The sequence below is a fragment of the Rana temporaria genome, chromosome 3, assembly GCF_905171775.1.
Source record: "Rana temporaria chromosome 3, aRanTem1.1, whole genome shotgun sequence".
NCBI lineage: Eukaryota > Metazoa > Chordata > Amphibia > Anura > Ranidae > Rana > Rana temporaria.
The window spans coordinates 147,044,142-147,116,230 of record NC_053491.1 but is presented as its reverse complement, the minus strand read 5'-3'; the positions used below and the strand labels follow the sequence as shown (position 1 = coordinate 147,116,230).

The 72,089-nt window shown below is 42.9% G+C and overlaps 1 protein-coding gene across 1 annotated transcript; it reads right to left on the bottom strand.

Moving 5' to 3' along the window:
• Positions 1-37,257: 37,257 nt before the first annotated feature.
• Positions 37,258-43,695, bottom strand: LOC120930387. The gene has a single exon (XM_040341578.1). It carries the CDS (start codon positions 42,100-42,102, stop codon positions 37,258-37,260), a length of 4,845 nt encoding a protein of 1,614 aa, XP_040197512.1. The 5' UTR covers positions 42,103-43,695.
• Positions 43,696-72,089: the final 28,394 nt, after the last annotated feature.

The following is a 72,089-nucleotide window of genomic DNA, read 5'->3' as shown; positions in this document are numbered from 1 at the left end:
TAATAAGATCTGCCAGCATGGTAGTGGCAGGGTAATTATATTAAACATTATTATTATTATAATATTATTATTATATTTTCCCAGAAGATCCACATTGGTGAACATTTAACCGCTTGCCGACCAGCCGCCGCAGTTTTACGGCGGCAGGTCGGCTTGGCTGCACGAGATCACGTAATATTACGTCATCTCGCGAATCAGCCAATAGGCTCGCCCCTGGTCCCGACGCGTGTGCCCGGCAGATGCAATCACCGCCGGGCACCCACGATCGCTCGTTACAGAGCGAGAACCGGGAGCTGTGTGTGTAAACATACAGCTCCCGATCCTGTCAGGGGGAGAAATGCCTGATCGTCTGTTCATACAATGTATGAACAGCTATCAGTCATTTCCCCAAGTCAGTCCACCCCCCCTTCAGTTAGAACACACCCAGGGAACATACTTAACCCCTTCCTCGCCCCCTAGTGTTAACCCCTTCCCTGCCCGTGGGATAGTAATCAATGCATTTGTATAGCACTGATCGCTATAAAAATGCCAATGGTCCCAAAAATGTGTCAAAAGTGTCCAAAGTGTCCGCCATAATGTCGCAGTACTGATAAAAATCGCTGATCGCCGCCATTACTAGTAAAAAAAAATATTAATAAAAATGCCATAAAACTATCCCCTATTTTGTAATCGCTATAACTTTTGCGCAAACCAATCAATAAACGCTTATTGCGATTTTTTTTTACGAAAAATATGTAGAAGAATACGTATCGGCCTAAACTGAGGAAAAAAATGTTTTTTATATGTTTTTGAGGGATATTTATTATAGCAAAAAGTAAAAAATATTCACTTTTTTCAAAATTGTCGCTCTATTTTTTATTATAGCGCAAAAACTAAAAACCGCAGAGGTGATCAAATACCACCAAAAGAAAGCTCTATTTGTGGGAAAAAGAAAACGCTGATTTTGTTTGGGAGCCACGTCGCACGACCGCGCAATTGTCAGTTAAAGCGACACAGTGCCGAATCGCAAAAAGTGGCCCGGTCATTGACCAGCAATATGGTCCGGGGCTGAAGTGGTTAAAGTGGATGTAAACCCGATTCATGAAACTTGAGCTGGGCACATATCTGCAGCATTTTGTTATCTCTCTTCAATGAGTTAAAGTGGATGTAAACCCTATATATTTTTTTCTTGCTGTCACTTGCCCCAAAGAGTTAATTCAGCTCTGAGCAATCCTCTTTTATTTTTTCAGTGAAATAAACGGACAAACAGGAGAAAACTTTTGTCTGTTCCTCCCCCTTGCTGTAAATGACAGGTTATTTACATATCTCATGCACTAGCCTGGAGACAGGCATTATTTTTTAATTCCCACCCCCACTCCTTTTCTGAAGTCATGTGGTTACTTTTCTGGATTTTGACTGGATGTTAGTGATCATAGCAGAATTCAGTGTAAGGAATACACAGGGAAAAATTGCATGTTGACAAGGGGAGTGTAAAGGTGGGCGGGGAGTCTACTGACATCACTATTCCACCCACCAAGCTCCAGACAACAGACCCACCCACAGAATCTGCAGTTTTTCAGTTCTTATAACAGACAGAGGTGAGACATTTGACAGGTAAGGATACATGCAGGAGGCGTGTATATCCTAATAGATCATCACTAAGGCAGTAGTTTAGAAAGGATGAAAATGGGTTTACATCCACTTTAAGTCCCATAGCTCTCTCCTGAACTGTTCCTCTGTTATAACTCCTGACAAATTCTCAGACTTTTTAGACAAATGCAGCCTGAATATTCTGTCCGGGGAGGTTGCTAAAATAGATTAGCAGAGAGCAGGTCCTATTACAAAACACCTCTGAGAGTCTCTGCCTATGATGAGAGGGGGTGTGTGCCTTTCCTCCAATCAGCAATGTTAGCTGTCTTGGCTGTATGCCCAGACATCACACTCTGTGTTAACCAGGGAGAGAAAATCTCCTAACACGATCTCAACTTTCTAAACAGTATATAAATGTGATGACAGCTAGTGTTGCTCACGAATATTCGTATTGCGAATATTCGGCTCGAATATGGCATATTCGAGTATTCGTGATATATTTCGAATTTCGCGGTGAATATTCGCAATTCCGAATATTCGCATTTTTTCAATTTGATTTTTAAAACAGATCACATCCTATCGACATCTAAAAGCATTGCTGGTATGATTAGAGACCCTGGGCCGAGTAGCTAAGCTGAGGCGATCCTTTTATGTTGCCGAATTAAAAAAAATTGCGAATTTTCGCTAATGCGAATGCGAAAATGATTGCGAATTTTCGATAACTGTGGTAGGAGAACTCTGATTGTCTCTGATGCAAAAGGGGGGGGCTTTGTGTATGTTTCTGTTATGAATATTTGTATGTTTGATATTATTTTTTTTTGTAAGAAGGAAAAAATTGCGCATACCTTAAAAAAAGGGGAGAATACAGCAGCAACTCAAAAATGTTATACAACATAAATTAATACAAGACAGAAAATGGAGTCGCTCTACAAGAATAAAAAATATGTCTAGTGACAAGACATGTGGGCAAATTATAAAATAAGCAAGCGCAAATAACTTGTGAAATACACAGTGAAACAAATATATAAAGAAATATAGTCCCAATAATAGAAAAATAATCTTTCATAAAAATGTCTTTGATATGTGAAGTGAAAAAAAGTCCAAAGCATGCAGCATGAACGTGTTCAATCTTCAAGGTGTTTGATTGACAAACGGCTGTGACAGATGGATAGAGTAAAGAATCACCACCAATGCAAAACACTTTTTATTTTCTATTGTAAAATATCAAGAATATTCTGAGCCAATCAGAGTGCTCCTTCTGCATTTGCCGAATATTCGCAATTATTTTGTATTGTAAAATATCAAGAATATTCTGAGCTAATCAGAGTGCTCCTTCCGCATTTGCCGAATATTCGCAATTATTTTGTATTGTAAAATATCACGAATATTCTGAGCCAATCAGAGTGCTCCTTCCGCCTTTTCCCGAATATTCGCAATTATTTTGTATTGTAAAATATCAAGAATATTCTGAGCCAATCAGAGTGCTCCTTCCGCATTTGCCGAATATTCGCAATTATTTTGTATTGTAAAATATCAAGAATATTCTGAGCCAATCAGAGTGCTCCTTCCGCATTTGCCGAATATTCGCAATTATTTTGTATTGTAAAATATCACGAATATTCTGAGCCAATCAGAGTGCTCCTACAGCATTTGTCGAAATTGCGCAGTAAATATCGCATTCGCATGTTGCGATATTTCGATAAAATATCACGAATATTCTGAGCCAATCAGAGTGCTCCTACCGCAGTTATCAAAAAATCGCAATTATTTTCGCAATAGCGAAAAATCGCAATCATTTAATTTCGATAAAATATCACGAATATTCGAATTTAGCGAATATATCTCGAATATTCGAATATATATTCGAGATATATCGCGAAATCGAATATGGCATATTCTGCTCAACACTAATGACAGCAGATATACATGTACAACCTATGTTGGGAGATTGGTTTCATCTCTGTGTATCATCTGAAGCTGTTCACTTCACTGGGTGTATGGAGGGTTTACATCCACTTTACGCAATATACATAGCAAGGAGGATGAGACCCCATTAGCTCTATATTTTGCATTGTTCCCCCGGGGACGACCTGATGGACTGAAAATAAAGGGATTGTTTGCCCTTAAAGCGGAGGTTCACAAATTATCTACCATCCAATCCAGCATACTTGCGTCAGCTACAGTATGTTTTTTTTTTTATTTTCTTTTTCGCGGTACTTACCGGTTAACCTTTGATTTTCTTTTCTTCTTCCCGTGGGGAATAGGCGTTCCTATGAAGGGGCGTAGATGATTGACGTGCGGCTACAGCACGTCACGCTTTCCGAAAATAGCCGACCTAGGACTCGGCTATATACGGCGCCTGCGCAGTCAGCTCCTAGTCTGTGCGCAGGCGCCGTATAGCGCCGTGAAGAGCCAAGTCCTAGTCTGGCTATTTTCGGAAAGCGTGACGCTCTGTAGCCGCAAGTCAATCATCTAAGCCCCTTCATAGGAACGCCTATTCCCCCGCGGGAAGAAGAAAAGAAAATCAACGATTAAACGATAAGTACAGCGAAAAAAAGAAAAAAAAAAGCATACTGTAGCTGACGCAAGTATGCTGGATGGGATGGTAGATAATTTTTTTAGGGTCAACCTCCGCTTTAAATTATCAAGTTGCAGAGGCAACTTTAATTTAGTGGGCATTGCTAAATGGTTTCGACGTGAACGTAAATTACGTTCAGCCGTATTCGTGAACGACTTACACAAACGACGTAAAATTTCAAAACTTCACGTGGGAACGACGGCCATACTTAACATTAGCTACCCCTCATATAGCAGGGGTAACTATACGCCGGAAAAAGCCGAACGCAAACGACGGAAAAAAAAAGCGCCGGGGGGTCGTTCGTTTCTGAATCGGCGTAAATCCACATTTGCATATTCCTCGCGTAAAAATACGGAAGTGCCACCTAGCGGCCAGCCTGGAATTGCAGCCTAAGATCCGACGGTGTAAGTCACTTACACCTGTCGGATCTTAGGGATATCTATGCGTAACTGATTCTCTGAATCAGTCACATAGATACAACCGGCGGAACTCAGATATACGATGGCGTATGAGGAGATACGCCGTTGTATCTCTTTCTGAATCCGGCCCAGTATTTTTAAGTCGCTGATGTGTAGAGAGATCATGTTGAGTCGGAATTTGTAAGGGAACCCCTCTCCACTCATGTTGAGATGAGAATCTCTTCCTCTCTTCCCTCTAAATTAAACCTTTTGATTTAAATTGGAATATATATGTAAAGCGCTGCGTAAATTGACATTGCTATATAAGTACCTGAAATAAAAAAGTATACTTTAAAAGCTGTGAATATCACTTTGGCCACAAAATGGTGTCGATGTACTAAAGAGTGGGTATGTTCACTTTGCAAAATAAATGTTCACTTTCTTTAGTTAATAGGATATACACAACCAGAGCAAGGAGAAGCTTCTATGAAGACTATAGTCTGAGCTGATTTGTGAGATGACATGAGTACATGCATGTTTGCACACCCCAGGAATACAAACTCTAAAAGTAGTATTAAACCCCAAAACAAAAATGTAACATATTGCAACTAATCCTTAAATGTGGTGGATGCATTCGTCTTTTTTTGGGGGAGGGGGGATTTTCCCTTATTTTTACCTACTGATCCATCTAGCAATACACTTCCTGTCGTAGGATGGGTTCTCTATCTATGAAGGGTCACACCTGGACAGCAGGGCTGTCTAAAGAGGCAAAGAGGCAATTCTTTAAAATTGTTCTACCAGATCAGGTTCTCAGGAGTGAAAGTGGGCACAAAGATCTCTGTAGGTTCAGTACTGTTTAATTCTGCTAATTTAGTGGCATCGGCATTTTTCCCATATCCTGTTGAAACGTCATCATTCCTTTTGGTATGAACCTCACATTTGATAAATGCTATGTCATTTGGAAGTCAAAGTGCCTTGAGGGCTTTCTTAACCACTTGCTTACTGGGCACATATACCCCCTTCCTGCCCAGGCGAAATTTCAGCTTTCGGCACTGTCACGCTTTGTAAAAGAAGCTATGTAGAAGAATACGTATCGGCCTAAACTGAGAAAAAAAAACATTATTTCTTTAAAAAATTGGAATATTTATTACAGCAAAAAGTAAAAAATATTGTGTATATATATATGTATATATATTTTTCCAAAATCTAAATTATCGGGACGTGGCATTGTATACTCTTTTAACTCATATCCACAGTTCTACTCTGTGATGATCTGATTTGTTATTTCATGAGGCCTTACTGTCTTAACTGAAGTCTTAAAATCTCCATAATTGGTCAACATCCTGACATATGCCAAAGGCACACCATGAGTCAGTGTACACAGTCATTTTCCTTTCCTTTCCTTTTCCTGACACTTGGGATGACAGATTTTCAGGTTGTTTGCCTTGAAATAGGATTTCATCTATGGTGACAACAGAGTATCCAGAAACTGGATGTCCCTGGGTGTAATAGTGGGACCCATCCACAAGGTCAGCATCTTTGATAGAAGAATCTATCACCCTCTCTGTTAGTCCATTTCCTCACCACAATCATGGTTTTCTGTTGCCCAGCTTGCAGTTTCTGGCAAAAGAGTGGTTGAATTTTGGTTTGAGTATTCCAATTGTAAGCGTTTAGAGTGCCAACTCGTACTTTGCCCAGCTGCTGCATATTATTATTATTATACAGGATTTATATAGCGCCAACAGTTTACGCAGCAAAACATAAGGACAGACAGTACAAATACAATACAGGTTAATACAGTAGGAATCAGAGAGCCCTGCTCATTAGAGCTAATATTCTAAGAGGGAGGGTCGAGGGATACAAAAGGTAATAAATGAGGGTGATGGGCTACAGTTGTTAGGTTGGGGCCGTATAGGCTTCTCTGAAAAGATAATTTTTTAGGGATCGTCTAAAAGTAGACAGAGTAGGAGCATATCCACTAAACCAGTGGTCCCCAACCTTTTTAGCACCGGGGACCGGCATTGTGGATGAAAATTGTGCCAAGGCCCGATGATGCGGGCCGGCGATGCGGTTTTTCACGGCCAATATGACAGGAAATGGCTGGTGTTAGCACTTCAATCATCACAACACCATGGTTAATCAGGATGATTGAAGCACATTATTTGTAGTATTATATTGTAATGTAAAATTAAATAGTTAAACTCACCATAATGCAGAATCTGCCACCAGATGCAGATTGCCAGCCACATGCCACCAGATGCAGATTGCCCGCCACATGCCACCAGATGCAGATTGCCAGCCACATGCCACCAGATGCAGATTGCCAGTCACATGCCACCAGATGCAGATTGCCCGCCACATGCCACCAGATTGCCAGTCACATGCCACCAGATGCAGATTGCCAGTCACATGCCACCAGATGCAGATTGCCAGCCACATGCCACCAGATGCAGATTGCCAGCCACATGCCACCAGATGCAGATTGCCAGTCACATGCCACCAGATGCAGATCCCCCCCCCCAGCTCACCTCTCGCTGCCCTGGATGTCACAGCCGAGCGCTGCCGCTGTTGTCCGAGCGCTGTCGCTGCTGCCTGGCTTCACTCGCGGAGGGGGGGGCGCCGGGCTGAACAGCGGTGATGCGGGCGAGCAGTGGGAGAAAACTTCATCTCTCTGCTTGCCTGCTTCACCCCTAACTGTGTGGGCGGAAGTGCGGCGGGGCTGTGTGGGCGGAAGTGCGGTGATGGCGGCGATCTCTCTGCTAGCCCACCACCGCCGCACCTCAGATAGCGCAGGCTTCGCGGCCCACCAGCAAACAGGCTGCGGCCCGGTAGTGGGCCGCGGACCGGGGGTTGGAGACCACTGCACTAAACCACCCAAGGACATAGCTTGTACAACTTTTGTATTAGATCATTATGTGGAACTGTATCAAATGCCTTGCTGAAATGAAGATAGGCTGTCCACAGCACCACCTGGGTCCAAAACATTGGTGATATAGTCCTAAAATTGATTAGTATGACATGATCTGCCCTCAGTAACGCCAAGCTGCTTTGGGTGCAGCAAGCTGTGTGTTTTTAGGTGATCAATGATCTTTCTTTTCAGCAGTAATTCCATTAACTTGACAACAACCGATGTTAAACTCACTGGCCTGTAATTGACAACTTGCAGCCCTTCTTCCTGCCTGTTTCCTTGAATCTCGTATATGTTGATTTTTTTTCCATTACTATCCTACTTACCTCTTTAGTGAACCATATTGTTGACTTAAGAGATGCTACAATTAGTGCTATCAGATCCTGGTGCTTTAGAAGTGATCTCTCTATAGTTACCCATAGTTTATAATGTGAGACGGTAACACAATGTTGCATTTGGTCAAGAAGGGAGGCGTTATAGCATGCTTTCAGGTCTGGAAGGCCAATACCCCCCAATACCCCCTTCTTGTCTATGTTTAGTTACATAGTTACATAGTTACATAGTTAGTCAGGTCGAAAAAAGACACAAGTCCATCCAGTTCAACCACAAAAAACAAAATAAAAAAACACAGTAAAATCCTATACACCCAACTCCATACCCACAGTTGATCCAGAGGAAGGCAAAAAAAAAACCAGCGGAGCATGATCCAATTTGCTACAGCAGGGGAAAAAATTCCTTCCTGATCCCCCGAGAGGCAATCGGATTTACCCTGGATCAACTATACCTACAAATCTTAGTACTCAGTTATATTCTGTACATTTAGGAAAGAATCCAGACCTTTCTTAAAGCAATCTACTGAGCTGGCCAGAACCACCTCTGGAGGGAGTCTGTTCCACATTTTCACAGCTCTTACTGTGAAAAAACCTTTCCGTATTTGGAGGTGAAATCTCTTTTCCTCTAGACGTAAAGAGTGCCCCCTTGTCCTCAGTGATGACCGTAAAGTGAATAACTCAACACCAAGTTCACTGTATGGACCTCTTATATATTTGTACATGTTGATCATATCCCCCCTTATTCTCCTCTTCTCAAGAGTGAATAAATTTAGTTCCTCTAATCTTTCCTCATAGCTGAGCTCCTCCATGCCTCTTATCAGTTTGGTTGCTCTTCTCTGCACTTTCTCCAGTTCCCCGATATCCTTTTTGAGAACTGGTGCCCAAAACTGAACTGCATATTCCAGATGAGGTCTTACTAATGATTTGTACAGGGGCAAAATTATATCTCTGTCTCTGGAGTCCATACCTCTCTTAATACAAGAAAGGACTTTGCTCGCTTTGGAAACCGCAGCTTGGCATTGCATGCCATTATTGAGCTTATGATCAACTAAAACCCCCAGATCCTTCTCCACTACAGACCCCCCCAGTTGTACTCCCCCTAGTATGTATGATGCATGCATATTCTTAGCCCCCAAGTGCATAACTTTACATTTATCTACATTAAACCTCATCTGCCACTTAGTCGCCCAATCAGACAGAGCATTGAGGTCGGCTTGTAAATTGGAGACATCCTGCAAGGACGTTATTCCACTGCATAGCTTGGTTTCATCTGCAAAGACAGAAATGTTACTTTTGATCTCAGACCCAATATCATTTATAAATATATTGAAAAGTAAGGGTCCCAGCACTGAACCTTGGGGTACACCACTCATAACATTGGACCATTCAGAGTAAGAATCATTAACCACGACTCTCTGAATTCTGTCTTTCAGCCAGTTTTCTATCCATTTACAAACTGATATATCCAATCCTGTAGACCTTACCTTACACATGAGCCGTGTGTGCGGAACTGTATCGAACGATTTTGCAAAATCCAAATATATCACGTCCACAGCCACTCCTCTGTCCAGGGTTTTACTTACCTCTTCATAAAAGGAAATCAGGTTTGTCTGACAACTTCTGTCTTTCATGAATCCATGTTGTCTGCTGCTTAAATAGTTTTTTTCCAGCAAGAACTCATCCATGTGGTCTTTTATTAAACGTTCCAGTATCTTCCCAACTATAGAAGTTAAACTAACAGGTCTATAGTTACTTGGTAAAGACTTTGTTCCCTTTTTAAATATGGGCACCACATTGGCCCTGCGCCAATCCAGTGGTACTATTCCTGTCTTTAATGAGTCCCTAAATATTAGATACAGTGGCTTTGAAATGACAGAGCTCAACTCACCTAGGATCCGTGGATGGATGCCATCAGGTCCAGGTGCTTTATCCACCTTTATTCTGTCTAAATATTTCTGGACCATATCACTTTTGAGCCATTGTGGATTTGGGGCTGTGTCACTCCCACCCCCATTTTGGACATGAGCTCCCCCATGCTCCATTGTATACACAGAGCTGAAGAAAACATTTAATAAATTTGCCTTCTCTTTGTCCCCAGTCACCCACTCTAGATTATTTTGTAAGGGGCCTACATGCTCAGACTTCACCTTTTTACTATTAATATATTTAAAGAATTTTTTGGGGTTTGTCCTACTATCTTTTGCAATCTGTCGTTCGTTTTGAATTTTTGCATCCTTGATTTCCTTTTTGCATATCCTGTTATATTCTTTGTAACATTTAAACAACACTAGTGTTCCTTCTTTTTTATATTTTTTAAAAGCTACTTTCTTATTGTTTATAGCTTTTTTAACTTTGACCGTGAGCCACATAGGTTTTATTTTTAGCCTTTTAAACTTATTGCCCATGGGAACATACTTTGCAGTGAGGTTCCACACAGTCTTTTTGAAGAATTCCCATTTCTGTTCTGTGTTCATCTGTGCCAATAGTCCCTCCCAGTCCAAGTCCTGGAGAGCAGCCCTCATCCTTGGAAAATTTGCTCTCTTAAAATTTAGTGTTTTAATATTTCCTGTATGTATTTCTTGCTTATAGTTAACATTAAATGAAATCATGTTATGATCACTGCTACCCAGGTGTTCCTTTATCTGAACATTAGTAATAAGCTCTGCATGGTTTGAAATTATCAGGTCCAACAGGGCATCATTCCTAGTTGGGGCCTCAATAAACTGCACCATAAAATTGTCCTGCAATAGGTTTTTAAATTTTTGTCCTTTAACTGTCCCAGAAGTGCCATTAATCCAGTCAATTTCTGGGTAGTTAAAATCCCCCATTATTATCACCGTCCCAGACCTTGCAGCCCTTTCCATCTGTGCAAGGAGCTGAGTCTCCACCTCCTCATTAACATTGGGTGGTTTATAACAAACTCCAATGATTAATTTTGAACTACGCACATCTGTATGCAGTTCCACCCATAATGCTTCAGCCTCATCACACTCTCCATCAACCAGGTTCTCTTTCACGCTTGCTTTGAGGTCACTTCTCACATAGAGATAGACCCATTAGTTAGGGAGGTAAATACTTTTCTGGGCTTATGGCCTTGCCAAAGGAAATTCCGGAGTATGGAGTTGCACTTAACAAAGAAGGAAGGTGGAACATAAATTGAAAGCGTTCTAATCATATACTGAATTTTTGGGAGGGCTTGCTTTTTAAAGGCCGCTGCTTTTTCTAACCAGAATAACTGATTCCGACCTATATGATTTGGGTCTTCAGTTACTTTACTTAAGAGAATTGGATAGTTAGCTTCATATAAATTAATTATAAATAAGTGGGAAAAGTAAGTTGAATTCCCAGATATGTGATAGAGGGAGAGTCCCAGATAAAGTGGGATTTTCTTTTTAGGTGAAGGATTGTTTCAGAGATTCTCATGAAGAGGACATGGCATTTACAAGTATTTTTCTATTGGGGCCTGCACGCCAGTAAGCGATGACTCAGGGGTAGAAAGGGATAAAATAATATCACCTGCAAAGAGCCCAATTTTGTGCTCATATTGCCCAATGCATGGGTCCTTTACTGAAGAGCTGGCTCTTATAGCTTATTTTTCAGGCTTTTTTTTTATATTTTCCTGTTGATCCAGTTTATACATTTCTCTTCTGTTGCATATTTGTAGTCTCTGGCAGTTTATTTTAGCATTACATTTACTGAAAATAATGTGCAGCCCTCTGGTGATGTCTGGGACGTCAGTTGAAGTGCCTTTTTTCAAAAAATGTTGACCTCTATTGCAATGAACACTATAATTTCAATTTAAAATAGGTTAATACAGTTCATAAAACACATCAAAACCAAAATTCTTAAATGTTATATGTTACAGTCCGTCATTCCCTAAATGTGATTGCAGAATTCATTTTCTCTTTGTTAGGCTTTACTTCTTTTCCTTATTTCAACCTTTATATCCAGCCAGTAAGTTTGCTATTTTTCAAACTTCCTTTAACAGACCAAGCTATCCCGAAAAATTGACAGTTAGAGGGTTGCGACAAACCATTTAACACTGACAGGGGTGCTTACAATTGTTAGCTTTCATTCATGTAAAACCTTTATCCCAAATAGCCTTTGCCAAAGTTTTGGCTCGAGCATAAGTGTGGGCTGAACATTGGCTGTTCGGCCTGTTTATCCAACACCCGAATTTGCAGCATGTTCGTCCCGCCATACCCCCTGCAATGCACTGCACAATGCATTTTTCACCCTAATTAGGCAAAGCTTTGTCTAATAAGGGCACAGTATAAGCTGGTTGCTAAGAAGCAGGGCAGAGCCCCCCTGCCTCAAAGCACCCCCTCATGTTCAGGGCATGTGGCCTGGTATGGTTCAGAACTGGGGGTGCACATTCATCTCCCTCTTTCCTGACCTGCTAGGCTGCATGCCAGGATAAGGGTCTGGTATGGATTTTGTGGGGGGCGTGTTATTTTATTTTTTTTTGTGCTACAGATGCCCCACTTTACAGGCAGACTAAGGGGATCCCCCCCAGCCACTATATGTAAAGGAATTTTTTTTTATTATTATCGAACTTTAAGCATCATTAAAATCACTGCTCTTGATTTAGCAGTACACAAACCCCAATACCCCTTTTATGGACAATTACTTGCATATTAGCCTTCAAAATGGTCACTTTTGATTTTTCCTTTCTGGCTCCTACAGACTTCAAAGGGGTTCGCCGGTCGGGTTAGAACTTTTCCCCTGTTTGGGAGTTCTGCTCCAAAGCGAAAAGGGGGGTGTTCAGCCCATCTCTAATCCCAAATTTAAAACAGTAACAGTTGCTGTAATTGCTTAAAATTTGTTAGCTGGAGTTTGGCTTTATTTGTTAGTCAAGGTTATTTAAATTTGCTAGTGCAACTAACGCTAATCTTTCCAAAGATTGGCAATGCTGCAGCCTAAGTGTAGCCACATCAAGACATGAAGTATGTTACTGGTTAGATCAGCAGGTGAAAACAAAGGAAAAAAAGCCTAAAAAAAAAAAAGAATGTGCAGCCGCAACATTTAGGCATTGATAAGCTAAAATATATTTACTAAGTATCTAAATAATGTGGTCAAATTCTGCATGTTGTTACTTGTCAGTAATGTTTCTATAAACTGTGTAGATAAAGTATGTAGTATTGAAGTTTCAATGAATATATAGTTTACTTTTTTTTATGGAAAAGCTCTGTAAACTAGTGCAGTGATAGGCAAAAGCAGCAATTTTATTGGTCTCTTGGTGAACTTTTCTATCATTAACTTTAGAGATTTAGAAGGCAGTGCAGACATGTGCACAAGACAAGTACCAGGATAAAAATTAGAGCCCTTCAGCTGGTAGGTTGTACCCTCTGGGTGAGTGTAAACACATACCTGTAATTTTCGTGTTTTACTGAAGTGTATCTGAAACCAAATCCAAGACAGACAGATAACAGCTGAAATATATATAGGAGTGAACTATTTTACCTGCCAATGGATTGTAATTGTTTTCAAATGGTATTGTTATTTAGACACCCCAGCCAGAGAGGACAGCCACGCTCCAACCTCTATCTATGCAGAATATATAATACTGCAACTGAGCAACAAATTTTGGTCTTAGACACACCCAGGCCTGGATTTGGACAATGAAGAAGCAGCAGAACTGGTAAAATCATGACTTTCTTCTCCCACTTTTTTTTAGGAATATCCCAATATTAGTTGTATAGGTTTGTTAAAAAAAAAAAAAACTAGTACCCTATCTGGGTCACAATGCTGCCCCTCACTCCTCTCAGTCCAAGTGCTGCTGTACAGGGGTCACGGAAGGATTTTTTCTAGTTTTATGTAAAAATAAATGTTCTTGTTGTAGAGAGCTGCTGCCTCCTACTATCTGTATTTATAAATAGCTGTGCTGCTATTACAGAATTAATTATGTATAGCACTTCGTATCTCTGGGTTGTTAGGTTGAAACCTCCAGAAGGAGAAAGTGAGAAAGTGTCAGGGCTGGGCTCAGCCCGTCCTTCTCTGTGCTGGCAGCTCAGCTGTCAGCTAATTGTCAGCTCCCATCTGACAATCCACCTGTTGATGATCCTGCTCGTCAGCTCTGCCTACTTAAAGCCTTCCAGTTCATTTGCTCTTTGCCTTCGCCTGTGTTAACATCACAAGATGGGCGGTATTGGCGTGCCTGACCTGTCCCGGTATCACAAAGCTAGCCTCCTGACGAGGATCGTGGACTGGCACGTTCACAGGAGAGATAAGGACTGGGTGGAACTGGAGGAAGCTTTCATTGGCTTTCAGATCTCCCACCTTCCCTGGATAGACCCGGCCTCCGCCCCTAAGTCCTGCACATCTCATCCTTTGATCGGTCCTACCCTTTCATGCCTCAGGGCGGTGAATAGCGGCACGGGCACATCCCCCTTCCCCGGCCCCATGACTCCGCTTAATCATAACCCCGGCTTTCCCGACGGTATCAGCACTATTGACCCGCAGACTTCTCGGACTGCTCCCTCTTTGCGGGCGCATCAGTTTTTTGACTCAGACGTGCTCCTCTCCCAGACGGAAATGGCCTTGAAATTCCTGAGTTTTCATATACCCCGCTTTAAGTTCTTCCAAGTTAGGCATTTTCTCCAGAGTTCGTTGACGCCTGCTCTATGGTGTAGGGATCTCTCACCTCTCGAGAATCTGTGTAATTCCACTGTGCCTCAATGCCATCTGGTTTCCATCCTATACTCTGCGCTCATGCCACGTAATACTTCCAATGCTGACGTTCATGAGAGATGGGAAAATTACCTACAGATCTCCATGTCTGACGATGACTGGAACTCGATCTGGACTCACACTCACAAGGGCTCCATAAATGTGTCGGCCCAAGAGAATAGGTAAAAGATCTACTCAAGGTGGTACAGAACCCCCAGCAAACTGCATACATTTTTCCCCACGGTTCCCTCCACTTGTTGGAGGTGCGAGGAAGCCGAGGGTACTCTTCTGCATATATGGTGGGATTGCCTGAAAATTCGACCCTTTTGGGTTAATGTTCATGCCTTAATCGCCCACATAACCACATACACACCTGATTTTACCCCGGCGCAGTACCTACTTCACCACACCTCCTTGCCCCAATCGACTTACCGTAAATCTCTGGTTCTCCATTTGATTAACGCTGCTACCCAGTGCATTCCCATGCGCTGGAAAGACCCCCTACCGCCTACTGTGGCTGACTGGCAGAATAGGGTAGACAGGATTGAGGAGATGGAGAGGCTTATCCATCAAGCTAGGGATGCTACTGAAAAATTTAGACACACCTGGGGCTGCTGGACACACTACAGAGCATCGCTCGAACCAGGCTCTCCGACGACTCCTCCTGACCCCCCACACTGACACAATGAAGCTGACTTGGATCACTAACTGACGCTGCTGTCCCTGGACCCCTTCCCCGCTCCCCCCCCCACCCCCCCTCTTTCAGGCCCTCTTTCCCTTTCTTTACCCCACTACCTTATATATCGACTTCGCTGACCCACCAAGAGAGGGCATCGCCTTGGCGGTGTACCCAGCAGGGGTACCCCCTTAACGGGAGGCTTATCCCTCTTAACAGCTGGTTTTAGAGATTGCTGCTTTAGGGCCCCGGCACAGGAGGATTGGACATGTTACGCACTCGGACCAAGTCTACCTCCCCATACTAGGTAAATACTCTATGTATCCCCCCCACCCACAATTTAGTTCCTGTTGGGGGTGGGCGATGGAAGGGTTTGTTCACACTGGTCTCCTCTGTCAAGTTCCTACGAGATATAGTCCCGTCCCCCCGAAACCTCCTATTTGGTTGTTTCAACCCCTTGTGCCGGACGCGTTGTCCAAGAGTTTGGTTCTCCAGTCCGGAGGATCACCAACACTCTACTGATCCTGTATTTTCCAATGTCCCCTTTAGTCCGCACATTATTTCAGGTGACCGTAGGATCCGATTCTTGCTTGTCTAAGGATACTACTTGTTAACCACATTTCATATCTGTTATGTCATGCTGTTACCTTTGGGTAAATGTGCTGTGATTTACTGATGTAACAATTGTAAACCTCAATAAACAGTTATTTTGGAAAAAAAAAAAACATCACAAGAGACTTTCTGCTGCGTTCCTGTTGAAGACCTGCTTGACTGACGTTCCCTCTGGCTACAGATCCTGCTTGCTGTACTACTACCTTTATCGTTGGCTCTTGGACATTGGCTTGGCCGACTACCCGATCCAGTTACTGAACTCTGGCTATGTTTTGGCTACGCTTACTCTGTTTACCTTTTTCATTTTATTATTAAACAAGTGTGATTTACTGGACTTCTGTCTCGGTCTGATTCATTGTTTTTTGACAGTAGGCGAAGGCCATGAATTCAGAAGTTGCAGCCAGTCCACTTGTTAATAATTTTTTTTCCAGATTGGATGACCTGGATCACCGCATGGATCAGTTTGCCACGGCGATACAGACGCTCCTGAGTCGCACGGCTCATCTAGAGTCTCCCGCTGTGGCCTCTCGGTAGTCTCTGTCCAGGTACCCGCTTCGAATATTACCTCTTTAGGAGGTATGTCTGGTTCTGCTCCCCATCCCCAGTGATTTGGAGGTGATCCAGTTTAGTGCAGAGGGTTTCTTAACCAGGTTGAGGTATACTTTGTGATGCTGCCCCAGGCATTTCCCACGGACAGAAACAAATTGGGTTTTGTGATATCTTTGCTTTCTGACAGAGCCTTGGCCTGGGCAAACCAACTATGGGAAACGCAAAATCCTGTGGTCCTGAGTTACCCAGAATTTGTGACTTGCTTTAAAAGTGTATTTGACGTTCCCGCACGCTCCGCTTCTGCTGCCAAGTGCCTCATGTCCATCAAACAGAGTACGAGGACGGTTGTCGATTACGCAATTGAATTCCGTACTCTGGCAGCAGAGGTTTCTTTGAACAATGCCCTCAGAGATTATTAGGCAAGTGCTCCTATGTTTAATAGTTTTCAATCAAACATAAGAGCACAATTCCACCAGAACTCTTGCAGGGCCCTTTGCTGATAATACCTGTCTTTACATACAGTGCCTTGAAAAAGAATTCATGTACCTTGACATTTTCCACATTTTATTATGTTACAACCAAAAATGTAAATGTATTTTTTTGGGATTTTATGTGATAGACCAACACAAAGTGGCACGTAATTGTCAGGTGGAAGGAAATTTTTAAAATGTTTTTCAAAATGCTTTACAAATACCGTAAATATCTGAAAAGTGTGGCATGCTTTTGTATTCAGCCACCCTTTACTCTGATACCCCTAACTAAAATCTAGTGGAACCAGGGGTCAAGTCCTGGGGAAAAAAGTGTGGGAACTCCCACCCAAGATCCACTCGCCCACCAAAAAAAATGATACGCTCATATGCATGATTACTAAACTTCTTTTCGATCCACTGTACCTTAGTAATCCTTTATGTTACTGGCCGCTTCCTGTATATGGATTCATCGGGTAGTGTGCGGGTATTCCGTCACTTCCTCGATGCCGCAATGTCTCCTGGGAGCTTTTGTCATTGTTCCCAGGAGACATTGCGGAGGTCTGTCGTGAGCAAGTGCCCCTGACAGTGACTCGTGCTGGGCATCGCCGCTTAGTGAAGGATTGGCTCGGACAGCTTGGCTGCTCTCGGCTGTTCTAGTCCTGCAAAGGGAACTGTGTTTCTGCTGTGAAAAAAGTGCAGGAACTCCGTTCCCACGCTTTCCCGCAGGACTTGAGCCCTGAGTGGAACCAATTGCTTTTAGAAGTCACCTAATTAGTAAATAGAGTCAACCTGTGTGTAATTTAATCTCAGTAATACAACTGTTCTGTGAAGCCCTCAGAGGCTTGTTAGAGAACCTTAGAGAACAAACAGCATCATGAAGGCCAAGGAACACATCAGGCAGGTCAGGGATGAAGTTATGGAGACGTTTAAAGAAAAGTTAGGTTAAAAAAAATATCCCAAGCTTTGAACATCTCACGGAACACTGTTCAATTAATCATCCGAAAATTCAAAGAGTATGGCACAGCTGCAAACCTACCAAGACATGGCCGTCCAACTAAACTGACAGGCTGGGCAAGGAGAGCATTTTAATCAGAGAAGCAGTCAAAATGACACACAACTGTATTTTCGCGTATGCAACAAAAAGGATCATTGTCTCTTTGATAGACAACTGGATGACACAGAGTTATCTTAAACTCAACGGTTCGAAAACAGAACTTCTCCAATCGCCAAAATCATCCTGCAACAACATGGACACCTCCGCCAATTCTGGGTACAACGATCACCCCTAGCACCAAAGTCAAAAGTCTTGGAGTCATTTTCGACTCCAACATGACAATGGATGCACAAATAGGGTCAGTGGTCAGCGGATCGCACCATCTGCTGCGCTTACTACGCAGACTCACCCCCTTTATTCCGAAAGAGAACATTCCAGTCGTGGTGGGAGAAGAAAAAATGGGGGAAAAACTGCGCTAATAAAACAGTGAAAAGACCCGTAACTCAAACGGGAAGGTGTTGGCTAATAAGCCAAATGTAAAGCTGCACCTTACTGTGTGACATTAACCAGTGATAAAAATATAGAAAAAACAAGTTGCGCTACACATAATAAACAATTGGTGTAACCAAAAATTTAAGTGTGTCATATGGTCAATGAGGTATGACAATCATTTTGCAATAATATGACATACAGAAACATTCAAAAGTCCATAAGTGATGTGATTTAAATGTTGGATCACAGAGTGATCAAAGTGAGATGCTGTTCCCCAGTGACAGAAGAAAAGTCCTCAAAAATCATATAACCATATGAACCACCAATAAGAAGTGACAACCAGATAGCTTGAATCCTCCACCACCAAAGCAAATATGTCTGCTTACCAGAGCCCGGGGGTCCCTTGATTATAGGGGACCCCAGGTAGCCTGTAGGTAAATGGGATAACAAAGCCACAAGCTGGATGGAGCCAATCTATTGGGGATCATCACCTCGTTCCATTAATCCAGGGATTAAGCAATCATGTTTCATGAGTTGGAGAAAGAAGAAGAGGGGGGGCCTCGATAGTGTAAAAAACCCTTTAAAACTTTTATTTTAAAAATATGTACATGCTATTACACTCACATTTAAGTGGCAAAAAAGAGCCTTTAAGTCCGATGTCCCGGTCGGATACATCCAAACAACCCGTCCAATCAGGAAACCAAAAACAGTCCAGGGGGGTGATGCTGATGTACTGCACGTTCCGCCCTACTAGTTTCGCGAAAATTCGCTTCTTCAGGCCGGCAGTGTTGTAGCAGTCATTGGTTTGCTGGGACCGCGGGTTTCCCAGCAACCAATTACATTGTGTGTGTGAGCCCCACCCCTGCTCCTGATTGCAGCTCTCAAACGAGCAGTCTGATTGCAGTCTGTCAAACGAGCCCACTCTCACTCCCAGCCGGGTGTGAAGGGGCATACTGATGGCATATTTTGTGAAGGGGCACATTGATGGCATAATTTGTGAAGGGGCATACTGATGACATAATTTGTGAAGGGGCATACTGATGGCATAATTTGTGAAGGGGCATACTGATGGGCATATTTTGATGTGCCCATCAGCATGCCCCTGAATATAAAATGTGCCCATCAGAGTGGCCCTTAACAAAAAAATGCCCATCAGCATGCTACTTATTTTATGTTAAGGCTTATGCTGATGGGCATATTTTTATGATAAGGGACACTCTGATAAGCACATTTTAGGTTGATCTGCACTCTGATGGACATATTTTATTTTAAGAGCAACACAGATGGGCATATTGTTGTTAAGGGGCACTCTGGTGGCCATATTTTATTTGAAGAGCAACACTGATGGGCACATTTTATGTTAAGGGGTACACAGATGGGCACCTTAACATAAAATGTGCTCATCAGAGTGCCCCTTAAGATAAATTGTGCCCATCAGCATCCTTATTTTATGTTAAGGGTGGTTAATTCAGGAGAGCAGGTATTCTGAAGGACCAACATGATCACACCAGAGGCTCCTAATGGTGTGGATGGATTTAGCTGCAGTCTGGCTCCAGGTCCCGACCCAGGTCCTCCCCGCTCATAATAGAGTACAGGAAGGTAGAGAGGAAGCAGCAGACTGCGACAACAAAGGATAGTCAGGAGATAGTCAAAGGTCGGGGGCCACAAGCAGGTAAGGATAGTCAAGGAACACGCCAAGGTCGGCATATAAAGCAGACAAGGACAGTTAAGAACAAGCCAAGATCAGTAACTAGAATCAGACGTAGAACACACAGCAGGGAGCACACGGAAGCCAAACACACAATATTGATCTGCAGGGCTGGCTTTCAGTGCACAGGTTAATATAGTATTCCCTGATAAGGCCAGGTGTGGAGCCATGCTTTGAAGAGAGATTACTTAAGCAACCAGTTGAACGGTGGCTGGTCTCTCAAGCTGAACACATGGAGAGGTAAGCTGACAGACAAACATTACTGTGGATCCATGACAGGCATTCTGATGGGGACATCTGATGTATGGGGGCACTCTGATGGGAATGCCTGATGTAAAAGAAGCATTGTGATGGGGACACTTGATGTAAAGGAGTACTGTGATGGGCACATTTTGTTGTGCCCATAAGAGTCCCCCTTAACATAAAATGTGCCCATCAGAGTGCCCCTTAACATAAAATGTGCATGCTGAGGGGCACATTTTATGTTAAGGGGCACTCTGATGGGTACAATTTATGTTAAGAGGGCACACTGATGGGAACATCTGATGTAAGGGGTCGCTCTGAATGGAAATGCCTGATGTAAGGTGGCACTGTGATGGGGAAAACTAATGTAAGGTGGCAGTGTGATGGGGACAACTAATGTAAGGTGGCACTGTGATGGGGGTATCTGAGGTAAGGGGGCACTGTGATGGGGACATCTGATGTAAGGGGGCACTGTGATGGGGACATCTGATGTAATGGTGCACTGTGATGGGGACACCTGATGTAAAGGAGAACTGTGATGGGGACAACTGATGTAAGGGGGCACTCTGATGGGCACACCCAATCTAAAGGGCACTCTGAAGGGCACACCTGATGTGGGGACACCTGATATAAAGAGGCACTCTTATGGTGACACTTAATGTTAGGAGTCACTCTGATGAGGACCCCCTTTGTAAGGTGGCACTGTGATGAGAGAACCTTATATAATGAGGCACTCTGATGGGGACAAATGATGTAAGGGGGCACACTGATAGGAGACACCAGATGTAAGGGGGCCTTCCATTGCAGAAACCTGATGTAAGTGGGCACTCTGATGGAAATACCTGATATAAGGGTTTACTGTGATGGTGGCAACTGATTTCTGTGGGTAGTCTGATGGGGGAACCCAATGTAATGAACTACTTTGATAGGGGCAACTGATGTAAGGGGGACCACCAATAGGGACATTCACATTTACAGAGTATTACCAGAGTGTGTGGAGGAAACATTAGCAAAAGCACCAGAGAGCATGGTTTTGGCTTATGGCTTTTAATTGTCCTACCAGTAGTTTGAATCTTGGCTTAAATTGAGTTAATGCCATTCTCATCAGCTAAACTGTATGTAGGTGCTCATTGGTGAGCCTGGAACAATACTTTGTTTTAATAATGTTCATAGTGGAGAAATCTGACTCACAGCTGTATGTAGATCCAAACATGGTCAAGGTGTGTAGTGCTAACTTGATTAGACAATGGAAATCAGTGTCAGGCACAGTCTGTAGCCAGTAGTTAGCAGGATCAGTTCCTCCAAAGTGCTCTCTTATGCTTCGTACACACGATCAGAATTTCCGATGAAAAAAGTCAGACGGAATTTTTTTCATCGGATATTCCGACCATGTGTGGGCCCCATCAGACTTTTTTCTGTCGAAGTTTAGAAATAGAACTAAAATTCCATCGGATTTTAGCCCATCGGAAATTCCGATCAGTGCTACATTTGTTTGCAGATCAATAATTTCTGTCTGTAGAGATCCTTCATGTACCCACTTGAAGGTCTGCATCACCTCCTTGGAAAACACTGTGACATCTTTAATGAGCAATGGATTGTGGATGAACAGGAGGATCTGCTGTCCAAGATTGAAGCTGTCAAACCTTTTACTGAAGTTTCCAATCAGTTTATTTATGAAGTCAACAAACGGAGAAACATCTCTTTTTCCTTGAATCTGTTCTTTCACCTTTGTGAAATACAAGCACTCTCTTTGAAGAACTTCCCTGAACAAATTCAGTGTTCTCTGGAAAAAGCCAACTTGTTTTAAATTTAACCGATGGATTCTTAACCGATAGAAAAAAACGATTGTTAGTAGGCACGACTATCGGTTAAAAATCCACGCATGCTCAGAATCAAGTCGACGCATGCTTGGAAGCATTAAACTTTTTTTCAGCACGTCGTTGTGTTTTACATCACTGCATTCTGACACAATCATTTTTTTAACCGATGGTGTGTAGGCACGACTGACCATCAGTCAGCTTCATCGGTTAACCGATGAAAACGGTCCATCAGACCGTTCTCATCGGATGGACCAATCGTGTGTACAGGGCTTTATGCATTTTCATTGTGTTATGTTTGGTAGATTAGCTGTAACGTATTAGTTAAATAAAAAATAAAAAAATAACAAGACTGAGGGAAAAGGAAGGGCATAACTCAAGTTTCCCATCAGAACTTCAGAAAAGCATGTTTTTATTATATCAATTGAGAAAACACAACAGAGCAATCTTAGGGAACAGATGCAAGAAAATTACCAATAAATTGAAGACAGCTGTTAAGCAGAGAGGTAAAGGTTTAAAGAGAAAAAATGAAATTATACAAAATGACAGTTTTTAGAAGAAGAATTTTACATCTAGTGTTACTTTTTGTCAAAATCATTGATATGCTGTTCCCTAAGTGGAAATATCTGCTTGTTTTCATCCGTAGATATTGTCCTCCCCACACTAGAGATAATTCAGAAAAATTACAAACAAACAGCATAGTGTATTAAAATTGCAAATCAAAGCATGAACATACAAAAGCGAGTTAAAATGAAATTATTTTGTTTTTTTTATTGCCTGTATATTGACCATGAAAGGCAAACTGCCTGAGTCTGTTCAATTTGCTCTGGGAAGCTTCCCTAAATCAAATTTGGGTTTCTAGATATAGCAAAAACAAGAAATAAACAGCACTGCGACGCTGCATAAAATGTCTATTCAACAATCATCATCAGCTTTGACAGGTAGAACAAGATGTTTGCAACAGATATTGAATATGAACTGCGTTCCCTGTTATTTAGCAATGCACCAACGAATTTACCTGACATGTGACTCTTTTTAAAGGTCATTTCTCTATTCAATTGTTTTTGCTAGTGAAAATACCTGTCATTTCTTTAATCCATGTAGCCACAAAATATAACTATAAAAGAATAAAAAAATATATATATTTCAAAATAAATGAAATGTACAGAAAAGGAACATCTTGGATTTACTGTATATAGCTGACTTAACCACTTAAGCCCCGGACCAAAATGCAGGTAAAGGACCAGGCCCCTTTTTGCGATTCGGGACTGCGTCGCTTTAACTGACAATTGCGCGGTCGTGCGACGTGGCTCCCAAACAAAATTAGCGTCCTTTTTTCCCCACAAATAGAGCTTTCTTTTGGTTGTATTTGATCACCTCTGCGGTTTTTAGTTTTTGTGCTATAAACAAAAATAGAGCGACAATTTTGAAAAAAAAACAATATTTTTTACTTTTTGCTATAATAAATATCCCCCAAAAATATCAAAAGAAAAAATGTTTTCCTCAGTTTAGACCGATACGTATTCTTCTACATATTTTTGGTAAAAAAAATCGCAATAAGCGTTTATCGGTTGGTTTGCGCAAAATTTATAGCGTTTACAAAATAGGGAATAGTTTTATTGCATTTTTATAAAAAAATTGTTTTACTACTAATGGCGGCGATCAGCGATTTTTTTTGTGACTGCGACATTATGGCGGACACTTCGCACAATTTTGGGAGTTAACCACAGGGGGTGCTGAAGGGGTTATGTTTTACCTAGTGTGTGTTTACAACTGTAGGGGGGGTGTGGCTGTAGGAGTGATGTCATCAATTGTGTCTCCCTATAAAGGGGATGACACGATCAATGCAACTGCCATGGTGAAGCACGGGGAAGCCGTGTTTACACACGGCTCTCCCCCCGTTCTTCAGCTCCGGGGACCGATTGCGGGACCCCAGCGGCGATCGGTCCGTGGGTCCCGCGGTCCCGGAGCTTTGGACTGGGTCACGGGCGTGTGCCGCAGGTGCGCGCCAGAGACCCACGGCTGGGTAGATGTACAGGACGTGCCGGTGCGTCCATCTGCCCAGCCGTGCCATTCTGTGGACGTGTATCTACAGGCGGCAGTCCTTAAGTGGTTAAAGTGAACCTGTGATCCATTTAAAGAATTTGTTACCTAAACACTTCATATTCCTGATATGTGCCTGCTGTACCATGTACTTCTATGAAAAAGTATACTGTTCTCTTTGTATGCTTCTTTAATGTGAAATCCCTGGTGATACTGCTAGTCCACTTGCTTTCCTGTTAAAATGTGACCACACTAAGCACGAGAGCACACTGTGGTCAGTTCTCTAGCTATGCTGGGAACTCAGTGTACTCTCCTCCAAAGATCAGACTTGTCCTTGACACTCCCCCAGCTGCACTGCCATTCACTGGGAAGCTCAGTTTACTTCTGCTTCTTCTTTCCCCCAATTCTTCTGCAGCTGAGAATAGAGGGAATGTGATCACTTATACAAAAAGGGAAAAAAGGTATTTATAAGGTTTTCTTTATATCTATACAAAAATGTTTTGCCTTTTACTTCTATTTTAAACTGAATGGATTATTTTACAAGGTGATCATTTGTAATCACTTTAAGTCTGGCTTTACACCTGCAGTATGTTTTGCATTAACATGCAGCAAAATGCTCATTGCCACATTTATCTAGAACATTACCCCAATGCACAAGTACAAAAAGTACCCAGGCTGCAGCCACCAAAATGCACCTGCCATGCAATGTCATGCACTGTGCTGAAGTGCTAACTAAGAGCAGACACAACAACATGCCTGCTGTTACCTTTATAATCACAAAATATCCTAAAGAAAAGCCCAGAGCAATAGAATGCAATGGCATATGCGCAGGACGGACATGACAGGGTTAACAGGGGAAGTAAAAGTTAGAGGAGTTTCTTTAAGAGTTCTGGTGGGAGGGGTTGAGAGGCATATAAAAGCTGGCCCCTCCCTATCCTAGCCAAGCACATCCCGGGGGGAAGTTTCCCGTCCACCCTCCCTTCATTTCTGGGGTATGTTTCCTTGTTTCTTTTTCCCTGTGTGTTTTTTCTGCTTTGTTTCACAGGTTATCAGATCCATTTAATGTTGTGGCAGTGGCGGGTGTTGGTCTTGGCAGGAAAGGGAAGATATGGCAGAAGGAGGAGTTTTGGGGACCCATCGTTGCTATGGGTCCCGATAATGGTTTCCAGCTAACGGAGGTTAGCTGGGAAGTGATAATGGGGCACTGCGGTCAGTGGCTGTCTCCGGGCCAGTTTGTCGGCAGGAGGCCTATCATACACTGTTAAGTACCGCAGTGCATTATGTTTTTTTTCCCTCTAGGGGTATTGAGTCCCTGCTGAGACCAACACTATGTGGATTATGGTTTATCTTGAGTTTATGTTATTTACGGTATTTATGTTATTATGTTATTTATACAGAGTTATTTATATATAATTGTTTAATAAATCGGTCTGCTACAATCATTTATAACTCCAACACTGGTGTGGTCTCGGTTACTATAGTTAAGAGTAATGGTGGGAGTATAAGGGGTTAATGGGGTATTAATTCCATCTGTTATACATCAGTCATGTACCCTGATTTTTTCTGCTTTGTTACTAGTTCTAAACCCTGCTAGCTGGCATTCCTGTGTCCTTTGAGACTGCTTTAGTGACCAGTAATGGTACTCAGTCTGGACATTAGGCGGTCTATTAAGCTTAACCATCAGGTTAGGAAACCACAATAAAAGACCAAAAGTACATTAGAGGGAAGCAGAAGAGGTATTTATGACCTATGCATGGAATCAAATTATTATATGATGCACAAGATTTCAACAATATCAATACCATGGAACAACTGAATATTCTGTTCTGGTTGTTAAGTTTATGGAACAAAAAACATATGCATAACCCATGAAACTGTGTTCTCTAGAAAAGCTTAGTGATATTTTGATATCAATGTTTTTCAGTTCAAGGGATTTGATTAACCCCCTTAGCGGTAAACCCGAGCGTGACTCGGGGTGGATTTTCAATGTTAGGATCGTTATCCCCTAGTCACGCTCGGGGTGGACGTGCAGAGTGTGCAGCGGCGCGGCTTACCTGCTCGCTGAATTCACAGGCAAGTAACTTACCTTGTCCCTGGATCCAGCGATGCCACCCCGCTGTGTGAGCGAGTGGGTCCTCCTCGCTCGATTCACAGTCTCCCCGTGTGCCGCCGATCTTCGTTCCCTGCGACATTACGACGCACGGGAGCGGAGAACGGCGCCAAATTCAAAAACGTAAACAAACACAATACATAAAGTATACTGTAATCTTATAGATTACAGTACTGTATGTAAAAAATACACACCCCCCTTGTCCCTAGTGGTCTGCCCAGTGTCCTGCATGTACTTTTATATAATAAAAACTGTTCTTTCTGCCTGCAAACTGTAGATTGTCCAAAAGTGTCCCTTTATGTCAAAAATGGTTTTAGATCAGCTAGAAAACAGCGATAATAAATTATAATCACTTGCAGAAATGTGCGATAGCGATTTGTGGGGAAATTCGTCATAAAAAAAAAAAATAATGACAGCGACAATTCTGCAACTGAGCAAATTTCAGTGATTTTGAGTTGATTACATTATTGAATATTTTTTATTATAATTATATTATTATTTGTTATAATTATTTATAATTATTTATTATATTATAATTTATAATTTTGTTTTAAAAAAAAATCATACCCGGGATGCCTACAAGACTCTTGTTTGGTCAGATTTAAGTGAGTTATTCCTAAAAATTACAGACCTACAGTTTAAAACGCTAAATTTCCTTGCAAAATAATTGTACCGCTTTTGGTACGTAATTCCAGACAGAATCATACCGCCAGGGAGGTTAAAATTCCCAAAAAGCCATAGAGACAGCTTTGTTATGTCCCTATTCTCTGTATACTGAAGTCTCTCCAAGACCAAGAATTAGGCCCCTTTCACACAGGGCATAGCAGGGGATCTGTCCACTGATTCCCGCTGAATAGGGATGAGCTTCATATTCAAGTCAAACTCATGTTCGACTCGAACATCGTATGTTCGATCGTTCGGCGAATTACGAACGTTTTGTCCCGTTCGCGCCAAATTCGAGTGTGGCGTGTCACAGCCCATAATTCACTGCGGCATCGCAGTGCATTGCTGGCTGATGATTGGCCAAGCAAGCACTATGACCTGCATGCTTGGCCAATCACAGCGAGCAAAAAACGGAGAGCCATAATTGGCCAAAGCCAGGGTGGCTTTGGCCAATTATGGCTCAGGGGGTATAGTACACGCCCCACACTATATAATGCTGCCTGGAAGTCGGCCTTGTGTAGTGTGTTGGTGGTTTACAGAGAGAGACAGAGAGAGAGAGAATGTAAGTTTTTGGAGTTAGATAGAGCAGGCAGGCAGGCAGGCTAGTCAGAGTTACAGTGTGTAGAGGATATATATGCATCCCAGGTGTTGTATATATATTTATACACTGTATTGAGTTTAGCTAGATCCGCTCTTCCTAATTTACTGACAGGCAGGCAGGTGATTGTGCTAGCTGCAGTATTTTCATGTGGTGTACTGTCTGTGTCCTCTGTACTGTGTGCACTACGTCAATAGATTTGCTGGTGTTTCTCATATTAATTCCTAAAGGCAGTAGAGCTGCACGTTTCTGGGAAAAATGAGAATCACAATTCTTTTGCTTAGAATGAAGATCATGATTCTCTCACGATTCTCAAAAAAATGCATGGTGCATTTTTTAGCATGCATTTTTATGATTTTTTTTTATTATTTTATTTATTATTTTATTTACACGCACAGAGTATGTGCCTTGCTGCAGAACAACCTATTAATTTGACAATGAACTGCCTGCCACCCCTCAATAGCACCAAAGTGCATGGGCCTTTTTTAAAAAAAATGTAATGCCGCTGCATCAAAATGCATGGTGCTTTTGTTAGCATGCATTTTTATTTTTGTGATTTTTCTTTTATTTACACACAGTGGGCCGTATTCAGATATGAGATACGACGGTGTATCTCCTGATACGCCGTCGTATCTCTGAGTCCGGCCGTCGTATCTATGCGCCTGATTCATAGAATCAGTTACGCATAGATATGCCTAAGATCCACCAGGTGTAAGTGTCTTACACCGTCCGATCTTAGGCTGCAATTTCAGTCCGGCCACTAGGTGGCGCTTCTGTATGTTTTACGCGAGGAATATGCAAATGAGGAGTTACGCCGATTCAGAAATGAACGACCGCCCGGCGCTTTTTTTTACATTGTTTACGTTCGGCTTTTTTCGGCGTATAGTTACCCCTGCAATCTTCTGAACAGATACGCACAGACAGCAAAACAAATGTTACAGGGGTGATAACCCCTCTCTATGTTTTCCAAAAAGCTTAAAAAATAGATGTTTTGGCTGGAGCTACACTTTAAAAAAGTACCAGTTCAAAATTACAAACAGATTCTACTTAACAACAAACCTACAGTCCCTGTCTTGTTTGCACCGCCTGTATACTGCTGTTAAAAGTATATAGGACCAAAGGTTTTGGTAATGACCTGGGGGGAGGGGGGGCGGGGAAACCCATGCTATTTTTCTCAATGATTTTCATCCATATTGCAGACATTACATTAAAGCCGCAAGCATTTTTAAATTACTTTTTTCTTATAGTAACACCCAGCAGGTACGATATTTAAAGGAATTTTTTTATTTATTTTTTTTTACTTTAAGCATCATTAAAATTACTACTCCAGAAAAAACTACAGTTTTTAAAACTTCTTTTCCATTGATACATGTTCCCTGGGGCAAGACCCGGGTTCTCAAACCCGTTTTGCGACAATAACTTGCATATTAGCCTTTAAAATGGGCACTTTTGAATTCGAACGTTCGAGTCCCATAGACTTCAATGGGGTTCTAAATGCCTGAGCTCGATCCAGTTTATTGCATCCAAAAGAGCGCGGTTTGGCATCAAATTTTATATGCTCTGTGAATCATCCACCGGATACATCTGGAATGCGGTCATTTACACCGGTAAAGGTACCAAGTTCAATCCCAGGTACAGCCGCTATGGGATGGCCACATCATCTGTCCTTTCACTGCTGGACCCATTGCTGAACCAGGGATATTGCATGACAACGGACAATTTTTACACATCTCCGGAACTTTATGAGGTTTTGATCCTAAACAAAACGGATGGGTATGGTACCGTTATGCCAAACCGGCGTCATATGCCATCAATGTTTGGCAATAAAAAAATAAAAAAAGGAGAGATGGTTGCCTTTCAAAAGGGTAAAATGATGGCAATGCGATGGCGAGACAAAAAGGATGTGTGTCTCATGAGCACCGTGCACAGCACCTCCACTGCCATGGTCCGCACAAAACACGGAAAAGATGTGCTGAAACCGCAAGTCGTGATCGACTATAATCACACGATGGGAGGTGTCGACTGAGCCGATCAGGCAATGACATTTTACCCGGCGATGCGGAAACAACAGAAGAAGTATTACAAAAAGATTTTTAGGCATCTCCTTGAACAATGCCTTTGGAACGCCTATATCCTTTATAAAGCAAACACGAACATACCTCTTGTTCTTTCTGACTTTATCTGGAAGGTGGCTGAGCAGATTTTTGTCAACCACCAGACACCATCAGTATCTGCTAACAGACCCGGACGACGTGCTGTTGACGTTGTCAACCCAGAACGCCTGACAGGTCGTCATTTTGTAGACTTCGTACCGCCAACCGCAAGAAAGTTATCGCCTACCAGGATGTGCGTAGTTTGCTGTTCCAAGAGAGATGGCAATGGAAAAAAAGTCTGAAAATAAACAAGGTACTATTGTCCTGATTGCGACGTCGGACTTTGTCTAGTTCCATGCTTCAAACTGTTTCACACTCAGGATGTGTATTGAATTTCTTTGTTTGACAAATTTCATTATTTTTCATTGCATTATTTAATAAAATTATATTATTGATTAGATTATAATTCATGCGTTTGTGTTTCAAATTTATCACATCTGGAATGTCTACTAGAGTCTTGTTTTGGTCAGGTTTAAGTAAGTAATTACTAAGAATTGCAGGCCTATAATACATATCACCAAATTTCCATGCAAAAAATTGTACCGCTTTTGGTACAAAATTCCAGACAGAATCATACCGCCAGGGAGGTTAAAGTTGCCTCCAGGACAGGCGACTTTGGCTGTGGCCAATCACAGAATAATCAGCTCAGTGGGAGAGGTTTGCTGAGTAAACTATTTTCTTTTCCTGTAAAGTTGCTTTAGTTAAGACAGTGATCCGACTTTGGCGGCAACTTCCATTGAAATCAATGGGTACAAGTTGCCTACAAGTTGCCTACAAGTCACCTTGAATTAGTACAGGAACCTTTTCTGAAGTCGGAGCGACTACAGTAGTGTACATTAAGACGGCGCTCATTCACTTCAATTGAATTTCTCATATCGGGCGACAAAAGTAGGATCCCAAGTCGCGGTAGTGTGAACCGGCACTGAATGTCCTTCTATACTCTGTGTTTTTGTTCTGAGATCTCAATAACAAAACTGATTATGCTAAGTAATGATTTCCTGTAAACCTGGCCTCAACAAGTTTTTAGGTTTCCATGTTTAGTAGGAGCAGCCAAGCACAGTGATATGACAGTAGTAAGCAGAGCAGTGTACAATATACTAGTTAGTTACACTTGACAAAGTTAAGGGCATGCTTCATTCCATTTTCTATGTAAATCAACATTAGCAGATGCAGTTTACATAACAAGGCTCCAAAGTATTCATTGGCTGAATCACATTAGCTGACTCAAAGACATGACAGATGAAAAGACTTGCAATTTGTTTGCACATTTTCTTGCAAGCAAAAATCAAACAGCTCCTAAAAACCCAATTGTTATCTGGCAACAACAGACACACACTGAGTTGACTGAAGTTGAAATAAACTGCTTGAACATGCAAAAGGTTATTACGCAATTTGTGTGGGAAAAAGTGATTTAAGTAATCTTTGCCCGTGAAGTCTGAGTCAGTTAATTTTTATAAGTAAACTTTAAACACAATGGATTGATTACTTATACAAATTCCAAGAGTACGTAAAAGAAAGGCTGCTTCATTGTAGTGCATAATATCTGTGATTCCAGGCACTGGTCTTTTGACCACAGAATCTTCACTGGTAAAAAATAACACTGAGGATTTGTTCTTTCGGCGCTTATGTTGTTTGTGTGTAGATACTGCCATCCTGTGTTGGATTCATGCATTAGAAATAAACATATACGTTTCAGGAGATGCAATTCAATGAGTCAAATCCAGTGTCATCTACAGTATGTGTGTTTTTTTTGTTTTTTTTGTGCTGCTGTTTTCTCCTGTTTCAAGAGCAGATAAAGAAAAGCCAAGTTGATTATTTTAAAGTGGTTACAACCTAAAAAAAAGATTCCTTTAAATTATCAACATGATTAAGAACCTGTTACTAACCTCTAATAGGATCATATTTCTATAATTGTGCTGATGATATGCAGTAAGGTCCAAGCAGCCTAAATGTTATCAGATTTGCCTTACGGCATTCTGAAATTCATGATATATCTCCCTAGCCAACTATATTTTGCCTGCTCAATTCAGATCAATGACATAAAAAAAAAGTGTCCCTGTCCTTGCAATGTATATTTTCTAGACCTTCCATATAGCTCCACTCTATTTGATAAAATAGTTCATTCCTGAACTGTTTTCTCTTAAAGTCAATCCCAGCATAAAGTCACCGAGTATAAGGCTTCCATTGCAGAAGGGTTTATTACACGCATGGTGACACAATCAACAAGGCTGATTGCACTACCTGATAAGGTGACGCATCTCTTTCTCTCACCATATAGATAGAGAGAAAGATAGATAGATAGATAGATAGATAGATAGATAGATAGATAGATAGATAGATAGATAGATAGATAGATAGATAGATAGATAGATAGATAGATAGATAGATAGATAGATAGATAGATTTATTTAAACATTTGTGCTATATAAATTGTACACATTTACCATTATTATGCTAGCATTACACTTCCAAAATTGGCAGAATTAAAGTGGTAGAAAACCGCTGCAATAAAAGAAGAAAAAAACTTTCCCTTGCAAAATAATAGCATAATGTGCTAGTATGCATCACATATTAGCATATTATTAAATCATTTCTTTAAAATGAAGCCCTCCACCGGCGCACTGTCACTGCTGAGAGGGCTTCCCTCTTCCTCTGTTCCTCTTTCCGGGTTCACGGACTCTGGCTGTGTGAGCCACGATGAAGTCACTCCCACGTGCACAGGAGCCCTTAGTTACGGCACAGTGCTCTAAAGGGTCCAGCACGGTATGCTGGACCTTCAGAGCGCATGCCCTGTTGATGTCACTGGATGAATCCAGGGTGAATAGCTCAAAAACGGTGCAGGTTTAAGAGATAATCTGTTTTACTATCTCCTAATCGGTTCATCTTTAGACTATCCCTGAAAACCCTTCTTTTTAAAGAAGCCTATCCTGCTTCTAACTAATACACTGTATTTTTACATTCTCCATCAGCTCATTCATGCAGTTATTTCCTTTTGTACCACTTGATCCTTCTCTTAGATTATAAGCTCTAACAGCAAGGGCCCTCTGATTCCTCTTGTACAAAATTGTATTGTAACTGTAACGTCTGCCCTCATTTTGTAAAGCACTGCACAAACTGTTGGCGCTATATAAATCCTGTATAAAAATAATAATATCGAAGGAGGGATTGGTCCGGCATGGGTCAAGCTACCTAAGGGCCCCCCTAGGCCGAGGGGCAGACGTGATGCTCGTTCGGACCCCTGAGGGGATCCATGCGAGGGACATCACACGTAGATTGGCAGACAGATTCTTAGGCCTCTCAATAGCACACACGCTGCCACTCTAAATGGGGTCATACATCCAGGGACTCTCTAGAGACGTCTTATATTTAGACACACGCTGATGTTGTTTGATGATATTACCAGTAGATAATACAGACTTTCAATAACTGATCTGTAATGTCCCATGAGATGATAGGCTGCACTGTTGTTGACCCTGTAACCTGATGTGTGGTATCACACAAGTTGAACTGTTGTACCATTATGGCCTGTGCGGGCCGATCTTCCTGTTATAAATAAAAATAAAAAAAAATAAAAAATAATAATATCAATTTTTCCTACAGGTAAGCCTTATTATTGCAGCTACACACAGGATTGCGGCACCTGTGCATGACCCCTTCCGCTCTCTGGTCTTTCCCCCTGGCTGCGACGGATCAGATATCGTTATACCGGCTGATAGAACTAGCTTTCTTTCTGTCGGCGCTGAGGTGGTTACCTCCTCTCCAATGCTTGGCCATTTGGCAACCTGCTATTTGGAGCCTATTCAAGCCTAGGGTTTGTCAGAGGGATTTTGGTCGGGGTCCTTACGCCTATCCATTTTCACTGTTTACCAACAGTCTGTGTCACAGCCAAACCTTTTTGATTTCTACATACAACGAGCACCTACCACATGCCCAGGAGGCTGGTTAGGTAAAAAGCATTGTACACTCCCTACCCCATTATTAGTGGTTGGATCGACGTATTTTTTGAGATTCGATTGATCCACTTCTATGCCCCTGATGAAGCGTCCTGTACGCGAAACATGTCGAGAGTAAAAGCAAGATCTACTATTACGCATATCGAATTCAGCTTCAAACACTAAGAGTTTTTTTACATACCTTCTTGATGCTATGCGTTTCTATGTTATGAATGTATTTGCATAAGTATAAACCTTTTTCTTACTTTGTGTTAGATGGACTGAAATCATATGCTGACATGGTCTTATGAAATTGTGTATACAATTCTCTATCTATGCGTTTTTTATAAATAAATATTTATAGATCTTTTACATTAACTACCTGTACTGCCAAAAGTCCAATTTATTAGTCCATATGAATTTCCATTGTCAAGCCTTATTATTGGCTTACCTGTAGGTAAAAATCACAAAGCAGACTTTACTACCACTTTAAATCCACGTTTCCAGTTGCGCAGAAGTATTGAGCTTGCATTGCTGGGCCAATGAGCTGCAGGTGGGAGATTCTCCATCCCACAGCTGACATATACAAAAGGGCGGGGATGCTCATGACATAATTTTTTTTATTAAAAGCCAACTTTGCTTAAAACTGATATTGTTGTTTGGAACCATTTCTGACTGGCTGTTCGTACATGTTCAGGGAACCAATGTGATTTGATCTCCTGACCAGAATTGCCACTTCTGTCCCTGTTCTGCATCCAATAAAAAAGGTAAAATTATGATTACAACTTACCCTATAGCACAAGTGTCAAACACAAGGCCCGCAGGCCGAACCCGGCCCTCTAGGCCATTTCATGTGACCCTCGCACCTCTCCTGTACTTTCAAGCAAAGCATCCATCTTTTTTCGAAGCAGCAGCATAAGGTAGGGGGGGGTGCACTGTGATGTAAGGGAGAGTGGGGGACTCAACTTCTGATGGTGTGGTGGCTCTTGACATCTAACGTAAGGGGAGGGGGTGTGCTGGACATCTAATCTTACAGATACAACCGGCCCTTCTGAGGGCAATCATAATGCTGATGCGGCCCACGATGAGATTGCGTTTGACACCCCTGCCCTATAGATTTCCATAACATATAATATGTATATAACTGAATAGCACTACCACCTTGTGGGAGAAGATGCAAACAGACTACAAAGTACCCAAAAAAACAAAGGCTGGTTCAATGCAATAGTGCCTACTTAAAAATACTTTTCTTTGAATGGTGATGGCCTTTAATGGCCAACTCCAGGAAACTTTAAATTTCTCTGTTACTAGTGGGTCTGATCCAACACTGCAAGGGCTAACTGCTTGTTTAGGTATAAGAAGCATAGAAAAGAAGAGTGACTTACCCATTCCTCTGCTCCTCTGTGCTGCTAGGCCAGTCCCTGTAATGTCTCCCCGATGTTCCAGTGGCCGAAGGTCCTGACATCATCAAGACCAAGGTCAATAGCCCTGCACTGGACAGGAAGGCACCAATGGACAGTCAACCTATCTTTTCGGGCAAACAGAGGATCAGGTAAATAAAAGTGGCTTTACTCTCCCTAGTAAAAAACAAGGTAATTTTCCAGAGTTGGGTTATAAAGCCATCTGTGCTTAGTCAATGAACACTTTCAAAGGTTTTACTAAGATGTCAGATTATTATCATTAGAATGTGATGGGATGTTCAAGAATCGTGTAATTAATACCCTATGGAATGTATCCTGCCAGGTAGTCTCTGTTTCTATTGAAAAAAGTTCCATAATAAATATGCTTTTTTTTTTTTTTTTTAAATAGAATTACTCAGGCCTCGTACTCACGACCAAACATGTCTGCTGAAACTGGTCCGCGGACCAGTTTCAGCGGACATGTTCGTTCGTGTGTAGGCAGTAACGTACAGAATTCCAGCAAACAATCGTCGGCCAGACCGTTTTCCAACGAACAACTGTTTCCTGGTCTTGCTTTAAAACAGTCTGCTGGAATCGTGTCCGTCAGACATGTTCGGTCGTCTGTACACAAAAGCAGCGTACAAAAACCCCGCGCATGCTCAGTCCAAATGAGGAGACGGGAGCGCTCGTTCAGGTAAAACTCGCGTTTCTTTGGGATATGGCACATTCGTCATTAGAAACCTTTTATTCTAGCAAGAGAACAATGTCTTAAAAAGGCGCACTAAACCACATTTTAAAGCCTCGTTTGATTAATTCTTCTCTTGCTAGAATAACCCCGTTCTCTTGCTGATGCAATTTCAATAGAGTTGTCCCATACTGAAATGTCACATTTCTTGCTTGTGATGTAATCCTTTAATAATGTTTTCTATGCCAGACGTGTGTTTTGGTTGGTGGTCCATGTGACGAACGCGAGTGTCAGATCTCCGCCCTCCGCGCCAACTTACGACGAAGGACAGGCCGACCTCACACCACGCTGTCACTTACGTAACAATGCCACTCTCAGCTGCGCCCAGCACAAAGATTTCCCTGCTTGCGGGACCACAATCTAAGTGCTAGTAGCCTGAGAGCGATTGTCACTGGGCTAATGACACAATTAACCCTTTTACTGCCACCACCAACATTGATAAGGAAGCGTTGGTACTCCCGTCAATTAACAATACCAATTAGGATTTTAGAATAAGCGTCTGCAACACACACTGTCACCACAGGCAGGTCTGCACAGAGGCCTTACTCTACACCAGTAGCGCTCTTCAAAAGGCAGAGGTTCGTTCATAGCTTGCATTAAGAGTTTTAGAGACAAGGTTAACACTTTTCAACATAAAAGGTTTATTACGAAAAGGGCAAACTTGGTGCAATAAAGTGTTACAGAAAAATATGTTTTAAAGAGATAACGACAATATACAGCGACAAAGTAATAGGGTAGAACTGAAGAAGAAGAATACTTGCAATTAATGTCCAAGGTTGATCAGAGTTCGATCGATGAACTGGGTAATCGGTTCTCAAACTTGGCAGATGCTCTTGCTTGGATGGTAAAAGGAGAACTCCCTTGACTTGGCATCTCCTCTTTTCTGTGCGATCAAAAAGGGGTGTTGACACGACCAGTAACCAATTGTCTGGTCATCTGATTTAGGGGCTGGTTACTGGGAGGGTCCACATTCACGCCCATAACCCAGGTACACTTTGTGATACATATTCATATCTCTGCCGTTCTAATAGTTACAGACTACCAACATCCGTGTTATTGTAGAGCATGATATTTGCTTTAAGAAAAGTCCAAACGTGACAAGTCTACCATGGTTATTCTACCTATGACGAATAAATGGGGTCAGGGGCCTTCCGTATGATTGATCATATTCATGTCTGGGCTCGAAACGTTACAAATTATCTGAGGAAACTAAATATGTCTGTTGTTTGGCTGTGCTATGAGTTAGCTGGAAGTTATGAAACATGTGTAACGTTCATACTTATTCCTTAGTCTTCAGCGTTTATGAGTCTAAGGCATTTACGACAGGGGTCTGTGGACTCTCTGAGGTGAGAGGACGACAGCTTTACGACAGGCCAGGAACCCTGCCAGGAGATATTAAGAACCCTAGATTGCTCTGTTCCTTGGAGGAGATAACAGATCTTTTGAAGTAGAATGCCTATGAATTCCTGAGAATAAGGGAGGGAGGGAGTGAGTTTCTTTCCACTGCTTATACTGTTTTTAAACAACATGGCTGCTGTATGGTTCTTACACAACAGCTAGTCGCGTGTCCAGCGCGCAATATCGTTACACCTCCCCCCTTAGGTGGTTGCATGGGAGGGAACTACAATTTCCCTCCTGACGCAACCGACTCCGGCGGGCTCGGCTTGTCGTGACAGCCCATCAGCATTTCCATGGGCACTGCCTTTCTTATGCTGGATGGTGAAATCGTATTGCTGCAGAATTAAGCTCCACCGAAGTAGTTTGCCATTCTCCCCAGCAACACGATTTAGCCAGCTCAAGGGATTGTGATCGGTGATCACAGTGAAATGCCGTCCATAAAGATACGTTTGTAACTTCTGGAGAGACCACACGATCGCAAGACACTCCTTTTCGATCGTGGCATAAGCTACTTCCCTGGGAAGCAGCTTCCGGCTCAGGTAGAGGATGGGATGCTCCTCTCCGGCATCATCCACTTGACTCAGGACTGCACCCAATCCATAGGCAGAGGCATCCGTCTGCACTAGAAAACGGCGGGTGAAGTCGGGAGCCTGTAGCACAGGGGCGCTGGCCAGCGCCTCCTTCAAGGCCTGAAATGCCTGCTCACATTCTGGTGTCCAAGACACCACCTTGGGCAGTTTCTTTTTGGTTAGGTCAGTCAGAGGTTTGGCCAGGCTGCTATAGTTACCTACAAACTTCCTATAGTAGCCAGCGGTCCCCAAGAAAGACATAACCTGTTTTTTGGTTTGGGGGATAGGCCAGGCCAGGATGGCCTCAACCTTTCCTGTCTCGGGTTTCAGGGTGCCTCCTCCTACCTGGTGTCCCAGGTAATGCACATCATTCATGCCGATCTGACACTTACTGGGTTTGACAGTCAGGTTGGCATCGGTCAATCGGTCCAGGACCTGTGACAGGTGCATCAGGTGTTCTTCCCAGGTAGGGCTGAACACAGCGATGTCATCCAGGTAGGCTACGGCAAAGGGTTCCAGCCCCTCCAGTAAATCATTCATGACTCTCTGGAAGGTAGCTGGGGCATTCTTCATCCCAAACGGCATGACGGTAAATTCGAACAAGCCGAATGGGGTGATGAAAGCCGACTTTTCCCGAGCCTCAGGGGCCAGAGGAATTTGCCAGTACCCCCTGCTCAGATCCATGATTGTTATATAGTGGGCGGCCGCCAGCCTATCTAACAACTCATCAATCCGGGGCATGGGGTAGGCATCTGCAGTGGTGATGGCATTCAGCTTCCGGTAGTCCACACAGAACCTGGTCGTCCGATCCTTTTTGGGGACCAGGACTACTGGGGATGCCCAGGCACTGTGGGACTTCTGAATCACCCCCAGCTGCAGCATTTCCTCCACCTCCCTTTTCATGTCAGCCAGCACCTCCAAGGAGACACGATAGGCCGACTGTTTAATGGGCGGATGTGTCCCGGTGTCCACCTGGTGGATAGCGAGGTGCGTCCTCCCAGGTTTCCCTGTAAACCTGCTACCATGTACTGCCAGCACTCTCTTTAGCCCAGGTACCTGGGTGGGGGTTAGTTTGGAGTTAATCAGGAGTTCTGAGTCTACCTCCCTGCTGTCAGCTAGCAGGTCTAAAAGTGGATCAGCCTCCTCAGGCTCCGGCCTGCTGCAGACTGGCATGACATAGGCCGTGCGCTCATGATGGGCTTTGAGCATGTTCACATGGATGGCCCTCTGCCGTCTACTCCCTTCCCCCAACCTTACCAAGTAGGTGACATCATTCAGGCGCTGGGTGATGGTGTACGGGCCTTCCCATGCAGCTTGGAGTTTGTTCTTCCGCAGGGGAAGCAGAGCATACACCTGCTGACCAACATTGAAGGTCCGCTCTCTAGCATTACGGTCATACCACTGTTTCTGGTTGGTCTGGGCCTTGGTCATGTTTTCCCGTACAATTCCCACCAGCGTCTCCATTTTATCTCTGAATTTTAGAACGTAATCCACAACTGAGACCTCTGGGTCGGCAATCTTGCCCTCCCAGGTCTCACGGATTAGGTCCAGGGGCCCTCTTACCCTCCGTCCATACAGAAGTTCAAACGGCGAAAAGCCTGTGGACTCCTGAGGCACCTCTCTGTAAGCAAACAGCAGATGAGGCAGATATCGTTCCCAGTCCTTGCCCTGGGAGTGCACAAAGGTGCACAACATTTGTTTCAGGGTGCCATTGAAACGCTCACACAAACCGTTGGTTTGTGGATGATAAGCACTGGCCACGATATGCGTCATCTGTATTTTCAGACAGAGAGCTTGCATCAAGTCAGACATAAACTGAGGTCCTTGATCGCTAATGAGTTCGGCTGGGAACCCCACTCTTGTGAAGATTCCCAGCAGAGCATCAGCAACCTTGTCTGTCCGGAGGCAGGAGAGAGCCACTGCCTCTGGATACCGTGTGGCATAGTCGACAACTGTCAGGATAAAACGTTTGCCTGAACTGCTAGGGATGGCCAAAGGCCCAATGATATCCACCGCCACCCTCTTAAAAGGTTCGTCAATCACAGGCAAAGGTTTTAGCGGAGCCCGCTGTACATCCCCTACCTTGCCAACTCGCTGGCAGGTAACACAGGACCGACAGTAGTCAGCTATGTCAGTGCGCATCGTAGGCCAATAAAAGTTATGCATCAACCGCCCTCGGGTCTTAGTAATTCCCAAGTGCCCTGCTAGGGGAATCTCATGAGCCACTTTTAGCAGCTGTCCCCTAAATTGACTGGGTACAACTAGCTGCCTGCTTCTTGTGTCAGATTCATTCCCCTCTGCAGGCAAACCTTCTCTGTACAGTTTCCCTTTCTCCCAGTAGAGCTTTTGTTTGCAATTCTCTGCAGGGGGGCGATCAGCTGAACTCCTGAGCTGTGCTAGTGTTTGGTCTGTCTGCAGTGCTGTTTCAAAGGCGGTACCACAAGTCCCAGCCAGCAGTCCTGTGGCAAACAAGGACGGCTGCTGAGGCTCAACAGAGGTGGAGTCCGCTGGGTCAGAACAGGGAGAGGGCCCAGAGACCTCCTCCTGCTGTTCTGCGATCAGGGCCTGCACCTCGGCCGCCTTGGCAGCACTGCGAGTGACCACTAAAACTGGCAATGCATTATCATCAACATCAACATCAGCATCATCACATTTAACATTTATCATTGCAGCATCATTGGAACCTGTATCAGTTACCTTCCCAAGCAAGGGGGTCTCCTCTCCTGTTTCTGAATAAGGAGGACCTTGCACTTCAACTTCACCCTCCCCCTCCCTCTGTCCATCCACAGGTTGCCCAGATATTACCCCAACATCTGTACACAGTACCTTGGTAGGTCCAGAGAGTTCCGTGGGAGCATCCTGGGTGCTCTTAGCAGGGACGTAGTAAGAAACAAGGGTACCTAAATCAGCACCCAACAACACAGCAGTAGGGATCTCCTCTGAGACGCCCACCTCTCTCATCCCACTCCCAGCACCCCAATCGATGAAAACATAGGCACGGGGCACACAGGAAAGGGTTCCCCCCACTCCAGTGAGGGTAAGAAACTTCTCTGGGATGATGTCTGTTTCTTCTATCACCTCTGGTCTGACCAACGTAACTTCTGCTCCAGTGTCACGCAACCCTATTACAGTCCGGTGGCCTACGGTGACAGGCTGCAAGTTGGCATTGGTTCCTGGAGGTTTCCCACTGACGCACAGTACAGCAGAAGGGTTGCTGGCCGGATGGCCAGGTGATGTCAGCTTCTTCTGCTCAGGGCACTGTGCCTTGAGATGTCCGGCTTTCCCGCAGGTGTAGCATGTGCGATTATTAGTCAGGAATGCCTTGGCACCAGGAACTGCAGGTTCCATCTGCTGAGGGACTTGGTTGGCAGGTGGAGGAGGGGTTGCCATGTGAGATTTCCCTCCTTTCCAGCCGTTCGGAGGAGCCTTGCGATGGTCAGATACCCGAGAGTGGATATAGGTATCTGCCAGTTCTGCTGCTACTTTAGCCGAGTTTGGCTTTCGCTCCAGCACAAACTGTCTGACGTCTGTAGGACAGATGTGCAAAAGTTGATCTTCAATCATAAGATCTTCCAGGGACTCAAAAGAATCAGCTTTCAAGCCTTTAGTCCACTGCCGGAATGTGGTGCGTAAGCGACTTTCCACATCCAGGTATGAGTCCCCAGGCCCTTTTTGCAAGGACCTAAAACGCTTCCGGTAAACTTCCGGGGTTAGCTGAAACTTTTGGATGATCGCAGCCTTTAGGGCCTCATAATCATTGCTCTGCTCTTCAGACAGTTCAACATAAGCATCCAGGGCCTTGCCTCGTAGCCCTGGCGTCAGGTACCGGGCCCATTGTGCTGGGGGCAGATGGTACTGACGGCAAGTTTTTTCAAACGACAGTAGATACACGTCAATGTCACTGTCCTTTTCCATAACAGGAAATTTGGCTGCCGGAGCTACTGGCAGAGCGGCATCCCTGTGCTCTAGGGATCCGGGGTTCTGAACCTGTCGCTGCTGCTGGAGCCTAGTCATCTCCAGTTCGTGTCGACGATCAGCTTCCCTCTGCGCAGCCTCCCTCTCAGCCCTGCGCTCCTCTCTCTCAGCCTGACGCTCGAGAAACTGCAGGTACACCACAGGATCCGTTTCCCTGAGGCGTTGTAGCGTTTCCTGCATTTGAGGAGAGTCCATGCTGGTTGCAAGCAATGGGGTGTTGGCCTGCTCATGCGGTGGCTTGGGGATAACAATCCGTGGTATTCCAGTGTCAGTCTCTGCTGGCCTATCCGGTGAGGCCGCCTCTGAACCACTGGGCTCTGGAGTAGCGGAACCCCTTTCTGGTCCGGTTCCCTCCAGGTTCTGGTTTGCCTGGATATCAAACTCCTGTAGGGCATGTATCAGGCCTTCACGATTTTTGCCATTAATGTCAATTCCTCTTCCTGCGCACTCAGCAGTTAGGTCATTTTTGTTCATCTTTTTATATGCTGATAACCCAGACATGTTGCAAGCAGAAAAGATAGAACAGAAAGCAGAGGTAGGAAAAAGGGATAGGAAGGAGCTGTTGCTGTATGTCTCTCTTTAACACAAAAAAAAAAATATATGCACCAGCTTGTCTCTAAGGACTGTTTCCAAAAAGGTTACAATCCTTCAGTGCAGAGCTAATTCCTAACAATGCACTGAATGCTCTTAATGCAAAGCTATCCCGCTACGCTGCCAGCCAATATGTGACGAACGCGAGTGTCAGATCTCCGCCCTCCGCGCCAACTTACGACGAAGGACAGGCCGACCTCACACCACGCTGTCACTTACGTAACAATGCCACTCTCAGCTGCGCCCAGCACAAAGATTTCCCTGCTTGCGGGACCACAATCTAAGTGCTAGTAGCCTGAGAGCGATTGTCACTGGGCTAATGACACAATTAACCCTTTTACTGCCACCACCAACATTGATAAGGAAGCGTTGGTACTCCCGTCAATTAACAATACCAATTAGGATTTTAGAATAAGCGTCTGCAACACACACTGTCACCACAGGCAGGTCTGCACAGAGGCCTTACTCTACACCAGTAGCGCTCTTCAAAAGGCAGAGGTTCGTTCATAGCTTGCATTAAGAGTTTTAGAGACAAGGTTAACACTTTTCAACATAAAAGGTTTATTACGAAAAGGGCAAACTTGGTGCAATAAAGTGTTACAGAAAAATATGTTTTAAAGAGATAACGACAATATACAGCGACAAAGTAATAGGGTAGAACTGAAGAAGAAGAATACTTGCAATTAATGTCCAAGGTTGATCAGAGTTCGATCGATGAACTGGGTAATCGGTTCTCAAACTTGGCAGATGCTCTTGCTTGGATGGTAAAAGGAGAACTCCCTTGACTTGGCATCTCCTCTTTTCTGTGCGATCAAAAAGGGGTGTTGACACGACCAGTAACCAATTGTCTGGTCATCTGATTTAGGGGCTGGTTACTGGGAGGGTCCACATTCACGCCCATAACCCAGGTACACTTTGTGATACATATTCATATCTCTGCCGTTCTAATAGTTACAGACTACCAACATCCGTGTTATTGTAGAGCATGATATTTGCTTTAAGAAAAGTCCAAACGTGACAAGTCTACCATGGTTATTCTACCTATGACGAATAAATGGGGTCAGGGGCCTTCCGTATGATTGATCATATTCATGTCTGGGCTCGAAACGTTACAAATTATCTGAGGAAACTAAATATGTCTGTTGTTTGGCTGTGCTATGAGTTAGCTGGAAGTTATGAAACATGTGTAACGTTCATACTTATTCCTTAGTCTTCAGCGTTTATGAGTCTAAGGCATTTACGACAGGGGTCTGTGGACTCTCTGAGGTGAGAGGACGACAGCTTTACGACAGGCCAGGAACCCTGCCAGGAGATATTAAGAACCCTAGATTGCTCTGTTCCTTGGAGGAGATAACAGATCTTTTGAAGTAGAATGCCTATGAATTCCTGAGAATAAGGGAGGGAGGGAGTGAGTTTCTTTCCACTGCTTATACTGTTTTTAAACAACATGGCTGCTGTATGGTTCTTACACAACAGCTAGTCGCGTGTCCAGCGCGCAATATCGTTACAGTCCTCCATAATTTAGAGTATTCATTTTTGTAAAGGAATGTGCATTTTTTTTATTTCTTTTTTTGTTTCTAGTTATGTCACCATTTAAACTATTTTTTTTTTACATGTATTTTTAAATTTTTTTTTTTTTTTTTGGTGTTTCATTAGAGAATATTAAACCATGTTGGCACACCAAATGTCCCCCCCCCCCCAAGGAGTGTGTCCTTTGTAAATTACCCATTGTATATTTATTAAAGGTTTGCTGCCTAATAATCCCCACAGTATATCAAACAATAGACATGTTTTCAAATGAAAGCAAAAGGCCTTTTATTCTGGCAAATGTCATCACAAAAAATAAAAAGAACGGCAGCACTAGAATAGATAGCAAACTATATGCAAACTTGCATTTCCAACATGGTGAAGGATAAACTTCCAAGCCTCAGGAGCCAAACACAAAAATATTAAGCAGCAGCACACAAACAAAGGAACCCAAACTGTGGTAGTACAAACAAGATGTCCTTTATGTGGAAGGAAATGGAAGGCAGAAAATCAACGTTTCCTCCTCTTTCCAGCCTTCCCTCCAGGCAGCCTTCCAGCGGATCGAACACGGGGTCTTGCAGGTGGGGTTGATGTGGCAGCAGGAGGATGGTGTTCCGCAAGCCGGGCCGGGTCACATAGCCCAGTGTCTGGGGTCAGCAGGCCCCTCTGCATCCACCAAAGTACCTGGTTCATCAGGGCCTTTGCCAGTCTTCTCTGGTCCTCCTCCCCTTCATTTAAATCATGGGCCAATGAGGCACTGAAGGCCTCTGTGGGGTTGAGGGGGGCCCTCATGATGGCGCTTGCCTCCTGGATCATGCGGAGGCTTGCCTCCTCCACAGGCCTCAACTGCCTCCTTCGGCCTGATGGCCTCACCTGGGGGGGAGAAGACTGGCTGGTGGTGGTTCTCCTGGCCGGGTGGACCTGCTGCAGGCCACTGGGCCCAGCCTCCTCCTGGCTGCCACTGACCCCGGCCTCCTCCTGGCTGCCACTGACCCCGGCCTCCTCCTGGCTGCCACTGACCCCGGCCTCCTCCTGGCTGCCACTGACCCCGGCCTCCTCCTGGCTGACAGACACCTGAGGATCTGCCACCTCCTGGCTGATCTCTTCTTCCTGTGTGTAAAAAAAAGGAATTTTTTTACAATTTCGCTAAATAAAACCACACTCATTTTCATGTTTTTCGTTCAGTATTTTCTGTTCATTATTACTTGAATACACTCTACTTCTGACCCCTGCAGTTGTCATCCCTGACACCTATTTGTCTGTACACCTTTTTGTTTGTTTTTTTCCAGCTTGGTTTTTTTTTTTCTATATCTAATCATTAATCCACCAAGAATTATTTAGGCCATAAATATAGAGGAAACTACTATACCTCCTCATCGAAGGGTGGCAGATCTGCATCTCTGTCAGCCAGGCCCTCTTCCTCCGACTCTGCAGGGCTGTGGTCATCTGGGGAATGTCCGCTGGAAGGTAGCATGGAGGAAAGGTTGGAAGAAAGACTGGACATCGTTTTCCTGCCTTCCATTTCGTCCCGCAAAAAAGCCATCTGTTTATAATACCACAGTTTGGGTTCCTTTGCTTGTCTTGCTGCTGCTCCCGATTTTTTGATTTTATTAGCTTTGTATGCTCTCCTGTATGTGCTTCTGAGGTTGGCAAGTTTATCCTTCACCATGTTGGCAGTGCATCCTGGCACCCAAGTTTGCATATAATTTGCTAGCTCTTCTAGTGCTGCCGCTCGTACCTCTTTATTGCAATATAACGAGTGTTTTGAATTCCACAGGATGGGCGTGTCCTGGTATTTTTGAAGTAAGGCCTCTATAGATTCCTTGCTTTGTAGGAGGTCCATTGCAATTTTTGAAAAATTATATTTCTTTTTGAGTCTAGATTACAAAAACATAAACCACAGAAAAATAAATATTCCAAAGGATCAGCGTTGACCTTGATCTAATATGTGTCTTCAAATTTATTACCTATATCTAATTCCAAACACAGTCTCTCTTGTTTAAACAATGATTGGCAGCTCGGCCGCATTGCTTGTACCAAACATTGATTTGCTAGATGCAGAGCCATTGTTCACATTGCAGTAAATATTTTAAATATATTAAATTAAACAATGCTTACAAATGACAGTTTTCATCTAGGCACTCTTTCATGTGTAAATATCATACCCCTGACAATGGATGACATAAAAGACACTTCCTAATGACCTCTGTACAACCAACACTTGAACAATACTTTGCCTGATCTGAATACACCATTCAAAAACTTGTCAATGAGGTACAGCATTGTTCACATCTCTATTTTGTGAGGTGTCCAAAAGCATTTGGATACCAAAATAACATTGTGGTACCCCATAGACAGAATAGCTTAAAAAGGGTGCAACCAACAGCCCAAACCCCCATCCCATGTGTCTACATTTTCAAGGCCTCTGCTGATCACATTTTTAAATTCCTTACCTTCCTGTCTCTCGCTCCTCGTTTCTCACGCTCGCCTAATTACCGCGTAAGATGCGTAATCACGGCGTAAACCTTTTAAACACTCCGCGTATTTATGAAACCCCGCCCTCGTCACCTTTGCGAGGCCCCTAATCAATGATTTTAGGAAATATGGCGTTAACTGTGTATGTTCTGGATGCGCTCGAAGATTCTCCGCGTAACCGACGTAAACACGTTGTTTGCATTCTCTACACTCCGCGTATGTATTAAACGCCGCCCTCTTCTCCGCCCATGGCGTAAGAATTCATCTTTTCCACGCCCATAATCTCTGTGGGAAAGGAAAGATGGCGATGTCACACGAGCGGGCACGATGCTCTCATGCCACAAGTGAAGGGACAGAGGCAGGGACGTCCCGATCAAGGAAAAGAAGATATAAAGCCACTAATATGCGGTTCCAGGAAATGGTGGAGTTAGTTTACATCATGCGAAAAAAGGACTATGATGGTGAATTAGGGCCATACAAGACCCCTAACCGACGAAAGGCACATATTATGGACAAGGTGGCGAGGAGAATGCAGAGGATGTTTGGGATCACCAGGTCCAAGGAACAGCTGAGGAAACGATGGTCAGACTTAAAATTGAGGGAGCCACATCAGATGAAGAAAATACTTAAAATTCTGCGTAAAAGTAAGTAAATATATATTGGGTTTGGGGGGGGGGGGGGTGGTGATTGTCTGCAATAATGTGTTGCCATGTATATTTCACCATCTGCCTCCTTGGCCTGCTTGTAATTTTAAAGACATGTTGTTATTTATTTTTTAGAACATAAATAACTACATATTTACAAACAGTGTTCTTAGTAAACAACGTAACATCACATAGTTTATCAGAAAGGCTCGGTTATTCCAGGAACAACACACCTGGACATGGCTCACTGGCCAAAAACTTTGTTTGTAAACATTGTGTAAAAGCTAGTTCTAGAAAAAAAAAGAAGGAGAATGGGAAAGGCAAACAGGATTCATTCTAAAAACAGTGGTAATAAAGCAGATGTTTTCACATCTGCAATGCAGAGCACCTGTGTCTCCCCAAATCAAAAATGGGTTTTGGTAGGGTATCCCAGAAATACAGTTTAGGGGGGACATCCATGTGTGTCACTTTGCTAAAAAGGGGCAGGATCAGAGCTTGCCATATAGAAGTAATTGCAAAATGTAGGTTTGGTGAAAGATAAAAGTAACTAAATGAAAGCATCTTCTAAGCAATGTGTGCGATTTATGCTCTCCAATATCTGTGTGCTGATGAGTCTACATTTTTTTTGCTTTATTTCAGGGGAAAGAAGTCGCCAGCATTTGGAGGAGGCAGAGAGGGCCAGACAAGGCCAAAATCTGCCATCTCAACATGTGGAGGAGGAGGAGGATGTGGAAGGAGAAGAGGATGTGGAAGGAGAAGAGGATGTGGAAGGAGAGGAGGATGTGGAAGGAGAAGAGGATGTGGAAGGAGAGGAGGATGTGGAAGGAGAGGAGGAAGGAAGAAAGGAGGAAGGAAGAGAGGAGGAAGAAGTAATTTTGGACTTAGAAGTCATAGCAGATGAAGGGCAAGTGGCGGAAGAACAATTTGGCGAATTGAAAGAAGGTGGATTGATGGATGAAGGAGGAGTCCAAGATGATGGGGAAGTGGTGGAAGAAGGAGGAGTGATTGAAGATGATGGGGAGGTGGTGGAAGAAGGAGGAGTGATAGAAGATGTCGAAGAGGTGGAAAGGAGAAGCCCATCAGGTCAGTGTCACCCTAGCTTGATTCCAAAAAACATATGTAGATAGGCCTCATTGAAAAATAATATTGTAAATGCCATTTTTTTTTTGTTGGTTTAGGGGAGGAGGATGGTGTGCCAATATTTTCACGTGCAAGTGCTGCTATAATTATTCAGCAGGTAATGGAGTGCAGCACTGAAATGCACAATATGCGTGAAAGGATGTTTCTCATGGAACAGAATGTAACAAATGTCCTTTTGGAATGCAGCACGGAAATGGACAATATGCGGCAAAGAATGATGGTAATCGAAGCAAATTTTAAGAACATTATTGACATGATGGGCCGTGTCAAAGACTGAAACACCCCCCGCCCATCCCCCGCCCCCACAAACATTTTAACAGTTTGAATAATGAATACGCCAAAATTTGAAGATACACACACAGTGTGCCAACATGTGCTATCTGCCATCACAGAATATCTAATGTCTGTGCTTTGTGGGTCCAACCCCCTCCTCCATCCTCAAGTAGTTGAGAGGAAGGGTTTGCTCCCACAAAACACAGACATTGATCACCCATGATGTCAGATAGCACATGTGGCCATTTGTCTGTTGAACCAATGACATTTGGCGAGTTTGCACTGAATGTGTGTATCTTCCAATTTTGGCGTGTTCCAGTGTGAAAGCACACCATGACTGACTGCTGTTGTGAGTTTTTATATATTTTGAATTGGATTTTGTTACTTTTTGACCATGTTGAACATTTTGGGATACTATAAAGTTTAGACCATAAAGAATAAACAACGCCAAAAATTATTTTAAATATATATATAGAATTATAAATCTCTCTAATCACTGAATTTAGTGAAGTAGAGATTTGACTCCAAATTCTCACCCAAAAATTTTGTTTTAGAAAAACACACCAAAAACAACAAAAATGGTTACAAAATTATTGTTTTTTGTGCCTAAAAAATATGGCCAAAAATAAATTTAAGGCGGTAAACACCCCACCAAATATAATCTATATATATATATATATATGTAAACAATAAATCTAACTATATTTGAGGAAAAAAAAAGTGAACTTGTTAATAAATGTATAATCTGCATAATATTTTTGGTTGAATTACCTGAAAAAAAAATAAAATTTTTACTAAATTTTGAAGACTCCTAAGTACAAAAGCAGGGAGTAATGAAAAAAATCAAAAAAAATTTTTGGGGTCATGAACAAGCAAAAATAAAAAAAAATTGACCTCAACATTTACAAATGGAGTTGCTTCTTATTTCTAGACTCAATACCCTGTTTGTAGATGAGTGAATACTGTGCAAAATGTGGTTAGTTACTAAAAGTGGAGAAATCAATTATGCATTACAATTGAAGAAGTTAGTTAGAGAACCAGGAAGACAGAAAAAGAGAAAAAGCATTAATGACAAACAACTGTATAAAGTCCAATGGTCTAATTATTTATTATTTTTTAGAATATTCCTTTCTTTGGGGGCCGAATTAGAAAGAAATATGATCTGGCATAGCAATGGCCCCCCGACCCATGAAGTACTCAACATATTTGTCGCGTACATCACGAGCTGATTGGGGGGCCAAGCCAGCGCGACCAGTGTCCAGCCCGGGAAGGGGATCTGAGGGTAGTCTTGCCTCAGAACCGATGTCGGGTAGGTACGTCTGGGAGTGCCTGCGTAAAAAGTTGTGCAAAATGCAGCAGGCAAATACAACGGTGTCCAATTTATATTCCGCCAGATGTATCGATGTCCTGAACAGGCGGAACCGGTTGGTGAGTATCCCAAAGGCATTCTCGACTACCCTCCGAGCCCTGGCCAACCGAAAATTAAACACACTCCTCTCTGAGGTGAGGGTCCTCTGGGGAAAAGGCCGCATGAGGTGAGGACCAAGCCCGAAAGCCTCGTCCGCTAGGAACACAAACGGAAGTCCTTCCACATTATCTTCATCTGGTGGCAATGCCAGACCACCAGCTTGGAGACGATCATAGAAATCAGTCCGTGCGAACACTCCCCCATCAGACATCCGGCCGTTCTTCCCCACGTCCACATATAGAAACTCATACTGTGCCGACACCACCGCCATCAACACAATACTATGATAACCCTTGTAATTATAATAGTAGGACCCCGAGCGGGGTGGGGGCACAATGCGGACGTGTTTCCCATCTATTGCTCCACCGCAGTTTGGAAAATCACACCGCTGGGCAAATTGGGAAGCCACAGACTGCCATTCCTGTGGTGTGGAGGGTAGCTGTGGGGACAAACAAAATTAGAGATTTAGTACTTTGTAACAAATACATCCTACAAGCATCCTTGTGACAGTTCACAGTATTAAAATTGCATTCGAAAAATGTGCATGGAGAATTTGGAAAATGAAATATATAGGGCCACTTCATTAAGAGACTCCACAGCCCTCTGATGGGGACAATAAAAGTTTGAAGGGGGGGGGGGGGGAGAAAAAAAAACCAAAAAGTCCTGTTTGAAAAAATGGCAAGGTGGGTTTGTCCCTAGGATAGCATGCTGGACAGGTTAATATTGGGTAAGGGACAAATATGCAGGTAGGCCAAGAATAAAACATGTAAAGCTGATATCAACATGCATAGGGAGAAAAGCTAACGTTAGTTAAACACACAGCATATCTGGGAAAATAAAAATAAAGTTAGTTGGCCACATTATTAGAGCCAGGAAACTTACCTTAATATACTCCTCATGCATAACTTTGATGATGGCAGCACACGTGTCCGGTATGATGACCCCAAGCGCCTGCGGAGAGATGCCTGTCGAGAACTTGAGGTCCTGCAGGCTCCTCCCAGTCGCCAGGTACCGCAACGTGGCAATAAGCCTCTGCTCGGCCGTGATGGCTTGGCGCATCACAGTGTCCTGCCTCGTGATATAGGGGGACAGAAGATCCAGCAGACGGTTGAATACGGGGTCCGTCATGCGGAGAAAATTCCTAAAGTCATTAGGATTATTCTCCTGGAGTTCCCTAAGCAGAGGCATATGTGAGAACTGGTCACGCTGGCGCAACCAATTCTTGGTCCAGAAACGCCTCCGCCCCCTGTTTCTGGCCAAAGTACTGGACAAATGAACATATCCAGCAGCCATCCCATAAACAGCACCAACTCGCGAAAATTGACGCTGCTGCTCCATCATGGCTTCAAACCGGCCGGCTGGTCAGTCAAGAACACACTGAAACAGAAAGCACTCGCAAATCCAGCACTACCTGCGACAAACGCGCGACAAACAGATACGAGCGCACAGGATGCAACTGCTAAAGCAGAAACAACCTGCTTGCCTATAGCCGAATGACAACTACGTTACCGCAAGCACACGCACTGAACCCGTGAATACACGCTGTCAAAGCCTGGAGACCGAGAAGCGCGAATCAGCTCTAACCAAACCTTCACTAACACGAGCAAACACGTAACTAGCAAAAGAGGAACAGAGGGCGGCGCCATTAACTTTGGTCTTCCCCTTTATAGTGACGTCGTACGTAGTTTACGTGCACGCGTTCCGGTACGACGGGAATTTGGTCCGCTGGTGTGTACACGCCAGCGGAACAAAACACAAATCAGCCTTGTACGCCGGAAACTGTCGGGCAGACAGTTTCCAGCGCACAGATCCGGTCGTGAGTACAAGGCCTAATACAAATGGAAATCTTCTGGTGGCCTAGAAAACAGGTTTGTGATGAGTTCAGAGGTTTGGGAAAACTGATTTATGTTTCTGTTAACATGGGTAAAATATAATATTTGGAGATGGTCACTCTGCTTTTCGTACAGATAATTTGCAATTTATAAATCTGCTAAACTCCACAGAGAGACCAGCAGAACATTGTTCTGTTCCAACTGCTCCTTCACAAAGAACACAATTAGGGATAAATAAGCTCATCACGATTCAGTTTGTGGCTTGTTTGTTTTTCCTAATCCAGAAAATGTACTGCATCTGACAGAATATTTATATCAGTTAATGTCCTTTCAAATGTGTCATTTGCTCTTCCTTTGTAATATAAAGTGACCATGCTTGGTTTTCAATTGTGCTACATCTTCAGCCTTTATCTATGATTTCCCCCACTGTGCTGACAATACCTTTGTGATTTTTAAATATTGATCGCTGTTTGAGCATCTTGTCCTTTGTTTTGGTTACTGGATGCAGTAATCTCTATCTAAGAACCGCAAACAACCTAAGCTCTCTCTGGGGAATTAACCAGTCCAACACAAACCAAGGCATGCAAATCTGAACTCTGAATGTCCTTGTGCTGAATAATAGATGTGAACTAATCAGACCAAAGACTTAAAGCAGCTCATAAGTAAAGATAATGAAAGCTCAGCCTTCAAGTATTGAGAATGGATTTCCTTTACCACCCATAAACACAACTGCTGATGTGTGAGAGAGTTGATTCTATATGAAGCTATCATGGAAGAAGATCATCAGTGTTAATCATCATGTGAACCAATTTCGGATGGTTGGTATTCCTCTGGGAAACAATGGCTAGGTCATTTATTTTCAAAATATTTATATGGCTTCCCAAATGATAAGGGTGGCACTGGCACTATCTACTAGAGTTCAGCGAACAGTTCGAGTCGAGCAAAAGTTTGGGCTGAACATCGCCTGTTGGCCCGTTTGACGAACACCAGAAATTGCAGGGCGCTCGGTGGAATGTTCACCCATCAAGCATCCCACAAGGCACTGCGCAGTGCATACTAAGCCCTAATTTGGAGAAGCTTTGCCCAATATGGGCACAGTGAATAGCTGGTTGTTAAGGAGAGGGCGGGGAACCCCAGGATTTTTTTTTAAAGACCTGGTATGGATTGGGGGGGAAGCCATTTTTATTTTTTTTACATTTTTCTATTGCCGGCGATTGTATTGTATTGCTGGCAATCTAAATGTCATTTTTTTTCTTTATAAATGTCAGTTTTGCTGCAACAGGTTCTATAAACTGTACAGATGTGCCACTTTACAGGCAGACTAATGGGGGGGGGGGCAGGCACTATATTTAAAGGAATCGTTTTAAAAAAAATGTTGCATATATATATGTCCCCCAGAGCAGTACTTGAACCCCCATAACCTTTTTATGGCCATTAACTTGCATATAGGCCTTCAAAATAGGGTTCGGAGTTCAGTTTGGGTTCAAACTTTTGCAATGTTTGAGATTTCTGGCACAAACCGGGGGGGGGGGGTGTTCGGCCCAACTCTACTATCTGCACTTTTCATTTTGGGCAAATTTGAGAATTTTTGTTTGTTTGTTTGTTTGTTATGCTGTTGTTTTTTTTTTCTTTCTTTTATTAAAAACATCTTTGATGCAATGCACATCTATCCGCCATCATACAGTGGAGAAAATAAGTATTTGTTCCCCTGCAGATTTTGAAAATGTTCCCACTTACAAAGAAAGAAACAGAATATCAGCCAAAAATCCAGAAAGAGTTGCAGTTCAGTGAATAAAATAAGTATTAGATCCCCAAGCAAAAATGACTTAGTACTTGGTAAATAAACCCTTGTTGGCAAGCACAGAGGTAAGATGTTTCTTATAGTTGATTACCAGGTTTGCACACATCTCAGGAGGAATTCTGGTCCACTCTTCTCTCCAGATCTTCTCCAAATCCTCAAGGTTTCTTGGCTGTCGCCTGGCAACGCAAAGTTTCAGCTCCCTCCATACATTTTCTACAGGATTAAGGTCTGGAGACTGGCTAGGCCACTCCATAACCTTAAGGTTCTTCTTCTTGAGCCACTCCTTTGTTGCCTTAACGGTGTGTTTTGGGTCATTGTCATGCTGTAAGACCCATCCACGACCCCATCTTGACTGTTCTGGCTGAGGGAAGAAGGTTCTCATCCAAGACTTTACAATACATGGCCCCATCTATTGGCTCCTCAATGCAGCAAAATTGGCCTGTACCTTTAGCAGAGAAACAGCCCCAATGCATAATGTTTTCATCTTCGTGCTTGACTGTAAGGATGGTGTTCTTAGGGTCATAGTCAGCATTTTTCTTCCACCAAATACGTCAAGTTAATGCCAAAGAGCCCAATTTTGGTCTCATCTGACCACAGCACTTTCTCTCAATCCTTCTCCGAAAGATTTCGATGTTCCTTGGCAAACTTCAGATGGGCCTGTACATGTGTCTTGTTGAGGAGGGGGTCCTTGCAGGCACTGCAGGATTTCAATCAATGGCGGTGTTTTGTGTTACTAATGATTTGTTTAGTGACTGTGGTCCCAACTGCCTTGAGATCATTCACAAGCTCCTCCCTTGCAGTTCTGGGCTGATCCCTCACCTTTCTCATGGTCATCCTTACCCCATGAGGTGAAATCTTGCATGGAGCTCCAGACTGAGGGCGATTGATGGTTATTTTGTATTTCTTCAATTTGCGAATAATCGCTCCAACAGCTGTCTCCTTCTCACCAAGCTTCTTGCTGATAGTCTTGTAGCCCATTCCAGCCTTGTTCAGGTCTACAATCGTGTCCCTGATGTCCTTTGATATCTCTTTGGTCTTGCCCACAATGGTGAGGTTTGAATGGAAGAAAGAGATTCTGTGGACAGGTATCCTTAAGGCTGGGGTCACACTGTTGAGAATTGGATGCAGGTTTCCCCACATCCAAATCGCATACATGGGATTGTGACCAGCTCTCTATGGAGCTGGTTCACACATCTCCACAGCGGCCCCCGGTACGATTTTCACAGGAGCCCTGTGCATCTTTTGGTCCATTTCAGGTCTGTATTCAGCCCAAAATTCAGGCTCAAACAGTGAATGGAGACGCACCGGACTTCTGTTGTGAGCTGCTGCAATCTCCAGTAGGATCCCAATCTTAAAAACATAATGCGTTGTCATTAGAAGCACCTTCTTAAATTGACAGGACTAATCTGTGTACCACATGAGCACATACTGTAGCCAGTCTGTGGGAGACAGAATTATTGTTGGTTAGTAGGGGATGAACTGCAACTCAATTTATAAAAAAAACATTTTTTTTGGTTGATATTCTGTCTCTATTGTTTAAAATTCACCTATAATAAAAATTATAGACCCTTCATTTCTTTGTAAGTGGGAAAACTTAAAAAATCTGCAGGGGATAAAATAATTATTTTTCCCCACTGTATGCTATTTGCTAGCTGTAGAATATGCAAAACAACATGCAGACAAGCCCTCAACTGCAAAATAAGTGCACTGAATTTTAAAAAGGAATGTCACTAAGCGCTATTTGTAGCCAAATTGGTCTCATAAGGAATACTAATAACCATATTGGGAGAAATGCTTATCTTGTTATGGTAGCCCTGCGCCCTCAATCAGACATTTGTGACCCAGAAACTCTAGTTTGGCATGCCAGACTGACAGGTACATAGGAGTAAAAATGTATTTGGTGCGACAAGTTCTTCTCATCTTATTATTCCTGATAGATTTAAACAAAGAAAACAATAATTAAGTTCTCTTAAACCATCGGGAACTCTCTCCGCATCAAGAATGCGTGCTGCATCCAGCCTTCATTTGTGATGTAGTGCTAGGGAAGGGGGATGACCTTTAACATGTACACAGGACACAGACTCTGTCTTCATAGGCATAAACATCAGGTCAGGGCACTGACAAACATCAATGTATTTATCACAGCCACCATTCATCCTTATAGATGAACAAAGTCATTATATTCAATCAACACAGCAGACTACATCTTTGTGCCTCTCGAAGCCCATTGCAGTGCTGAGCTGTGTTGTATGCACCTTTATTTATAATGATAGATGGAGTCTTTTAAATTGTGTTCATACTTACTGTATGTGTATTATTGTCCAAACAGACATCGGTCTGTATTCATACAGATTCCCCTAGTACCCACACATAGGGGTGGATTTACTAAAACTGGAGAGTGCGAAAACTGTGCAACTTGGCATAGAAACCAATCAGAAAAAGAAAATAAAGGTCTGGTGTGACCCCGCTAACACCTCCATCCTTATTAGTACACAAAAAGACAAAATGGGGCAGCCCTGGGACTTTGAATGAGGTGAGAGAGGTTTAGCCAATGTTCACAACCAGCAATGAGACAAAATCAATTTATTATTTTCAAAGTGTTATGTAACGAAGTGGCAACAACAATGATTGTGAGTTACCCGGCATAATAGCCAATGTACACAGCACAAATGAAAGTAAATATATAAAGATTTATTACAATTGTTAATACATCAATGAGCAACAATAACACTTGAAAGCTGCAGGGCCAGTGGATGCACATATACTGTACAATAAACAAATAAAATGTGCATACATATAAACAGAAATATGTAGACATAATACAGACATCAATAAAATCCAGCATGTACAGGCATAAAACAAGCATCGATAAAGCCCTACTAGTTTCGCGAGACCCTGCTCGCTTCTTCAGGGGCGGATGCATGAATGTTGTATCTGCAATTTAAGTGATAAAATCAATAGATGTATGTTATTAAATGGGGGGGACCTCATACTTACCAATGGGTTGGAATGAATTGCCAAACGCTGGATTTCAGGATGGCGGCCGTGTAGTGCATCCAGCTCTGGACTACACGGCCACCATCCTGATATCCAGCGTTTGGCAATTAATTTCAGCCCATTTATAAGTATGAGGTCACTCTTCAGACCTCTCTTGCCAATCATTCTGCCTGCCCCCCATTTAATAACATACATCTATTGATTTTATCACTTACATTGCAGATACAACATTCATGCATCCGCCCCTGAAGAAGCGAGCAGGGTCTCGCGAAACTAGTAGGGCTTTATCGATGCTTGTTTTATGCCTGGATATTATTGATGTCTGTATTATGTCTACAAATTTCTGTTTATATACATGCACATTTTATTTGTTTATTGTATATGTGCATCCACTGGCCCTGCAACTTTCAAGTTTTATTGTTGCTCATTGATGTATTAACAATTGTAATAAATCTTTATATATTTACTTTCGTTTGTGCTGTGTACATTGGCTATTATGCCGGGTAACTCACAATCATTGTTGTTGCCACTTTGTTACATAACACTTTGAAAATAATAAATAGATTTTGTCTCATTGTTGGTTGTGAACATTGACTAAACCTCTCTCACCTCATTCAAAGTCCCAGGGCTGCCCCATTTTGTCTTTTTGTGTACTAATAAGGATGGAGGTGTTAGCGGGGTCACACCAGACCTTTATTTTCTTTTTCTGATTCGATTCACACAGCGTCCTCCTGTGCCGCCGATCTCCGTTCCCTGCGATGTTACGACGCACGGGAGCGGAGAACGGCGCCAAATTCAAAAACGTAAACAAACACATTACATACAGTATACTGTAATCTTATAGATTACAGTACTGTATGTAAAAAATACACCCCCCCCCCCCTTGTCCCTAGTGGTCTCCCCAGTGCCCTACATGTTCTTTTATATAATAAAAACTTTTCTTTCTGCCTGCAAACTGTAGATTGTCCATAGCAACCAAAAGTGTCCCTTTATGTCAAAAATGGTTTTAGAGCAGCTAGAAAACAGCGATAATAAATTATAATCACTTGCAGAATTGTGCGATAGCGATTTGTGGGGAAATTCGTCATAAAAAAAAAAAAAATGACAGCAACAATTCAGCAACTGAGCAAATTTCAGTGATTTTGATTTGATTACATTATTGAATAATGTTTATTATAATTATATTATTATTTGTTATAATTATTTATAATTATTTATTATATTATAATTTATAATTTTGTTTTTAAAAAAATTTCATACCCGGGATGCCTATTAGATTCTTGTTTGGTCAGATTTAAGTGAGTTATTTCTAAAAATTACAGGCCTACAATATAAAACGCCAAATTTCCTTGCAAATAATGGTACCGCTTTCAGCACCTTTTTTCTGAAAGAATCATACCGCCAGGGAGGTTAATCTAAAACAGTATCCTTCTTTTCAGGTGAACTGAAATGTTCCTTTAATACATGTGGTTTGCAATTTACTACAGATCAACTACATAGTCATTTCAAAGTGTGCAAAATTGTAATAATAATGCTAGCACGCAGGGAAGCGTTAAAAATAGATCAACTTAAATCTTTAGGACTGCATTAACATTTTACAATGAATAGATGAGAGCCAGTCAGGCTCTATTACATTGCACATTACTCCCAGTCCAGTCTAAATGCCTTGTACACATGACCGGGTTTCCCGACAGGAAAACTGCAAGGAAAGCTTTTGGCCGGGGATCCCAGCTGTCTGTATGCTCCTCGCAGTTTTTCCGACGGGAAAACTGCCCAAAAACCCGCCGACAAAAAAAGAGAAGCTGCTCCCGGCTGACTTTTTCCCCGCCAGTTTTTGGCAGTTTTCCTATGAGAAAAACTGCGATGGAGCATACACACGGTCGGGATTCCCGAACAAAGCTCTCATCAGAGTTTTCCCAACGGGAAAACCTCTCGTGTGTATGGGGGGAAAGTTACCGAGCAGGTTCTTGGTTTTCCCCCCCGGGATTTCCTACGGATCTTTTCCCGTCAGGAATCCTGGTTGTGTGCATGAGGCATCACACAAGGAACATGCTTATCATAAGAGATATCACAGAGGTGAGTTTGTCGGTGTTCCGCTGCTCTTTTTCTGTCCAATTAGAGTGCTGGGGCAGAAAGGTGGCAACGGTGACTGTATAATGTAAATCACAAAAGTTCCTAAACACAATGGGCCAGATTCAGAAAACACTTACGCTGGCGTATCTACAGATACGCAGCGTAAGTGTAGAGATGCGCCGTTGTATCTATGCGCCTTATTCACAATACTAGATACGCCTGAAATATGGCTTCTTCTGACCGACCTAAGTCTTAGTACGCCGTCTTATCTTGGGTGCATATTTACGCTGGCCGCAAGGGGCGCTTCCGTCGATTTACGCGTCAAATATGCAAATGACCTAGATACGACGATTCGCGAACGTACTTGCGCCCGTCGTATTAAGCTACGCCGTTTACGTTAGGCTTACGTCCGGCGTAAGTTTACCCCTCATAAAGCAGGGGTAAGTCATGTTAAGGTATGGACGTCAGAACAGCCGTCGATTTTTACGTCGTTTACGTAAGTCGTACGTGAATGGGGCTGGGCGTAGGTTACGTTCACGTCACAGGCATTGAGCCGGCGTATGTTAGGGAGTAAATTCGACGTGATACTGAGCATGCGTGCGCATGCGCCGCTCGTTCGGCGCTTCATTTACATGGGATCACGATTCATTTAAATACATCACGCCCACCTTCCACCTACTTTGAATTAGGCGGGCTTACGCCAGCCTATTTACGTTACGCCGGCGCAACGTTGTCGGCGAGTGCTTTGTGAATAGTGATCTTCCCTCTCTATGTTACGTTGGCGTAGCGCATATCGGATGCGCTATGCCGCACTAATGATACGCCTATGTGTCTGAATCTGGCCCAATAAAAATATATATTTTGGCAGTCATGAGGGTGGCTAGATAGATAGATAGATAGATAGATAGATAGACAGATATGTATTTAGCGGTTTTGCTGCAGTTAAGCTTTGAGCATTTGTAAGCAGCATTAGATTCTCCTGTCATTCTTCTGTTAACAACTGACAGATAGAGCAGCAGAGCAGCAGTCTGATATATATTCTGTTTTTTCTGACTTTTCCTCCCTCCCTCTCTGTAAGATTACAAACGGCCATTCCTGAGAGAGAACCTACCTAGCGTGCAATCATGTCTGCTGTTCCTAGGTATGTCTGAGTCATTTTTATTAGAATTATACACAAACTATCACTTTGTTTATCTTCCTGCCTTTGCATCATAATGCATTCAGAGGAGAAATATATTATTTATTGCATATGGAAACAGAGGGCATAGTAAATTTGGTCTATGCTAATCGTATCAATTACCTCTTTATCGGCTGTGGCACCGCTTATGTAAGGTCAATTTTATATTTTCCACTTGTGTTAATAAAAACACATTGAGGCAGACACGAAAGTCCATCAAAAATATATTTTTTCAAATGTCAGAGATCCTATAGACAAGGTCGGAATATATATGTTTATTTCTTTTTTTCAAACTTAATGTTTTAATTAAAAAAAACAGTTTCTAGCACAGATGAGCATAATAAATACTGCAAAATACCTACCAGGTGCAAAATGAATAAATAAATAAACTATAGACTGCACATAAAACTATGGCCCTTAATTGAATTTAAAAAAATCAAACAGCTAAATGATACCTAACGTGTAGATAGTTAGGGATATCTCTGTACACCTATAGATGTAGATTGTACAATATACAATTCTTAGATGTCGTGGCTGTATTTGTTTTCTTTTTAAAGCTTTTTCCTTTAAGTGATTGTAAAACAACCCTTTAAGTTTAAAATACAAATGAAAGGCAAAACATCTTTAATGTAGAAATAAAAAAAAAACATTACAAATACCGTTTTCCACTTTTTTTTATATATGATCACATTCCCTCTGTTTTCAGCTGCATATGAGCTGGGGGGAGGAAAAGCAACAGCACGCTGAGCTTACCAGTGAATGGCTGTGCAGCGAATGGCGTGTCAGGACAAGTCTGATCATTGGTGGAGGAGAACATTAAGTTTGCAGCATAGCTAGAGGACTGACCACAGTGTGTTTTCTTGCTTAGTGTGGTCAGTTTTTAATAGGAGAGCAAGGGGACTAGCAGGAACACCAGGGATTTCACATAAAGGAAGCAATACAAAGGGAACAGGATACTTTTTTTTATACAAGTACATTGTACAACAGGCACATATCAGGATTCAGGAATATGAAGTGTTGGTGTAAGAAATGCTTTAATTCCCCCTGGTGATCCAGCCAGTAAGTCTGTTATTTTTCAATTTACTTTTACCACTTTTAAGGACCGGAAGGATTTGCCCCATTAATGACCAGGCCATTTTTTGCGATACTGCGCTGTGTCGCTTTAACTGACAATTGAGCGGTCGTGCGATGTTGTACCCAAACAAAATCGATGTCTTTTTTTCCCCACAAATAGAGCTTTCTTTTGGTGGTATTTGATCACCTCTGCATTTTTTTTTGCGCTGAAAACAAAACAAAAACAGACAATTTTGAAAAAAAACAATATCGTTTACATTTTGCTATATTGAATTAAAAAATAATTCTACATCAGTTTAGGTCGATATGTATTCTTCTACATATTTCTGGTAAAAAATTGTAATAAGCCTATATTGATTGGTTTGCACAAAAGTTATTGGGCCGGATTCACAAAGAGTTACGCCAGCGTATCAGTAGATACGCCGACGTAACTCGGAATCTAAGCCTGTCGTAAGTTTAAGTGTATGCTCAAACTGAGATACACTTAAACCTATCTAAGATACGACGGCCTGCGCCGTTGTATCTTAGGGTACAATTTTTCCGCTGGCCGCTAGGTGGCGCTTCCTTTGATTTTGGCGTAGAATATGTAAATTACTAGATACGCTGATTCACGAACGTACGCTTGCCCGTCGCAGTAAAGACACGCTGTTTCCGTAAGAGATATGCCGCGTAAAGATAAACATGCCCCCTAGGTGGTGTAGCCAATGTTAAGTATGGCCGTCGTTTCCACGTCGAAATTTGAAAATTTTACATCGCTTGCGTAACTCGTCTGTGAATGGGGCTGGACGTAATTTACGTTCACGTCGAAACTAATGACGTCCTTGCGGCGTACTTTGCACACTGGGAAATTCCACGGACGGTGCATGTGCCGTTCGGGAAAAACGTCAATCAGGTAGGGTCACCAAAAATTAACATAAAACACGCCCCCTCATCCTCATTTGAATTACGCGTGCTTACGCCGGACCCATTTACGCTACACCGCCGTAACTTAGGAGGCAAGTGCTTTGTGAATACAGCACTTGCCTCTCTGACTTACCGCGGCGTAGCGTAAATATGATACGCTGCGCCGCCGTACCAATGCGCGCCCCTACCTGAATCCGGCCCATTGTGTCTACAAAATGGGGATAAATTAATGGCATTTTTATTTTATATTTTTTATATATCTTGCTCACATCCACACCTATACCTGGTTACATAAGCAGATGCTACGATTGTTGTCACTTTACTTCCATTGACTTATGTTTAATTGTATGTTTTTTACTTTTTTACATTTTTTCTTTTTCACTCATCAAAATTTTTTATTTTTTTTTTGCTTTTTGTCAGCTGATCTTTGAATCCCTTTCCACCTGGTTCTAATGGGTGTAGTTTCTCTTCGCTGTGTCTACCCACAGATGTATGGGATTACTGCAATCAGTTCGGACCAATCACAGACTGGACTCACCATGACTTTTTTACTTTTTTTCTTTGGAATACTATAAATGAGATTGTTTTATGTTGTTCTTAGCTATGACTAAGCATTGTATAACAACGTGAAACGTGTCAGCTATATCATCCCACCGTTTGCTGTTTCTCTGTTTGTGCAGTGTTTTTTTACTGGATTAAAGGCTTTTATTGTTTTTTACATTTATCGGAGTGCGGCTGTCCATACGTTTTTGCTTCCATTTATGCTTCGTGCATTGCCTGCACCCACACTCACCACCGAGGTGCGCTCATCTGGAGCGGCGGTCTCTTTCCCCTACTGTACCAGGTTGTTGCCAGTACCATGTAATCACTGCAAAAATATGGAGGAAAACTTGGACAGTCGCACTCCAAAAACTTTCATTTTATTAAAACTGGTCACAAAAAATAGATGCAACAGCAAAAATTAGAACAGAAGCTGATGCGTTTCACACCGTTACACAGTGCTTAATCATTAAGCACTGTGTAACGGTGTGAAAAGCGTCAGATTCTGTTCTAATTTTTGCTGTGGCATGTATTTTTTGTGACCAGTTTTAATAAAAGGAACGTTTTTGGAGTGCGGCTGTCCAAGTTTTCCTCCATATTTTTGCATCACCATTGCATTGCCAGCACCCATGGTTTGGATCCAGTGAGAAGGTTCATCTGAGCGGTTACTCTTTCCTCTACCATGTAATCACTGTTCGCATGGCAATTGTACACAGTGAATGGCTTCCATGCTTAACCGTTCATTGTGTACTATTGTGTGATCTCTGTGATTGGTCACAGTGATCACATAGTACAGACAGGGCCAATCACAGTGCATCTGTATCATGTGATAGCCGTGGCCAATCACAGCATCCCAATAGTACAAATTGGATGAATAGATGTACCCTACAGAGTAGTGCAGTGTTACTATGGTAACAATATTGTTCTGATCACAGTATGTAAAAAATTGTATAAAAGAAAAAAAGTGTAATATTTTTTTTCAGGGACACTGACTAGTGACATGTGTGTGAAAAAAAAATAATAATAAAAATGTAATTTTGGTACAGTGTTGCATGTCCGAGCACTTGTCAATCAAAGTGTGAGAGTGCTGAAAGCTGAACATTGGCCTGGGCAGGAAGGGGGTGAAAATGTCCAATATTAAGCACAAACATCACTGCTAATGTGGGGCTTTTACATGATTTATTCTTTATGTAATATCTCCGGAACCAAGTTTAGTTACAAGGCTGCAGATAACAATACAAACACATTACTGAGAAGTGAGAAGTAAGAAGTTGCATTTAATTAGCACATTTAATTAGCACATAAATGGGCATTTTGTATTGTATGAAAACAATGCCTAAATAGAATTCATATTCTATAGATAAAAGTTGAGTTGAAAGAAAATTCTAAATCAAGAGATAATTGTTGTTTTAACAAATCTGGTTTATCATTCGGGTCTGCCTGGGTGACACTTAGCAGTCCAAGCGTTAAATGACATGCCATTCTTATCCTACAAAACCTTGTAACTCTTGGCATAAAAACTAATGTACATGATATCAACGCTAACAGCCTGAATATTGTTGAACCAAATATTGCATGACATTGCAGTTTCACTGACATGAGCTATTATTTACAATGAAAACTGACACCTGAAAATGGAAAGGGGTCATAAATATTTAGAGATCGCCTGGGATATTGTCACTTTTCTGTCACGAAAAGCGACTATTTGCAATGTTTAGAAAACGGAAAAACTGGGAGACATATTAAACACAATAATTGGTAAGTAATTATAAAAGTTGGTAGGTAACCTTCAGTTCTGTTTGTTCAGTGTCAAAATTCTCACAAAAAGAATCGCTTTTACATTCCAGTAATTCAAACGAGGTGTAAGTCTACAAGCTTATTAACCACTTCAGCCCCGGACCATTTTGCTGGTCAAAGACCAGGCCACTTTTTGCGATTCGGCACTGCGTCGCTTTAACTGACAATTGTGCGATCGTGCGACGTAGCTCCCAAACCAAATTGTCGCCCTTTTTTTCCCACAAATAGAGCTTTCTTTTGGTAGTATTTGATCACCTCTGCGGTTCTTATTTTTTGCGCTATAAACAAAAATAGAGCGACAGTTTTGTAAAAAATGCAATATTTTTTACTTTTTGCTGTAATAAATTTCCCCAAAAAAAAAAAAAAAATATATATATATATATATATATATATATATATATATATATATATATATATATATATATATATATATAAAAATTCTTTCCGATACGTATTCTACATATTTTTGTTAAAAAAAATCGCAGTAAAAGGATATTGATTGGTTATAGCGTCTACAAAATAGGCTATAGAATTATGCAATTTTTGTTATAATTTGTTTTACTAGTAATGGCGGCGATCTGCGATTTTTATCTTGAATGTGACTTTATGGCGGACACATCGGACACTTTTGACACATTTTTGGGACCATTGTCATTCTTACAGCGATCAGTGCTATAAAAATGCACTGATTACTGTGAAAATGACAATGGCAGTGAAGGGGTTAACCACTAGGTGGCGCTGAAGGGGTTAAGTGTGCCTAGGGATGTGTTCTAACTGTAGGGGGTTGGGCTATGTGTGACACGACACTGATCACAGCTTCCGATTAGAGAACTAGGAAGACTGGGGAAATGCTTGTTTACATCAGCATTTCCCCTTTCTTCCTCATCGTGACTAGATCGCGAATATGCCTGCGGACATCCAGTCCGCGGGACCCGCGGTCGGAGTCACAGAGCTCCCGGCGGGCGCACGCGCGTGCCCACAATGCCGGCTTTTTAAAGGGGATGTATACATACGTCCTTCTGCCTGTCCGTGCCATGCTGTCGATGTATATAGTCATGCACTGGTCATCAAGCAGTTAACTAGTGCAAAGCAGGGCCGGGACAAGGGGTGGGCAGGAGGGATGGCTGCCCTGGGCACTGCGGTATTATGTGAGTTGAGGGGGCGCCACGAGGAGATTGGGGAGGGGGAATTTGGAGGGAAGCAAAGTATAAGAATTGTTCTAGGAGGGGAAATTTGGGGGGGGATGTACTAGCAGTGGTGTTTTAGGAGGATTTGTGTTGGGGGGGATTTGGGGGGTTTGTGCTAGGAGAGGTGATATGGGGGGGATTAGTGCTAGTAGAAATGAATGAGTGGTATTTGTGCTAGGAGGGAAAATTTGGGGGGTTGTACTAGGAGTGGTGTTTTAGGAGGATTTGTGTTGGGGGGGATTTGGGGGGTTTGTGCTAGAAGAGGTGATATGGGGGGATTAATGCTAGTAGGAATGAATGGGTGGTATTTGTGCTAGGAGGTAAAATATGTACTAAGAGGAGGTTGGGGGGATCTTTGCTAGGAGGAAAATGGGGGGATTTGTGCTGGGAATAGGGATTGGAGTGGGGGGTTGTGTGACTTGAAGGGTAGAAGATTTGTGCTAGGAGGGGTGATTTATCTGGTAGGGGCATTTATGCTGGGGGAGATTTCAGCAGGGTAAGGGGATTTGTACTGGAAGGAGGGGAGATTTATGCTTAGGGAGGGAAAGCATGCAGATTAGCGCAATTTTTTTTTCATGTTAACACATAATGCTCATGCATCTTGGGGGGGGGGGCGACTTGGCATGTTTGCCCTGGGCTCTAGTTGGCCTTGTCCCAGCACTGGTGCAAGATGTCATTATAGATATCCAATTAGCATTAATTTTTGTCTTCTGAACACTCTATATTTCTATAACCTGAAATCTGATTGGATGCTATGGGTCAGGCCAGCAATAGACAGGCATATCTTTCCCAGTGAGACGGGCTGAGGGACATTTGCCCATTCTCTGTTGAGTGAGGACCAGACACTTTTAAAGAAAAGGTAAGAATCAGCTTGGTCACAGACATTTTCTAAAATTCAAGAGCTTAGTCCTATATGGCCCAAATCTCACCGGGGCCTTTGCCCAGACCATGTCTAAAGATTCCTTAAAGTGTTATTCCACCTTTGCAGTCAAATGTGAGGAAACTCCTCTACATGTTTGGTATGTGTTCCCATCCACACTGCATACTTATAAAAATATATATATTTCTTAGCTTTTAGATGCATCTTAGAAGAAGATGTAATGACTGACTGCAACCATTTCTGAACAAGTTCAGTGTAATCGCTCCAAACAGAAAGGCTTAGGACAGAAGGAGCTTTGGAGGGGGGCTCTGTGCATACTAAGAGCTACTCGAAACAATTTCGGAGAAATTTCAAAGTAAAGCTGGCCATACATGGATCAAAATTCGAACCATGTATGCCCATTTCCGATCCATTCTATCAAAAGACTTTTCATTAAAAGGGCTTGTCAGTTTATTTGCACTCGATCAGCACTACAACCAAACATGTCGAATGTAGGGATGGAGAAAATGATTCAGTTTGAGTCATGTATGGCCAGCTTAGGTCTCTTCTCAGACAAAGGGAGGACAGATTGGGTTTCCCTTCATTAATACACAATGAAGACTTTAACCTTTTAAATATTTAACCCTTTTTTTGGACAGAGAGTGTTCAAATCTAGTTTACAACTGATGAGATTCCCCCAGCACAGTACAGACATTGGGTTAATTATGGCAAGCAAAGCTCTCCTGTCACCTGATAAACAAAGGGAACTAAGTAGAAGTAGCGTTTGTTAACCCCAAAAATGAAATAAAGTTCATGTTCCCTTAAAACCTGTTGTACAGCACAGTACTTGTGTTGTGACATTTGGACCCTTGTATCACCTGAAATACCTGGTTGATCCTGCCTGGCTACGCTCTCTGCAAATTGACTAGGATAATTATGGCTGCTGAGCCCTGACATTGTGGTTCATTTGCGTGCCTTCATCATCCACAGCCTGCTATCTCCTGTGTCCTACTCCCCCTCCTCCCCCTTCCCTTCTCTGTCTGCCTCTGCTTGTACCAGTGCCCCTCTACCGCTCCAGCTGCTCTCATATCTTTTATTAAATGCTCCCATCCTCTCTGCACCATTATAATAATTGTCCCTGTGCCTGTGTTCTGTAAAAAATCAGCCCAATTGTACCTGTATGAGCTCTGCTCCCGCCGCTCAGCTGATTATTTAGTTGGCTCTCCCTCTCTCCTCTCTCCCCCTCCTCTCCGGCTGACCTCAGCGGGAGGGCTCAGCCCCACCCACTTCAGCTGTGAGCCGGAGACAGAAGAGAGGAATCAGCTAAGCGGCGGAAGCAGAGCTTATACAGGTACATTGCAGCCACCCCATCTGGACCGGTGAGCTGCAATATTTGGCATTTTTGTTCTTAGGTTTGAGTTTGAAATGGCTGACAGGCTCCCTTTACACCAGGGGTAGGCAAATTTTTGAGCACAGTGTCCCAAAAAAAAAATTCAATAACAAAATATTTTTTAACATCACACTCTCAATCACGAAAAGGGATTTTTTTTATAAAGTAAATGCTGTAAACTACTTTAGTAGTTAGAAAATAACATCCTGCAATCTCACACCTCAGATGATCCCCAATTCCTGCAACTTCACACCTCAGATCACTGTCACCCCTGCACATCTGCCCCACAACTGTAACTCCGTGCTCATCTGCCCCACCACTGTAACCCCCTGCTCATCTGCCCCACCACTGCACTACCCTGTACATCTGCCCCACCACTGTACTACCCTGTACATCTGCCCCACCACTTTAACCCCCTGTACCCCCTTTCTCATCTGCTCTGCCACTGTAACCCCTTTCTCATCTGCCCCACCACTGTAACCCCTTGAACATCTGCCCCACCTCTGTACCCCCTGCTCATCTGTCCCACCACTGTAACTCCCTTTATTATCTGCCCCACCAATGTTCCCCCTTTCTCATCTGCCCCACCACTGTACCTCCATGCACATCTGCTCCACCGCTGAACCATCTTCTCATCTGTCCTAACACTGAACTTATCTGCCCCACCACTGTAACCCCCTGTTCATGTGTTCCACTGATGTACCTCCTGTCTCCTCTGCACATCTGCCCCACCTCTGTACCCCCTGTTTCTCTGTCCCACTGCTGTAACCCCCTACTCATCTGTCCCACCAATGTACCTCCTTTCTCATCTGCCCCAACACTGAACCTCCCCTGCTAATCTTTCACACCACTGTTACCTCCTTCTCATCTAGCCCAACACTGAACCCCCCTCCTGCTCATCTGTCCCCCCACTGTAACCCCCTGCTCATCTGCCCCACCACTGTACCCCCCTGCACATATGATCCACCACCGTATCCCCATGCTCTTCTTCTGTCTCACTACTGAATCACCTTTTCATCTGTCCTAACACTGAACCCATCTGCTCATCTGCCACACCACTGTAACCCGCTTTCTCATCTGCCGCACCAATGTACCTCCTGCACATCTGTCTCACCTCTGTACCCCTCTGCTCTCCTGACCCACCTCTGTTCCCCCTGCTCTCCTGCCCCACCACTGTAACCCCCATGCTTATCTGCCCCACGAATACACCTCCTTTTTCATCTGCCCCACTGCTCTACCCCCCTGCTCATCTGGCCCAACCCTGAACCCCCCTGCTCATCTGGCTCAACACTGAACCCCTCTGCTCTTCTGTCCCACTGCTGAACCCTTTCTCATCTCTTCCACCACTGTACCTCCCTGCACATCTGCTCCACTGCTGTACCCTCTTCTCATCTATGATATGCAGAGTGGTGAAAGGAAGCAGAGATGAGACACATCTACTTGTCCTGGCAAACTCATCCTTCTGATTCACCTCTCGCATCCTGCCCAGGTGCTTGTATGTGATGTCACATACAAGCAGTTGTAATGGATGTGTAATGATGAGCTCAGGTCAGGGGCAGAAGTTGGGCCCTCGCAGAAAAAAAGTGGTTGAGTGTGATTTTCATTGCGCTGAATACTGACTGTGGCTTAAAGAGATCCCAGAGTGCCGGTGTTCAGTAGTAATTGACTCAAAGGTATCATTTAAACAAAGTTCCCAGAAGCTCAACAGTAATTCCACAAACTGTCACCTGATTGGGGTTTTCTCAATCACAGTGAAATCCTTTTCTTCTGAAATTGGTAGTGGCAACCAAGCGAGTCATCTTCCTCCAGATGGTGGACAGGGCTAGCAGGACTGTGATTGCCTTTAGCAGTGGCCAAGATAGTCTGCACCCAATCTCTTCCCCATCAAAAAAAAACGCATGATCGCAGCTACAGCAAAGTTAGAGAACCAAACAATATTTTACATCTTTTACAATGTGTGGGGGCACAATGCCTTCCCCTCAGTGCAGGTGCGGCATGGGGAATTCTGAAATTGGAATGCATTGAGGCCCCGTGCACACGTCCGAGGAACTCGACGGGCAAAACTCATCGTTTTGCTCGTCGAGTTCTGTGTGAAGCCGCCAAGGATCTCGGCGAGCCAACTTTCCTCATTGAACAACGAGGAAATAGAGAACATGTTCTCTATTTGGCTTGACGAGGAACTCGTCGGCTTCCTCGGCCGAAAGTGTACACACGGCCGGGTTTCTCGGCAGAATTCAGCTCCGATCGAGTTTCTGGCTGAATTCTGCCGAGAAACTCGGTCGTGTGTACGGGGCCTCAGTGTCTCACTGACACTTCCCTGCACTGCTCTGCTGCTGGGGAGGGAGTCGAGTGTCAGGAAAAGAGGCTTCCCTTATCGCTTGCGGCACTAGTGCCGGGGGTTGCCTACCCCTGCTTTACACTATTTATAATGTGTCTGTCCAGCATATTAGGGTCTTAAATATGCAAACTATTTCCATGTTTTCAGTAATGTCTCTTTAAATGGTTTTAGGGGTGATGTGATACATCAGCTAATGTTATTTTAATGTCAATGAGTGGTTTGACCTACAGTAAGAAATAAGTGAACACGGATGTGTAATTTATAGTATAAAAAGAACATATTAGGATACTATCAACTACTCGAGAGTAATACCGAGGTGCCAACTCTACAGTCTATTTAAAAGATTGTTCATCATTATCATAGCATCCTTCAATAGGACCTCCACAATGAAACATTAATATATTCTGGCTGATCCCTGAAGTAACTGTACCTAGAAGTACAGCAATATAAGTACTGATGTACTGTTTCCAGACAGCACTGCAATCTGCAATGAAGGTGTTCACTTTGGATATGCATTCTGGCCTCAGCTACTTATAATCACTCAATGTCATCTTGAACAAATCACTTTGTCTCCCTGTACATCAGCTTAGCCAACTATAATTGGGTTTCAATTATATCATTGCCATGCAGACCACAGCTCTGTAAAAGTGCTGATGGTAGTTTTTTTTTTTTTTTTTTTTTTTAACGCCCCTGAAGTACAAGTGCAAACTGGATATCAAAACTCTCGTAATAAATTATATGCTGCCTATGACCATTTTCCTATAAACTGTACACAGCTGTTGTGGTAAAAAGAAATGGGAAATTTAACTATTAACATAAGGCATACTTGCGACAATCTGGCCTGCGGAGAAGAACATTAACTATATTGATTGCGTGTCATAAATACGTTGACATTAAACAGTTTACAATAAGTGGATATGTAGTGAGCATCACAACCTAGAGGTCACTCTGCTACTTACAAGATTCCTCTTATTTTTGATAATAAAGTGGTGGAGGCACCATCTTGGTAGAGACAGGGTTTGCTTCTTAAAGTGGCCCTTTCCTTAATAAGACTGACAACAGCAATGCAATCTTAATTGAAAAAGCAATACACTAATAGTGACCTGTCAGTTTCTCTTAGTTGTTTTTTCACTCTCTCTGCTCTCCCTTACCGATGGGAAACCTGTGCTGTCATTTTGTCAAAAAAAGGAATTGGTGGCCACTTCCTTATTCTGTGCTGGCCATCCGATGATATGTGTGCTTGATCTCAAATATACGTTGTAGGAGACCTGCAGCAGTTTCTTAAATAAAATGAATAAAAAACAAATCACACTGGATCTTGTATAGTGCATGCACCAATCTTGTGCATGCATCATAGAGCACCTACCGTGGTTCTTTATTTAATAATAGACGACCAAGGTCTTTTATCAGAGATAATGGGAGAGATCAGCGTATGGATTATACAAGATCAGGTGTGGTTTGAAATGGAATAACTACAAACCATGCTAAGTCCTCTACAGTGCTTGTGTGAGATCAGGCAAGATCTCTCTGGAAAACACTGGTGACGTAGCTTTCAAAGAAGGCAGCTATGAGGCCATGGGTATGACATCAGGAATAACCAGGAATAGGGGGAACAAAAAAATAACAGTGTATAGAACATTAATGACATCCCCGGATAAAACTTCAAATCTACTGAGTAGTATATCACCTAATTCATCATACCCTAGGCAAAACAATCAGTTAACCTTTTCATTGGGGAAGGGGGCCAACTGCAAGAGTAAAGCCTGGTACACACTAGCACACTAAAAACAGCTCTGGTCGAGCCGCTGTACTAACCATCTGACACTTTTTTGTGACCAGTGACACTTATACAGCGATCAGTGCAATAAAAATAGCCGGCTTTTTTTCGGATTGCCTGACATATATACGGGCCGGAATGTTGGCCAATTTTTATTGAAAACAGTCAATGTCTCCCGTCATTCGACCCATGTACTAAGCATTAGTGCGATATTAAGACTAGCTTGTTAATTGAATTAGGAAGAGGACATTCCACTTTCCTCCAAACTGTGACAATTGCCCAACTTCCCTATTGCCATTGCTCGTATTAAAAATGTAGTTGTTTGTATCAGACCTCTTTATTTTCTTATATCCCTACTACCTACCCCTGCCATAGTTATATAAAGTACCTGAGAAAGTGAAATCACATTAGCAAATGGTGTCACAATCCAGAACTATGGATCCAATATCTGAGGCTTGCCTTATCCTTCCACTTACCTAGTCTGCTTTGCAATCTTTTATGTGACAAGTAGGTCAAGTGGCTGTCTCATTCAAAACATCCGCTCGTCCTGATGGTAAAGTAATTTAATGTGTACAACACAATTCTTTACTGTCATTGTTAGTTTCCGGAGTAAAGGGAAAACGTC

Coding starts and splice junctions, on each gene's coding strand:
- LOC120930387 (XM_040341578.1), bottom strand. CDS start 42,102: ATGTCTGGGTTATCAGCATATAAAAAGATGAACAAAAATGACCTAACT.